The sequence below is a fragment of the Gossypium hirsutum genome, chromosome A04, assembly GCF_007990345.1.
Source record: "Gossypium hirsutum isolate 1008001.06 chromosome A04, Gossypium_hirsutum_v2.1, whole genome shotgun sequence".
Classification (NCBI taxonomy): Eukaryota; Viridiplantae; Streptophyta; class Magnoliopsida; order Malvales; family Malvaceae; genus Gossypium; species Gossypium hirsutum.
Window position 1 is genome coordinate 10,828,484 of NC_053427.1, and position 72,089 is coordinate 10,900,572.

Below are 72,089 nucleotides of genomic sequence, written 5' to 3' on the forward strand. Positions count from 1 at the left end.
CAGATTTTTCTCAAAGTTTCCCATGTTTCACTGTTTGACTAATCTTACCACTCTTCATTACGAATCAAATCATTGTACAGAATTCAAAATATGTTCTCGTTTATTTCATTTGAAACTAGACTCATTAAGCTTTAATTACATAATTTATTCAGCTTCTAATTTATCTCCCACAATTTATGGTGATTTTCCAAAGTCACGTTACTGTTGCTGTCCCAAGCAGATTTATTACCAAATCACTCTTTCACACACCTATCTTGCATGCATGTTATTTAAACATGTATATCACCAATCAATCATCACATATCTATGATTTTACTTAAGCATAATCTCCATTTCATCATTTTAAAGACAACATGTTAGCCGATTTTTCCCTTTAGCATCTAAGGCACATGCATGATCACTTGTTTGGCTCAACTTCACCTATCTTCCATTTTTCATCAAAATAACATGAAACAACAACCATTTCCTTCATTTTAATTCATGACCAAATGCTCACAACACACCCAAAACCAAAATATGCTTCAAGAGTTAAGGTAGAATTAAGAAGAACTCATGAACATCAAGATAGAAGCAAACTACCATGAACTTACCTTCAATTTTCTTCCCCAAGTGACCGAACATTCAAGAGCTTTCTCCTCTCCTTTCTCTTCTCTAACTTTCGGCTATGATGAACAAAGATGGACAAAACTTTGTTCTTTTCACCCCTTTTTCTTTTAATAAAATTTCATATTTCATCCATTTAATTCTTTAATACAAAAGACATGAAATGCCCATCATGGAACATTTACCTAACCCATTATCATGGAACATTGACCTAACCCATTATCAATTTTTATCAATTTGTACCATAATTATGGATATCAAGTGCACATATTGTCTTCAACAATATGATGGCCGGCCACTTCATGTAAAATGGGAGGTTTGTCATGCAAATCCTCCTATTTTGCACTCCTATTTGTTTGGCCACTTCAATTTAGCATATAGCATTTTCAAACATTTTCACATAGGTCCTATTTCATAATTTCACCCCCTTTTTCTTATGGAACAAAAGTTAACTAAAATTTTCGGGTTCTATCTTAAGCTTGGGCCTTCTAGACATTCACAGAATTCTTGAAAATTGGGGCGTTACAACTCTACCCTCCTTAAAAAAATTTTGTCCTCGAAATTTACCTGATCCAAACAGATGAGGGTATTGCTGTTGCATCGCCTCTTCTAGCTCCCAAGTGGCTTCCTCTCTGCCATGATTACGCCAAAGCACTTTCACTAACGGAACAGATTTCCTTCTGAGAACCTTAACATCTCGAGCCAATATTTGCACAGGCTCCTCCTGAAAGGTCAAATCAGTCCTTACTTCAATCTCCTCCACTGGCACAACATGTGAGGGATCCGATCGATATCGTCTTAACATAGACACATGAAAGACGTCATGGATTCTGTCTAACTCTGGTGGTAACTCTAACTGATACGCTACTGGCCCTACCCGCTTAAGAACTCGATAAGGCCCTATAAACCGCGGACTCAATTTGCCTTTCTTGCCGAATCTCAAGATCTTCTTCCAAGGTGAAACCTTTAAGAAAACCATATCCCCAACCGCGAACTCTATCTCTTTGCGCTTTAGGTCCGCATACAACTTCTGTCTATCAGATGCCTCCTTTAATCGATCTCTTATCAACTTAACCATACTTTTAGTATCTGCCACCAACTCCGGTCCAAGCACTTGTCGTTCACCCAACTTTGTCCAACACGTAGGCGTACGACATCCCCGCCCATAAAGTGCCTTATATGGAGCCATCTGAATACTTGCTTGGTAGCTGTTATTGTATGCAAACTCCGCCAATGGCAAGTAGTCCTCCCAACTCCCACGAAAATCGATGATACAACCCCTTAACATATCCTCCAAAATCTGAATAATCCTCTCCGACTGTCCATCTGTCTGTAGGTGAAAGGCAGTTCTGAAATCCAAAGTGTACCCAATGCCACCTGCAACTTCTTCCAGAACCGAGATGTAAACCTAGGGTCTCGGTCGAAAATAATCGACACTGGCACTCCATGTAGTCGCACTATCTCTGCCACATACGAACTTTGTCTAACTTTTGCAAGGAGTAATCAGTACGAACTAGTATGAAATGGGCAGATTTTGTTAACCTATCCACCACTACCCACACAGAATCTTTCTTGGTGGGTGTCAAAGGTAGCCCACTCACAAAGTCCATAGTGACTCTCTCCCACTTCCACAATGGAATTTTCACCTGTTGTAGTAATCCAGAAGGAAATTGATGTTCAGCTTTCACTTGCTGGCATGTCAGACATTTCCCCACGAACTCTGTTACTTCTTGCTTAAGTCCAGGTCACCAATACAATTCTTGCAAGTCGTGATACAACTTGTTCCCTCCAGGATGCATGGCACAAAGTCCTCTATGAGCTTCCTTCAATATTGACTGTCTCAAGTCAGAATCCTTCGGAACACAAATTCTTCCTCTGAAGCATAAAACTCCTTCAGTATTCAGTTCAAAATCCTCATTCTCACCCTTCTCAACTTGCTGAAACCGAAGAACCAACGAGTTATTGTTCAACTATTTTTCTTTAATCTGCTCCGTCCAAATAGGCCTCACTTGCAATTCTGCTAATAGACTTCCATCATCAAATAGACTCAAACGTGCAAACAAGGCTCTCAAATCAGAAACAACCCTTCGACTCAACGCATCAGCCACCACGTTAGCCTTACCTGGGTGGTACTCAATCGAATAGTCGCAATCCTTAAGCAACTCTACCCATCTTCGTTGCCTAAGGTTTAACTCCTTCTGAGTTAACAGATACTTTAGGCTCTTATGGTCCGTGTATATGATACACTTTTCTCCATATAAGTAATGTCTCCAGATTTTCAACTCGAAGATCACTGCTGCCACCTTTAAATCATGAGTCAGATAGTTCCCCTCATGAGGCTTAAGCTGTCATGATGCATATCCAACCACCTTACCCTCTTGCATTAACACGCAGCCCAAACCTACGTGTGATGCATCACTATACACACTAAAATCCTTCTCAGACTCCGGTGGAATTAACACAAGTGCTTCAGTCAGAACTTTCTTCAACTTCTCAAAAGCTTCTTGCTGCTTCTTAGTCCATATAAACGGTACTCCTTTCCTTATGAGTTTTGTCAAGGGTGTTGCCATCACAGAAAAACCTTCCACAAACCTTCTGTAGTATCCTGCCAGTCCTACGAAACTCCTTATTTCTGACACTGACCTAGACGGCTTCCACACCAAAATCGCTTCAATTTTCCTAGGGTCCACCTTAATCCCCTCAGCAGAGACCGCATGTCCTAAGAAGGTTACCTCCCTCAACCAAAATTCACACTTGCTGAACTTCGCAAAGAGTTCCTTCTTCCTTAACACTTGCAGCACTATACGGAGATGCTCATCATGTTTCGCTTCATTTTCAGAATATACTAGGAAATCGTCAATAAAAACGACTACGAACTGATCTAAAAATGGTTGGAACACATGATTCATCAGATCTATAAACGCTGCAGGAGCGTTTGTCAGTCCAAATGGCATAACCAGAAACTTGTAATGACCATACTGAGTCCTGAATGTTGTCTTATGGATATCTGCCTCCTTGACCCTTAACTGATGATATCCAAATCGAAGGTCGATCTCGGAAAATACAGAAGCTCCTCTAAGCTGGTCGAATAGATCGTCAATCCTTGGCAGTGGATACTTATTTTTAATCGTCAGTTTGTTCAACTGGCGATAATCAATGCACATCCGCATCGTACCATCGTACGCTTGGCCTCATGAAGCCTCTATCCAACAACTCTTGAAATTGAGCATTTAACTCCACTAACTCCTTCGGTGCCATCCTATACGGTGCGATGGACAAGGGCGCCGTTCCAGGCAACAAGTCTATTCTAAACTCAACTTCTCGGTTCGGAGGCAATCTTGGAAGCTCCTCCGGAAAAACATCTTGGAACTCCTTTACGGTCTTAACCTTATCCACTATCAGTCCCTCCTCTTCTGACTGACTTACAAATGCCAAAGAGACCTCACAACCTTTTCGAATCCATTTTTCGGCTCTTAATGCCGACACCACATTGGACAAATAATCCCTTCGCTCACCTATCACCATAACCTCCTCATCCTTTGTGGTCCTTAACACCATTCGTTTAGCAGTACAATCCAGAGTCGCTTTATGCTGAACAAGCCAGTCCATTCCCAAAATGAGATCAAACTCTCCGAACGGTAACTCCATCAGATCTCCAGGGAAAATCTTACCTTGAGTTTCTAAGGGTACATCCCTATACAGTTTGTCTACCCTAACCGAGTGACCCAAAGGACTTAGTACAGATACCCCACTCACAATCTCCTCATATGGCACATGCAACATAGGAATAAGTAGATCCAACATCCACCAAGGCAGTATACGGCATGATAGAAATAAAAAAACGTACTAGTTATGATGTCAGGTGCGTCACCCTCCTCGCGACGACGAGCAGCATATACCAAAGCTGGCTGACTAGCCTCAATGTTAACAGTACCCCTGCCAGGTGCCCCACGTCCATGGCCATTGCCACCGCGACCTCGGCCATGACCTCTCGACGGCGACGGTCTACCTCGCGCTGTTTGCACGGGTTGCACAGCCCTTTGTTCAACCACTTGAGCCTGAGCTGGTCTCTTAGGACAATCCCTGATCTTATGTTCCTTTGATCCACAATGAAGACAAGCCCCAGAATGTTTCCAACATTCCCCCAGATGCATTCTACCACAATCTCCACAAGCTTGTGGTCAACAGTGTTCACCGGAACCACTCGAACTGGTTCCTCCATCCTAGCTCTCTTAACATTCCGGTTTGCAGCACCAGTTGGTCCAGCATCTCTCCTGAACCAGTTTCGATCCCTGTCGCGGTTCCTTCGTTCGGCTTGCTTCACCTCTTCGGCTATCTTAGCCTTTTCTACCAGTGCAGCAAAATCGCGCTCTCTCTGCGGAGCTATGAGCACCCTCAGCTCATCCCTAAGGCCATTCTCAAAGAGAACACTACGCTCGTATTCAGTAGATACAATACCATTAGCATACCGGCTCAATCGTAGAAACTCTGCCTCATATTCAGCAACGGTCTTACCACCCTAGGTTAGGTTCAGGAATTCCTTCCTTCGCGCATCCACCTAGCTAGCTCTGACATACTTAACCTTGAAGGACTGCTTAAATAACTCCCAAGTTACCCTCTCAGCTGAGGTACCCTCTCTCATAGTGATCCACCACTGATACGCCTCGTCCCGTAGTAAGGATACATCTCCTTTTAACTTTTGCTCTACTGAGTAGTCCAAGTCATCCATAATCCGCTCCGTGGCTTCCAGCCAGTACTCAGCCACATTTGGGGCTACTCCAGATACACCCCTAAAAACTTCCGCTCCGTTGGCACAGAGTCGCTAAAAAATGGACCCCCTATTCATGGGCCCGATATTAGCTCCGGCCACCCTTTCCAAAACTCTTAACATGGCCTGGGACAGAGCGTCATCCCCCGTGGCTCGATCATACGGCCCATTCTCATCCACCGGTGGTGGTCGTGCTACTCCAGCGGGTATGTGTTCAGAAGACGAAGATCCAGCTTGAGTACTACCTCGGCCTCGACCACGGCCTCGACCATGGCCTCTTCCCCGAGTAGCTCTCGTACTCATATCAATTTATCTGATTACGAATTTTATGCATTTAGTTTACTATTTCCACTATTAATTATAGAATATCATATGAACAGATAAGGTTTCAGAGTTGTTTCGTGTAACCACAGTTTAGCTACTGTCTCAGTTTCCTAGGGCTTAGTTTAGCCTACAGTTTCAGTTTCGTAGCCTTTACGCTATATTATCTATAGTACTATCTCTAAGGTTTAGTACTAACTACAGTACAGTTCAGTATATAAAACAGAATAGTACTTACAGCCTTGGTGCCGGGGATTCAGTGTGCCACCTCATCAGTTTTCAGATAAACTCAAAAGATTTAGACTTTTTGAAATCCATTTTCCAAACATTTTTGTAAAAAAAAAGTTCGGAGATTATCTCCTTTAAACAGAAAATTTATTTTCAAAAGTCAGGTTTTTTCCAAAAATACCCTTTTTTGGCGTAAAGTTTTGAAAACCCTTTTTGGACCCGATCCACAGCCGAGTTGTTGCAACCTAGGCTCTGATACCACTAAATGTAGCACCCCAAACCCGGCCCAAACGTTAAGCCCGAATCTGACGTGCCACATTGAAGTCAAAAACCCGTGTTCCTTTTTCAGTGTTTTAAAAAGCCGACTTTTGTCAAACTAACCAAGTGAATGGAAGCTGGGAACCAGGTAGGTGTCCATAACAGAGGAGGTGAGCCATGAAGGCTGCTTAAGTACCAAGCTCTCCGATTGGATCCGATCCTAGACATGCCCACATTCATTGCCACACTTGGTTATAACAAGTTGAAATTTTTTTGAGTGATTATCTTTGGTGAATCGAATATTCGTGACGTCGTGTTATTTTCAAAAAAATAAGTATCATTTTGAAATCACGCCCTAAGTCTAGCCCATTTGAATTATTATCCATCAATTTAAAGTTGTTTAAAATAATATAATCCCAGAAAATCAAAGAAGAAAATAAAGTTAAAATAGCCTTATTACAACCCAAAAATTAAATAGTAATTAAAAATAACTTAAGAAAACCAGTCTCTTTTTCAAACCCAAAAGTATTCACCATGGCCACTCTGAATCCCTTCCGGCTCCAAGTCACCCACATCAAGGCTCACCTACAAGGTTAAAGAAGGGGTGAGTTTGGGGAAACTCAGTGTGTAAGGAAAACCCATTCAAAGCCCAAGTCAGCTCAAGCCCATTGGGCCTAAGCCCATTTAGGTAACAGTGATACTGGGCCAGAGCCCTTTTAAGATTACAATAAACTGGGCCTTAGCCCTTATTCAGATAACAGTATGGCCCATAGGCCCATTTCAAAATACATGCAACATCAATAAACATATGCAAGCCCATTTGGGGAGACTACTCAACCCACCAACCACTACACTCCACCCGTACCAGCCATACACTCTATGTGGGGAATAGCTCAACCCACCCAGCCCAACACTCCACAGTTGCAGCCTTGCTGCTCAGTTAACAGTAAATTGAGGCAATGCCTCCAGTACGTGGACAAGCCACTTTCAGTACTTCCTCCGTCAATATCCCAGTCCCATGCATCAGATAATAACAACATGGCATGCAGTAAATAACAACAGTCAAACATGCATTTAGGTCAATTTAACCTTAGGGGTATTTCGGTAATTTATCTCCTAGGGGTAAAACTGTAAATTTTCCACTTTTAATGGTATTTCAGTAATTTATCTATTTTAGGGTTTCTCATGCATATTCCTACCTTTCATGTACTAACAAAATCACTACCGAGGGTTCTTACGGAATCGGGCCCGTTGGCCCATCATTCCAATTTTGGCCCATTAAGCCCAAAAATATCGAGGGCACAGAAATCATGCACTTTGCAGTCCAAACATTGCAGCTTACCAAAAACATTAATCGATTTACCTCCCGAGCATTCGCACACTCGCAAATCTACAAAATACCAGTTTTCGGCATTTCGACTTTTCGACTTTTGCCGATCTAGACTAAGAAAGAGGGTGTTAGTTATACACCTGTTTGCGACAATATGCTGACGAGATCCACACACGAACTGCCTACAATTGGATTACTAACACGTTAATCTAACTATTCAAATACGAACTATGTATTAACCCCTTACAATATTCGGCCAACCACACCTACAGGTCATAGTAAGCTTATAAGAAATCAATAAGCAACTCATTAACAAATTTTTGTCAATGTTTACCACATAATCATAATTTCACTGCAAGCTGTCTTCCTGAGCAACAGTCACTAAATCATATATAACTGGAGCTACCAAACTCCAAATCAAGTTCCCTTAATTTTCCCTGAAAATAGACTCATATATCTTCTATTCATAAAATTTTAAGAATTTTTGGTTTAGCCAATAAATACCAGATTTTTCTCAAAGTTTCCCATGTTTCACTGTTTGACTAATCTGACCACTCTTCATTTCGAATCAAATTTCTCATTGTACAAGATTCAAAATATGTTCTCGTTTATTTAATTTGAAACTAGACTCATTAAGCTTTAATTACATAATTTATTCAGCTTCTAATTCATCTCCCAAAATTTATGGTGATTTTCCAAAGTCACGTTACTGTTACTGTCCCAAGTAGATTTATTACCAAATCACTCTTTCACACACCTATCTTGCATGCATGTTATTTAAACATGTATATCACCAATCAATCATCACATATCTATGATTTTTACTTAAGCATAATCTCCATTTCATCATTTTAAAGCACAACATGTTAGCTGATTTTTCCCTTTAGCATCTAAGGCACATGCATGATCATTTGTTTGGCTCAACTTCACCTATCTTCCATTTTTCATCAAAAGAACATGAAACAACAACCATTTTCTTCATTTTAATTCATGACCACATGCTCACAACACACCCAAAAACCAAAATATGCTTCAAGAGTTAAGGTCGAATTAAGAAGAACTCATGAACATCAAGATAGAAGCAAACTACCATGAACTTACCTTCAATTTTCTTCCCCAAGTGACCGAACATTCAAGAGCTTTCTCCTCTCCTTTCTCTTCTCTAACTTTCGGCTATGATGAACAAAGATGGACAAAACTTTGTTCTTTTCACCCCTTTTTCTTTTAATAAAATTTCATATTTCATCCATTTAATTCTTTAATACAAAAGACATGAAATGCCCATCATTGAACATTTACCTAACCCATTATCATGAAACATTTCCCTAACCCATTATCAATTTTTATCAATTTGTACCATAAATTATGGATATCAAGTGCACATATTGTCTTCAACAACATGATGGCCGGCCACTTCATGTAAAATGGGAGGTTTGTCATGAAAATCCTCCTATTTTGCACTCTTATTTGTTTGGCCACTTCAATTTAGCATATAGCGTTTTCAAACATTTTCACATAGGTCCTATTTCATAATTTCACCCCCTTTTTCTTATGGAACAAAAATTAACTAAAATTGTCGGGTTCTATCTTAAGCTTGGGCCTTCTAGAGGCCCACTAACATAATTAAACCTATGCCAACATTCACAGAATTCCTGAAAATTGGGGCGTTACATAATATCATAATGTGAAATATTGTTGATGAATCAATTTTGAATGTCAATAATTTAGTTGCCATTTTACATTTTACAAATCTGGTAAGTGTGATAAAAAATTTTTAATAACAACAAGTTTATAAGATTTTACGTTTGCAAAATTATTTCTACATTGTGGCACATACATATCACTGTTAGGGGAATCTGGTATAGTTCATTCAGATGCACGTGAATTTTTAACCATCAACATAACATGTGTATACACAACTTCAAGAAATTAGAAAAATAGGATGGCACGCATAACGAATATGTGTGCCTGTCATGCAAGTGTACTATATCCCAAATAGGTTTTTCCATATGTTTTTTCTCCATATTACCGTCTAGGTGTTTGTTTGGAGTGGACGTAATAGTTCAATCCTAGTTTCAACGCGGAAAAACACATGTACAGCATACACATCTTTATTGAACCTTATTTAAGTGATCCGTTTAATGCCATTTAAGAATTATAAAGGGAAGCATAAATGTGTGTCTTTGAATTAACATACAGATTTGTAGTAATAAAAATTAATGCTAATTAAACTGAAATATTGAATGTTAGAATTAAATTGAAATATTGAATGTTTTCTTTTATTGTAACCTATTCTAGTCTAATGTGGTTATAACACTTCCTATAAATGCCAGTTTTTTCCTCTGAAAATCTCGTTCGAAATTAATTTTACGAACCAAGTTTAACTAATAACATCAGATTCGCACAGCATGGCAAGCCTTAATGTTTATTCCGTACTAGTGGTGTTATTTTAAACTTGTGGGGCAGTAATGGCTACGAAGGAGAACGACCAGATTATTAAGGAAAATAATTGTGAAACTAAAATGGGTTTGCCCTGTGTTCTAGAAGCTTTCACGAGTATTTTCAATACAGGGATTATTTCTAACAAGTGTTGCGGCGAACTTGTTGTGTTGGGAAAATTTTGCCACTCAACATTAGTAAAGAGGACTCTTGAAAATCCTCTATTCAAAGACCTAAACCCAGCGACAATTATAGCTAAGAGCATTCAGACATGGAATAATTTCCTTGCATTGATCGATTCACCATCTCCGTCTACTTAAGCATATAGGACTGCTAAAGCTAAAAAAGGCTTACCAAACATAAAGGGCCAAAATTATTCTTTTGTCTTTATTTTTGACATTGTTTCGAAAGCTTCATTAAAATGTGTCATTAAATTTAAATCCTAATTAAATTATATTTGGTTGTACGGAAATTAAATGGTTCTATAGAAGCCATTACTTAATACACAATGACTTTATACATGCTATTATTTTTAATTTTATAGCACCAGAACTCAATAACCATCTCAAATCGAGCGCTACATATTGTTTCACATTGTTTAAATTGACACAAATATCATTATTATAAACATTAAGTTCATGTCAATAATGTGGAACTGGAATGTTCTAGCATGGTGTGAAATTGAAACAACCTCGATTCATTGCCTTTGATGGAAAAATGCCTTGACTTCTCGAAGTTTGGAAAAGACACATATCGTGCCACGAAATATCCTCCAAAGGACGTGCACTATAATTTGTAATAGTTCCTTGCCTATGGACTCATTTGTTTCATTTTCCATTTTCACTCCTTCGATACTAATCTAATAGTTATGACCGCTTTCGTTTCTGTAGAGGAGAGGCAATCTCGAAATCCACGTCGAAAATGATGTAACGATTCAAAGTCTTAACTTGATTTCCTTATTCTTCTTCCTTTAAATTACTTGTTTTTATCAAGATCGAGAATGAAACTCCTAAAATGTCAACGACGTACGCCCCACATTTTCCCTACTAAAAAAGGATCAATTTATATAAAAACTAAATCCTATTCATTATTTGGGAAATACCTACGAGAGTTATAAAAATGAAACGTCATTTTTTGTTTCCAATTTCACTCTCTAATAGAATTATTCATTTTCCAAGCTCTATTACTTATTCCACTAAAAGCTTTCATTCATATTTCAGTAAAATTGGGGAGGAACGCTTACACCTAAAAATTTAACGTAGAATGAAGAAGACAATAACCGAATTGGAGTCCCACGATAAAGACATACATCGACTTAATATCATAACATGAAATATTGTTAATGAATTAATTTTGAATGTCAATCATTTAGTTGCCATTTTACATTTTACAAATACGGTATGTCTGATAAAAACTTTTTAACAACAACAAGGGTATAAGATTTTATGTTTGCATAATTATTTCTACATTGTGGCACATTCATATCACTGTTAGGGGAATCTAGTATAGCTCATTCAATTTTGAGATGCACGTGAATTTTTAACCATCAACATAACATGTACATACACAACTACACAAAATTAGAAAAATAGGATGGCACGCATAACGAATATGTGTGCCTGTCATGCAAGTGTACTATATCCCATATTGCTTTTTCCATATGTTTTTTCTCTATATTACCGTCTAGGTGTTTGTTTGGAGTGGACGTAATAGTTCAATCCTAGTTTCAACGCAGAAAAACACATGTAGGACATAATCATCTTTATTGAACCTTATTTAAGTGATCCGTTTAATGCCATTTAAGAATTATAAAGGGAAGTATAGATGTGTGTGTTTGAATTAATATTTAGATTTGTATTAATAAAAATTAATGCTAATTAAACTGAAATATTGAATGTTAGAATTAAATTGAAATATTGAATGTTTTCTTAAATTGAAATATTGAATGTTTTCTTTTATTGTAACGTATTCTAGTCTAATGTGGTTATAACACTTCCTATAAATGCCAGTTCTTTCCCATACAAATCTCATTCGAAATTAATTTTACGAACCAAGTTTAACTAGTAACATCAGATTCGCACAGCATGGCAAGCCTTAATGTTTATTCCGTACTAGTGGTTTTATTTTTAACTTGTGGGGCAGTAATGGCTATGAAGGAGAATGACCAGATTATTAAGGAAAATAATTGTGAAACTAAAATGGGTTTGCCCTGTGTTCTAGAAGCTTTCACGAGTATTTTCAATACTGGGAGTATTTCTAACAAGTGTTGCTGCGAACTTGTTGTGTTGGGAAAAGTTTGCCACTCAGCATTAGTAAAGAGGACTCTATAAAATCCTCTATTCAAAGACCTAAACCCAGCGACAATTATAGCTAAGAGCATTCAGACATGGAATATTGCCTTGCATTGATCGATTTACCATCTCCGTCTACTTAAGGATATAGGATTGCTAAAGCTAAATAACGGTTACCGACGTAAAGGGCCAAAATTGTTCTTTTGTCTTTATTTTTGATATTGTTTCGAAAGCTTCACTAAAATGTGTCATTAAATTTAAAGCCTAGTTATATTATTTTTAGTTGTACAGAAATTAAATGGCTCTATAGAAGCCATTACGTAATACACAATGATCTTATACATTCCATTTTTTTAATTTTATAGCACCGGAACACGATAACCAATGCAAATCTAGCACTACATATTGTTTCACATTGTTTAAATTTCCACAAATATCATTATTATAAACATTAAGTTCATGTCAATAATGTGGAATTGGAATGTTCTAGCGTGGTGTGAAATTGAAACAACCTCGATTCCTTGAAAGTCTTTATACAATTTAAATTCACATTGCCTTTGATGGAAAAATGCCTTGACTTCTCGAAGTTTTGAAAAGACACATATCGTGCCATGAAATATCCTCCAAAGGACGTGCACTATAATTTGTAATGGTTCCTTGCCTATGGACTCATTTGTTTCATTTTCCATTTTCGCTCCTTCGATACTAATCTAATAGTCATGACCACTTTCGTTTCCGTAGAGGAGAGGCAATCTCGAAATCTATGTCGAAAATGATGTAACGATTCAAAGTCTTAACTTGATTTCCTTATTCTTCTTCCTTTAAATTTCTTGTTTTTATCAAGATCGAGAATGAAACTCCAAATATGTCGGCGACGTACGCCTCACATTTTCCTTACTAAACAAGGATCAATTTATATAAAACCTAAATCCTATTCATTATTTGGGAAATACCGACGAGAGTTACAAAAATGAAATGTCATTTGTTGTTTCCAATTTCACTCTCTAATAGAATTTTTCATTTTCCAAGCTCTGTTACTTATTCCACTAAAAGCTTTCATTCATATTTTCGTAAAATTGGGCCAGAACGCTTACACCTAAAAATTTAACGTAGAACGAAAAAGACAATAATCGAACTGGAGTTCCACGATAAAGACATAAATCGACTTAATATCAGAACGTGAAATATTGTCGATGAATTAATTTTGAATGTCAATCATTGAGTTGCCATTTTACATTTTACAAATATGATAAGTGTGATAAAAACTTTTTAACAACAACAAGGTTATAAGATTTTATGCTTTGCATAATTATTTCTACATTGTGGCACAAACATATCACTGTTAGGGGAATCTGGTATAGCTCATTCAATTTTGAGATTCACGTGAATTTATAACCATCAACATAACATGTGCATACACAACTTCAAAAAATTAGAAAAACAGGATGGCACGCATAACTAATATGTGTGCCTGTCATGCACATGTACTATATCCCATATTGCTTTTTCCATATGTTATTTTCTCCATATTACCGTCCAGGTGTTTGTTTGGAGTGGACGTAATACTTCAATTCTAGTTTCAACGCAGAAACACATCTACAACATAATAATCTTTATTGAACCTTATTTAAGTGATCCATTTAATGCCATTTAAGAATTATAAAGGGAAGTATAAATGTGTGTCTTTGAATTAACATATAGATTTGTAGTAATAAAAAGTAATGCTAATTAAACTGAAATATTGAATGTTAGAATTAAGTTAAAATATTGAATGTTTTATTTTATTGTAACCTATTCTAGTATAATGTGGTTATAAAACTTCCTATAAATGCCAGTTTTTTCCCCTAAAAATCTCTTTCGAAATTAATTTTACGAACCAAGTTTAACTAATAACATGATATTCGCATAGCATGGCAAGCCTTAATGTTTATTCCGTACTAGTGGTTTTATTTTTAACTTGTGGGGCAGTAATGGCTACGGAGGAGAACGACCAGATTATTAAGGAAAATAATTGTGAAACTAAAATGGGTTTGCCCTGTGTTCTAGAAGCTTTCATGAGTATTTTCAATATAGGGAGTATTTCTAACAAGTGTTGCGGCGAACTTGTTGTGTTGGGAAAATTTTGCCACTCAGCATTAGTAAAGAGGACTGTTGAAAATCCTCTATTCAAAGACCTAAACCCAACGACAATTATAGCTAAGAGCATTCAGACATGGAATAATTGCCTTGCATTGATCGATTCACCATCTCTGTCTGCTTAAGGATATAGGATTGCTAAGGCTAAAAAACGGTTACCAGACGTAAAGGGCCAAAATTGTTCTTTTGTCTTTATTTTTGACATTGTTTCGAAAGCTTCATCAAAATGTGTCATTAAATTTAAAGCCTAATTAAATTATATTTTGTTGTACAGAAATTAAATGGTTCTATAGAAGCCATTGCTTAGTACACAATGATTTTATACATGCCATTATTTTTAATTTTATAGCACCGGAACTCGATAACCATCTCAAATCGAGCGCTACATATTGTTTCACATTGTTTAAATTGACACAAATACCATTATTATAAACATTAAGTTCATGTCAATAATGTGGAATTGGAATTTTCTAGCGTGGTGTGAAATTGAAAAAACCTTGATTCCTTGAAAGCCTTTATACAATTTAAATTCACATTGCATTTGATGGAAAAATGCCTTGACTTCTCAAAGTTTTGAAAAGACACATATCGTGCCACGAAATATCCTCCAAAGGACGTGCACTATAATTTGTAATAGTTCCTTTCCTATGGACTCATTTGTTTCATTTTCCATTTTCGCTCCTTCGATACTAATCTAATAGTTATGACCGCTTTCGTTTCTGTAGAGGAGAGGCAATCTCGAAATCCACGTCGAAAATGATGTAACGATTCAAAGTCTTAACTTGATTTCCTTATCCTTCTTCCTTTAAATTACTTGTTTTTATCAAGATCGAGAATGAAACTTCTAAAATGTCAATAGCGTACGTCCCACATTTTCCCTATAAAACAGGATCAATTTGTATAAAAACTAAATCCTATTCATTATTTGGGAAATACCTACGAGAGTTATAAAAATGAAACGTCATTTGTTGTTTCCAATTTCACTCTCTAATAGAATTATTCATTTTCCAAGCTCTATTACTTATTCCACTGAAAGCTTTCATTCATATTTCAGTAAAATTGGGCAAGAACGCTTACACCTAAAAATTTAACGTAGAACGAAGAAGACAATACCCGAATTCGAGTCCCACGATAAAGACATAGATCGACTTAATATCATAGCATGAAATATTGTAAATGAATTAATTTTGAATGTCAATTATTGAGTTACCATTTTACATTTTACAAATATGATAAGTCTGATAAAAACTTTTTAACAACAAAAAGGTTATAAGATTTTAGGCTTTGCATAATTATTTCTACATTGTGGCACAAACATATCATTGTTAGGGGAATCTGGTACAGCTCATTCAATTTTGAGATGCACGTGAATTTTTAACCATCAACATAACATGTGCATACACAACTTCAAAAAATTAGAAAAATAGGATGGCACGCATAACGAATATGTGTGCCTGTCATGCATGTGTACTATATCCCATATTGCTTTTTCCATTTGTTATTTTATCCATATTACCGTCCAGGTTTTTGTTTGGAGTGGACGTAATAGTTCAATCCTAGTTTCAACACAGAAACACATCTAAGGCATAATCATCTTTATTGAACCTTATTTAAGTAATCCGTTTAATGCCATTTAAGAATTATAAAGGGAAGTATAAAGGTGTGTCTTTGAATTAATATTTAGATTTGTAGTAATAAAAATTAATGCTAATTAAACTGAAATATTGAATGTTAGAATTAAATTGAAATATTGAATGTTTTCTTTTATTGTAACGTATGCTAGTCTAATCTGGTTATAACACTTCCTATAAATGCCAGTTCTTTCCCGTACAAATCTCGTTCGAAATTAATTTTACGAACCAAGTTTAACTAGTAACATTAGATTCGCACAGAATGGCAAGCATTAATGTTTATTCCATACTAGTGGTTTTATTTTTAACTTGTGGGGCAGGAATGGCTACGAAGGAGAACGACCAGATTATTAAGGAAAATAATTGTGAAACAGAAATGGGTTTGCCCTGTGTTCTAGAAGCTTTCATGAGTATTTTCAATACAGGGAGTATTTCTAACAAGTGTTGCGGCGAACTTGTTGTGTTGGGAAAAGTTTGCCACTCAGCATTAGTAAAGAGGACTCTTGAAAATCCTCTATTCAAAGACCTAAACCCAGCGACAATTATAGCTAAGAGCATTCAGACATGGAATAATTGCCTTGCATTGATCGATTCACCATCTCCGTCTGCTTAAGGATATAGGATTGCTAAAGCTAAAAAACGGTTACCAGATGTAAAGGGCCAAAATTGTTCTTTTGTCTTTATTTTTGATATTGTTTCGAAATCTTCATTAAAATGTGTCATTAAATTTAAAGCCTAGTTATATTATATTTAGTTGTACGAGAATTAAATGGTTCTATAGAAGCCATTACGTAACACACAATGATTTTATACATGCCATTATTTTTAATATTATAGCACCGGAACACGATAATCATCTCAAATCTAGCACTACATATTGTTTCACATTGTTTAAATTTCCATAAATATCATTATTATAAACATTAAGTTCATGTCAATAATGTGGAATTGGAATGTTCTAGCGTGGTGTGAAATTGAAACAACCTCGATTCCTTGAAAGTCTTTATACAATTTAAATTCACATTGCCTTTGATGGAAAAATGCCTCGACTTCTAAAAAAGTTTTGAAAAGACACGTATCGTACCATAAAATATCCTCCAAAGGATGTGCACTATAATTTGTAATAGTTTCTTACCTATGGACTCATTTGTTTCATTTTCCATTTTCGCTCCTTCGATACTAATCTAATAGTTATGACCACTTTCGTTTCCGTAGAGGAGAGGCAATCTCGAAATCTACGTCAAAAATGATGTAACGATTCAAAGTCTTAACTTGATTTCCTTATTCTTCTTCCTTTAAATTACTTGTTTTTATCAAGATCGAGAATGAAACTCCAAATATGTCAGCGACGTACACCCCACATTTTCCCTACTAAAAAAGGATAAATTTATATAAAAACTAAATCCTACTTATTATTTGGGAAATACCGACGAGAGTTACAAAAATGAAACGTCATTTGTTGTTTCCAATTTCACTCTCTAATAGAATTTTTCATTTTCCAAGCTCTGTTACTTATTCCACTAAAAGCTTTCATTGATATTTCAATAAAATTGGGCCAGAACGCTTACACCTAAAAATTTAACGTAGAACGAAGAAGACAATAACCAAACTGGAGTCCAACGATAAAGACATACATCGACTTAATATCAGAACGTGAAATATTGTTGATGAATTAATTTTGAATGTCAATCATTGAGTTGCCATTTTACATTTTACAAATATGATAAGTGTGATAAAAACTTTTTAACAACAACAAGGTTATAAGATTTTATGCTTTGCATAATTATTTCTACATTGTGGCACAAACATATCACTGTTAGGGGAATCTGGTATAGCTCATTCAATTTTGAGATTCACGTGAATTTTTAACAACCAACATAACGTGTGCATACACAACTTCAAAAAATTAGAAAAATAGGATGGCAGGCATAACGAATATGTGTGCCTGTCATGCACGTGTACTATATCCCATATTGCTTTTTCCATATGTTATTTATCCATATTACCGTCCAGGTATTTGTTTAGAGTGGACGTAATAGTTCAATCCTACTTTCAACGCAGAAACACATCTACAACATAATCATCTTTATTGAACCTTATTTAAGTGATCCGTTTAATGCCATTTAAGAATTATAAAGGGAAGTATAAAGGTGTGTCTTTGAATTAATATTTAGATTTGTAGTAATAAAAATTAATGCTAATTAAACTGAAATATTGAATGTTAGAACTAAATTGAAATATTGAATGTTTTCTTTTATTGTAATGTATTCTAGTCTAATGTGGTTATAACACTTCCTATAAATGCCAGTTTTTTCCCCTGTAAATCTCTTTCAAAATTAATTGTACGAACCAATTTTAACTAGTAACATCAGATTCGCACAGCATGGCAAGCCTTAATGTTTATTCCATACTAGTGGTTTTATTTTTAACTTGTGCGGCAGTAATGGCTACGAAGGAGAACGACCAGATTATTTAAGGAAAATAATTGTGAAACTAAAATGGGTTTGCCCTGTGTTCTAGAAGCTTTCACGAGTATTTTCAATACTGGGAGTATTTCTTACAAGTGTTGCGGCGAACTTGTTGTGTTGGGAAAAGTTTGCCACTCAGCATTAGTAAAGAGGACTCTTGAAAATCCTCTATTCAAAGACCTAAACCCAGCGAAAATTATAGCGAAGAGCATTCAGACATGGAATAATTGCCTTGCATTGATCGATTCACCATCTCCGTCTGCTTAAGGATATAGGATTGCTAAAGCTAAAAAACGGTTACCAGACGTAAAGGGCCAAAATTGTTCTTGTGTCTTTATTTTTGATATTGTTCCGAAAGCTTCATTAAAATGTGTCATTAAATTTAAAGCCTAGTTAAATTATATTTAGTTGTACGGAAATTAATTGGTTCTATAGAAGTCATTCCTTAATACACAATGATTTTATACATGCCATTATTTTTAATTTTATAGCACCGGAACTCGATAACCAACTCAAATCTAGCAGTACATATTGTTTCACATTGTTTAAATTGACACAAATATCATTATTATAAGCATTAAGTTCATGTCAATAATGTGGAATTCGAATGTTCTAGCGTGGTGTGAAATTGAAACAACCTCAATTCCTTGAAAGTCTTTATACAATTTAAATTCACATTGCCTTTGATGGAAAAATGCCTTGACTTCTAAAAAAGTTTTGAAAAGACACGTATTGTACCATAAAATATCCTCCAAAGGACGTGCACTATAATTTGTAATAGTTTCTTGCCTATGGACTCATTTGTTTCATTTTCCATTTTCACTCCTTCGATACTAATCTAATAGTTATGACCACTTTTGTTTTCGTAGAGGAGAGGCAATCTCGAAATCCACGTCGAAAATGATGTAACGATTCAAAGTCTTAACTTGATTTCCTTATTCTTCTTCCTTTAAAATACTTATTTTTATCAAGATTGAGAATGAAACTCCAAATATGTTGGCGACGTACGCCCTACATTTTCCCTACTAAAAAAGGATCAGTTTATATAAAAACTAATTTATAATAACCCAAATTTGCCCAGCCCATAAAAAACAAAACAAAAAATAATAAAAGTCCTCTTTACCGTCCAAATTGATAGCCTATATACATAGCCCAATTGGAGCACTACTTATGGCCCATTTACAAATCACATCGGTAGCCCACATGTTGAACCCCATTACACCTAAAACCATTAGCCCAAATACCCAAACTAGTCCCAAATCAGCGAAGCCCAGGAAGGCCCAATTCCTAAACCGAATCAGGAAACCCTAGGGTTTCCAGAAACACTCACGCCGCAAGCATGATCCCAATCGTCACGCCGTAGTCAGCGACCCCTCGTCTCACGCTGCAATTGGTGTGCCAGTGCGCCATCATTAGCGCCCGATCATCGCTAGTCTTCTCATCGTCACCTGCAAAAAAAAGGAAAGAGATACACAGCAAATATGGCAAGGAATCGAATAGAAGAATACACCAAATTTGTACAGGGGCTATAAAAGCCAAATGTATTTCACTGTAAGAGAGGACATTTTTTTTTCACATATATAAAAACAGATACACGCATATATACAGAGAAGGGAGAAATACGAGCAGTTACATTGTGGAAAAGGTGATTTAGTTACATTTTTCTTTCCTTATGGTTTATTTCCTGTTGTTCAACGCGTACGAATTGTTTTTTTAAAAAAGCGGTCAGTATTTAGAAGAGAAAAGAGGTTACCTGTGATTCACCTGGAAAAATGGGGGCTTTTCTCCTTCCAACCGCCGTGTGCTGTGGCGCATATGGTGCGTGGGCGTTGAAGGCCGGAGCTCAGAGGGTTCTTTTCTTCTCCCCTTACAGAGGATTTTAAGTTTTTTTTTTTTAAATTAGCTGTAAGAAATGAATTTTTGGACTGAAATCTGACCTATATAGTATTATAAAAACGGTGTCGTTTTTGCTTAGTTCAATAAGCACTAAAACGGCACCATTTAAATAAAGGACCCGTATATTGACCCGTGACCCGAGAAGGATCGCATGTTTTTGCTTAAAGGGCTAATTGCATAATTGGTCCTTCCGTATTTTTAGAATTTATAATTTCGTTCAATTCAAATTTTATTTTATTTTAATTTGACCCTGACCTTTTATTTTCGTCTCAATTTAGTCCTAGTTGCTATTATAAAGCCTATTTCGGGACGACATCGTTTTGGGATTAGGGTCAAATTGCCCAGTGAGTCCCTTAACTTTTAACGCTTGTTTCAATTGGGTTCAAAATTCATTTTATTTATTTAAAATTAACCCTAGATTTTTATTTAAATTCAATTTTAATCCTTTTATATATATACATTTTATATATAATTTGTTTATTTTAAATATTTTATATATATTATTTATTTTTATAAATATTATTTATACATGTAAAATTATTATATATAATATTTTTATTTATGTATTATTTATCATGTTATTTATATTTTATATATTTTATTTATAGCTTTTATTATATATTATATATTTTATTATATATTATTTTATTATTTTATTATTTATTAGTACATATAATTTTAAAAATTTGTAAATTATTATTAAATAATACATATATCATTATTAAATATTTAATATTTAATATCTAATGTTCTTAAATTTACTATAAAATTTTGCTTCTATTTAGCATATTATTATTTTTATAAATATATTAAGTTATTATATCATATAGTATGTTTTATATATATATTAATCGTTTCTAAAAGACTCTCCTTTATCATTTTTATATTATTTTAAATATTTTTTTATACCTCATCTATTTTTAATTGTATTTGTTTTTTTGTTTTGTTTTTTTACTTATATTTTATATATGTTCATAATTTGTTTATTTTTTTTTGTATCTATTTGTATTTATTTAGTATTATTTTAGTAGGTTAATTTTTATCTCATCAATTATTTGTTACTTTAATGTTATTTATTGTTTATTATATTTGTGTGAAAATTTATTATTTATGTTATTATTTTAAGTTATATTTGCATGAAATATTATTGTGTATATATTATGTAATTTATATTGTTATATTCATTGTTTTCTATGATTTTATCTGCATGAAATGATAATGTATATTCTGTAATTTATGTCGTTATTTATCATTTTCTATATTATATTTGCATAAATTGTTAAAATATGTATCATACAGTTTATATTATTTAGTATTAATATCTTGCAATATGTTAAATACATCATTGTTTTAATGAAAATTTATATGTCATTTCATCCAAAAGAAATTTAAAAAAAAAAGGCAATGTTCTTTTATATTTAGAAATTTGGGAAGTAGTGCCCTAACATGCTGGGTTACGATTTCCCGTTTATCTAAATATTTAAAGTATCCTTCTAAATAGATTTTGGAAATCACGAGATGATTTCAGTTACGAAAGTTTAAGAATATCGTGTCCAATCATGCTGGATGTGATGTTCGTACTCTTTTGGAGTGAAGGAATCTCGATTTTCAACTCAAATTATTTCAGTTTTAAAAAATCATATTTTAAGTTCTTTCAAACTTTTGACATCAAGACAGAAAACTATTTAATTTGGTACCAATTTTGGGCGTTGCGAGGGTGCTAATCCTTCCTCGTATGTAACCTACTCCCGAACCTGTTTTCTCACAATTTCGTAGACCAAAATGTCTTATAAGGTTATCCAATCACACCTAAAAAGGTTGGTGGCGACTCCCGTTTTCAAAATTTCCCCTCTTTAAAAAAAAGGGTTTCGATAGCTTGGCGACTCCACTGGGGAAGAATAAGAGAGTCAAGCCAAGAAATTTATTATATTCTGTTTTAATGTTGGAAGTTTGGAAAATTTTAAAAATATTAATCTTTTTGCATGTGTTTGCTGCATATGTTTGTTATTTTGTTTCCGCACACATTGCATTTACATGACAGTTGTGGTTACACTCTTAAATGGGAGTGAGAAGCTACGCTTTCGTGAGGTTTTCATCTCCGCATGGGCTAGTGGATTGCTTCCGGGATACATCCGTATCTATGTCTTCGTGAGGTTTTCATCTCTGCATGGCCATAGGGAAATGTGTCCCCCTGAACCGAACTTGGTCCATATGAGCCAATAATGGGTGAGGATCGAGGAATCTGCTGGTTTAGGTACCCTCGCTTTAGAACTGAAACACATAGAGTGAACTTTAAGTGCTTACCCTAAGGAGTACAATGATAGCTTTTAGTAAGCTACCCTTATAAGTGCTTTTTTATTATACCTTTTATATATGATACTGACCTATTTTATTTTTCTATCATTGCATGTCACTCAACATTTAAAGGTGTCGATTATCGGTTCGATTTCTAGATTAGAAAGTTTTGTAATAAGGAACGAATATCTTGATAACGTGGAGGACAACACTTCTGTCTGTGCATGGTCAGAGAAAACCCAATTAGAGAAAGGAGATAGTGTCACCGAAGGGTATATGTTAGAGTTGTGGGACTTCACTCGTATCAGTTCAACACAGAATGAGTTTCAGGAGTTGAAGGACATTTGGGCCCAATGGGATGATGAGGCTAAGCAGTTGTTCTACCAGAATTATGGAGATCTTCCCTATTTGCTAGACATCAAGGTGGATAAGCATCTGTTTTGAGCTATGGTACAGTTTTGGAACCCTGCTTATAATTGTTTTACATTTGGAGAGGTAGACTTAGTACCTACTTTGGAGGAGTATACGACCTTGCGTCGCTGTCCAAAAATTCAAGGTAACAAAGCTTATGTTAGGGCTGCAAATCTCCCAACCTTCGTGAAGAAATTAATGATGATCACAGGGGTGAGTGAACAGTGGGCCGCAGCTCGAATCCAACAAAAGGGTGATAGTAAATGCATTCCGTGGGCAAGTTTGAGGGATTTGATATTGGCACACCCAGATGTGAAGAAGAGGGTTGATGTCTTGGCTTTAAGTATTTATGGTTTGGTGATTTTCCCCAAAGCTATGGGGCACATAGATGAAGCAGTTGTGGATTTATTCGATCGACTTAGTAAACAGAACACACCTGTGGCTGCAATCCTAGCCGAGACATTCAGATCCTTGAGTGCATGTCGGAGAGCTGGTGAATGTAGATTCATTGAATGTGCACAGTTGTTGTTAGTATGGTTCCACAGTCACTTTTGGAAGGTTGATAAGGTTCCTTGCCGAGTATTCTTTGAGGATTATTCTCTCTTAAGGGAGGCAGCAGCTACGCCGAGGAGGGACGACATTACAAAGGAAAGATGGATGGAAATACTTCAGAATTTCGAGAGGAAGATGTAATGTGGAAAGCCCCTTGGATGGCTCCTAATGAAGTCCTTTATCGTTGCGGAAGTTTTGATTAGGTGCCTCTTCCTGGAATTTGGAGAGTTGTTGGTTATGCACCATTACCCGTCTTAAGGCAATACAAAGTGGGGCAGTTTATACTGGCAACACAAGGGTTAGCTCAGAGTGATTTCTCATATAAGGGGGATCATTATAAAAAGAAGATGCAAGACATTTCCGAGGCTTGGAAGAAGATTTGCTGTATAAAGATTCTGACTGAAGGTCCGACGACGACCCTTGAGTACAAAGGGTGGTTTAGCAAAGGGATCAATGATAACATCCTTAGGCTGAGTTTGGGGGCTGCTCGATCGATGGAGGAGAGTTTACAAGTAATTCCATCAGAGTTAGAAGTCATAAAGCAAGAGTTCGAAAGGAAGAATTTGGAGCTCGGGAAAAAGATAGAGAGGCTTAAGGAGGAGAAGATGTATCTAAGCTTAGACGTCGACATTCAGAAAATCGAGGTTGAAAAAGTGAGAAAAGAAAAGAGGAAGATTGAGGAAGACCGAGATGACTTAAAGACACAATATAAGAGGATACAACTATCAATGAAGAGAGCTGGATTGGGGAAGTCTCCAGAATAGTGGCAACAAAAGGTTCAAGAAGAAGGAGCCAAAGCTGAGTATTGGGAGAAGAAGTTTCAAGAGACGCAGGCGCAAAATCAGACCCTAAAGAAGGTGAATCAAGGATTAAAAGCTAAGGTGACTGAGCTTGGACGATCTCTTCATCATCACCGAAGTCGTAATTCTACGGTCAAGTTAATGGCAAGTCTGAACAAGATCGAGGAAATGAAGCACAATATTGGAGGGTTGGAAGCAGCATTGCAGAACTGTGAACTTCAGATTGAGCAGCTCGAGGCAAGAGAAGGACATTGGAAGGGAGAGCTTCACCATTTTCAGGATCAAGTCAGAAATAGGGACTACCTCATAAGAGAAGTCATAGCCCAGATTCGAGAGGTTGCTGATCATTTGCAAGACTTGGCAACGCAAGCTAATGTATTGAGTGCAAAGTATGAGTCAGTGTCAGATAGAGGTCGAGAGTTAGCTTTGTTATTGGATAGGGTTAAAACTCTAGGCCTGAGGGCGAAAGCGTATTTGTAATTCGTTTTGTGTAAAGATTTTTGTTTCTTAAATAATGTTTTCTAAAAGAAACTGAATCAGAATCAATATCTTTTGCATTCATGCATTTGCATCTCATCTCATCATATGCATTCCAATTTATAGAAGGACCCTAATTAGTTAAAATTATAGAGAGAGAGAGAGAAAGAGAGTGAGAGAAAAAGAAAACTTGGAAGCAACACATCCATACCGTACACGCACTAAGACAAAGAATATGATCAAAGACTTGAGCACATCTAGAAAGAAATGCAAGAACAATTGCAGCAACAATTGGAAAAATTCCAACAAGAGGTGAAGGATCAAATGTTGGAGGCTCAAAGAAATATGATGGCTGAAATGGCCCAGCTGCTGAAGGGGGCAACGGATAAAGGAAAGGCTCCTGTGACTGAAGAAGATAATGAGGATCATCCTCCAGGTTTTACTCCACCCCATGTGCAAACTCAACCTGAGGCATATCCTCGAAGGCCGTCCATCACAATAAGGCCTCAACATGGGCAAGTCGATGCTGGAATACCTATGAACTTCCAAACTGGCGCGGGTTCCAACCCGGGAGATAACCCTACCAATCCAGTCATCCCTAATTTAGATGTAGCTAAAGGGAGGAGATGAGACTCGAATCATCAAGGAAATTAGAGGAACGTTGTAGATGGTTAGAGGAGAAATTTAAGGCATTGGAAAACACTGATAATCATCAAGGAATTGATGCCAAAGATTTAAGTTTGGTCCCAGATTTGGTGCTTCCTCATAAGTTCAAGATGCTGGAATTTGAGAAGTACAATGGGACTACTTGCCCTGAGGCCCATATCACCATGTTCTGTAGGCGGATGACTGCTATGTAAACAATGATCAATTATTGATCCATTGTTTTCAAGATAGCTTGGTTGGGGCAGCGGCTAGGTGGTGCAATCAATTGAGTCACGCAAGGATCGGTTCTTGGAGAGACTTAGTGCAAGCCTTTATGCAGCAATATAATCATGTGACTGACATGACTCCTGATAGAATCACTTTGCAGAACATGGAAAAGAAGCCTCATGAGAGCTTTAGGCAATATGCACAGAGGTGGAGGGAGGTTGCCATGCAAGTTCAACCACCACTCTTGGAGAAAGAAACTACCATGCTGTTCATTAACACCATGAAGGCCCCATTCATTACTCATATGATTGGAAGTACCACCAAGAGCTTTGTTGATATAGTTATGGCAGGAGAAATGATTGAGAACGCCATAAGGGGTGGAAAAATAGAGGGGGAAACTGCTAAAAGATCGACCCCAAGAAGGAAAGATAATAAGGTGAACAATGTGAATAGTTATAATTCGAAAGCAATTACGGTTAGTCAGCCCAAAGCAACTACAGTTGGGCAATAGGATTCCCAAAAGCAAGGATCTGGTTCGAGACAAAATTCTAAAAATGTCTCATTTACGCCTATCCCGGTGACGTATCGAGAGCTTTATCAAAGTTTATTTAATGCTCATGCAATAGCTCCTTTTCATTTGAAACTATTGCAACCCCCATATCCCAAATGGTATGATGCAAACGCCAAATGTGAATACCATGCAAGGATATCATGGCATTCAATCGAAAACTGCACTGGTTTTAAAAAAGTAGTGGAAAGACTAATCAAGATAGGGGCCATAAAATTTGATGACGCCCCTAGTACAGAGAACCCGTTGCCAAACCATGGTGATCAATGGGTAAACGAAATTGGGGAAACTGGTATGAGAAAGATTAAAGAAGACGTGGCCGAGGTAAGAATGCCGATGAAAGTAATCTGGAGAGAAATGGTGAAAGGGGAGATGATAATCTCTGAAGAAGGAAATAAAGGAACGAGGGACTACTGCGAGTTTCATGCAGAAGAGGGACACGAAATTCAGGAATGCGACGAGTTTAAAGCTTTGGTACAAAGCCTTATGGATAATAAGGAGCTGGAATTTTATGAAGTTGGCTCAGATGAGGGACATGTATGCGCATTGGAAGGTGAACCAATGAATTAAAGAATCAACCGGCCAAGGATCATTATTACTATACCAAAGAATAATGAAGTTGAGACACCAACAGCGTCGAAAGTCATTATTCACAAACCCGTTTCCATTCCTTATAAGGATAACAAAAGGATACCCTGGAATTATGACTGCAATGTGACCATACCAGAGAGAGAAGATATAGCTAGTACTGCTAAAGAGGCTCAAGTTGAAGGATCCTACACACGTAGTGGGAAGCGTTATGATGCAAAGGGCATCAGAATTGAGCCTCTGAAAGTGAAAGCCTTTAACGTTGAGAATAGGGCTAAGGTACTTGTTAATGAGCCAGTGAAGGAAGAAGAAGCTAGAGAGTTTCTAAAATTCCTGAAACACAATGAGTACAGCGTGGTTGAGCAATTGCGCAAACAACCAGCTCATATATCAGTATTGGCTTTGCTTCTGAGTTCAGAGGTACATCGTGAGGCGTTAATGAAGGTGCTCAATGAGACTTATGTTACTAATGATATATCCGTCAACAAGTTGGATCGATTGGTTAGTAACATAAGTGCTGACAATTTCATTTATTTCAATGATGATGAAATCCCACCTGGTGGCATGGGATCAGCTAAGGCTTTGCATATTACCACTCGCTGCAAAAGATATACATTGTTGAGTGTGCTTATTGATAACGGGTCAGCCTTAAATGTCATGCCATTGTCTACATTGACCAGATTACCCATAGATAGTTCTCACATGAAAACATGTCATAATGTAGTGAGAGCATTCGATGGCACGGAGAGAAAGGTCATGGGAAGAATTGATATTCCTTTGATGATTGGGCCAAACCCATATGAGGTGGACTTTTTATTGATGGGCCAAACACATATTCGTTGTTTTCCTTTATGGATGGCTTCTCAAGGTACAATTAGATAAAGATGCATCCTGGGGACATGGATAAAACCACCTTCATAACATTGTAGGGCACCTTTTGTTACAAGGTAATGCCCTTTGGGCTGAAGAATGCAGGGGCAACATATCAAAGGGCTATGGTGACCTTATTCCATGATATGATACACAAGGAGATTGAGGTGTATGTTGATGACATAATTGCCAAATCTCGAACAGAGACGGAGCATATTGAAGTCTTGAGGAAGTTGTTCCTGAGATTAAAGAAGTTTTAGTTGAAGCTTAATCCGGAAAAGTGCATCTTCGGAGCTAGGTCAGGGAAGTTATTGGGCTTTGTGGTCAGCAAAAAGGGAATAGAAGTTGACTCAGACAAGGTTAGAGCCATACGAGAATTGCCTCCACCATGTACTCAGAAGGAAGTTCGGGGTTTTCTTAGAAGGTTAAATTATATCACTCGGTTTATTTCACAATTAACCGAGAAATGTGATCCTATATTTCGCCTCCTTAGAAAACACAACCAATGTATTTGGGATAAGGAATGCCAGAATGCTTTTGATAAGGTCAAGCAGTACTTGTTAAACGCTCCAGTGTTATCTCCGCCCAATCCAGATAGACCATTAATTTTGTACTTATCAGTGTTTAGTAATTCTATGGAGTGTGTGCTTGGTCAACATGACGAGTCAGGAAGAAAAGAGAAGGCGATATATTACCTCAGCAAGAAATTCATAGAGTGTGAGATGAGATATTTGCCAATTGAGAAGTTGTGTTGTGCTTTAATCTAGACGACTCGAAGGTTGAGGCAATATATGTTATATCATACGACTTGGCTAATTTCAAAACTTGATCCATTAAAGTACATGATGGAGTCAACAGCCCTAAATGAAAGAATGGCAAGTACTGCTTTTAGAGTTTGATATAGTCTATGTGAGTCAAAAGGCTATAAAAGGAAGCGCGATAGCGTAATTTCTGGCTAGTAGAGCTCTAGAAGATTATGAGCCATTGAGCTTTGATTTCCCTAATGAGGAGTTGATGTATGTGGTAACTACTGAAGAATATCCATGGAAACTAAACTTTGACGGTGCATCTAACGCGGTAGGAAATGGAATTGGGGCAATCTTGGTATCTCCAAACGGTGATCATTATCCATTTACATGTAAATTGGATTTTGACTGTACGAACAATATGGCCGAGTATGAAGAATGCATCACGGGGATTCGAGCGGCCAAAGAGCGAAAAATTAGAACCCTGGAAGTATATGGAGACTCTACGTTGGTAATTTACCAGCTTAGGGGTGAATGAGAGACAAGGGACCCCAAATTGATTAATTATCGAAAGTTAGTTTTGGAGTTACTTTAGGAGTTTGATAACATCGCCTTCAATTATCTCCCACGGGATGAAAATCAGATGGCAGATGCTTTAGCAACACTGGCTTCCATGATTAAAGAAAAAAAAAAGAGGATGTAAGACCAATTCAGATGAGTATTTCTGAGGTCTCAGTTCATTGTTGTAACATCGAAGAAGAGGAAAAGGAGGACCATCCTTGGTATCAAGATATATTACGGTATATGAGAAATCGTTAATATCCTGAGCAAGCAACTGAGAATGACAAAAGAACCTTGAGAAGGTTAGCCTGTGAATATGTACAAGATGGGGACGTCATTTATAAAAGAAGGAAAGATTAGGTGCTTTTGAGATGTGTCGACGCTGTGGAAGCCAGACAAATCTTGGAAGAAGTACATGAAGGTGTTTGTGGGACACACGCTAATGGCTTTACAATGGCAAGGCAAATCATGAGGTTTGGATACTATTAGTCTACTATGGAGGGAGATTGTATCAGCTATGCTAAGAAATGTCATAAATGCCATATATATGGGGACAAAATTCATGTACCACCTTCACCTTTGCATGTTATGACTTCTCCATGGCCCTTTTCCATATGGGGCATGGATGTCTTTGGGCCAATATCACCTGGGCATCGTTTCATTTTCGTGGTCATTGACTACTTCATGAAATGGGTAGAGGCAGCTTCATATGCTAGTGTTACCAAGTCGGCAGTAAGTCGTTTCTTAAAAAAGAAGATTATTTGTCGGTATGGAATGCCTGAGAGGATCATATCGGACAATGTATTGAACTTGAATAACAGCATGATTGTGGAAGTTTGCAGCTAATTCAAGATCAAACATCATAATTCATCTCCATATCGTCCAAAAATGAATGGGGCAGTAGAAGCTGCCAACAAAAATATCAAGAAGATAGTGGGGAAAATGACTGAGACCTATAGAGATTGGAATGAGAAATTACCATTTCTATTCTTTGCCTATCGAACGTCCGTCAGAACCTCTACTAAGGCAACTCCTTTCTCGTTGGTTTATGGGATGGAGGCAGTGTTACCCATTAAAGTGGAAATACCTTATCTTCGAATTTTGTCAGAGATAAAGCTGGATGAAGCAGAATGGATTCAATCGCGGTATGACCAATTGAACTTGATTGAAGAAAAGAGGCTAAGGGCTATTCGTCATGGCCAGATGTATCAAAAGCGAATGATGCTAGCTTATGAAAAGAAAGTTCGTCCAAGAGAATTTCACGAAGGGGACCTTGTATTGAAAAAGATTCTTCCCATACAGAAGGACTTTAGAGGAAAATGAATGCTGAATTGGGAAGGGCCGTATGTTGTGAAGAAGGCTTTCTCTGGTGGTGCACTGATTTTGATAGAAATGGATGGGACAGCCAAGAGGTACTTTGTCTAAAGAGAAGGGAAGCCAAGGTGAAAACCCACAAAGGGCACTTTGAGACTTCTAAAAAAGAAAAAAGAAAAAGAAAAAAAATAAAAATGGAGAGGCCAATGTGAAAACCCGCAAAGGGCGCCTTGAGACAAAAAGGGGTTTTGAGTTGAAAACATGAAAGGGCAGCTCAAATTTTGAAAAGCATGCAGTGACCTTGCTACACCGGATTTGACAAGAAGTGGAGTGTGTTACATACCGGGGCATCAACAAAGTGCTTTGGATCTTCTAAACACATGTTAAACTCAAAACAGTCTTCATGGAGTTTGTATACAGAAGCCTAAGTTGTGATATGTTGGGCATCTGATTTTTGTCCCGTTTACTGTCTTTGGATTCTTTTTCTTCTCAAAGATATGTTTTCAGATTAATTATTTTATATTTTAATAATTCTCAAGATCAAATTATTTTCCTTCCATTATCCATAAAGTGTGTTGCATTGAAATAATGATTGATGAACTAAATAACAAATGAAGTTTTGCATATTATGTAACACCCCGAACCCGAGACCGTCGCCGGAGTCGAACACGAGGTGTTAACAGACTTCAAACCACTTATTTGACATTTCCCAGACAAGCTGCCAATCTGCGTACTAGTCGCTTTAAAAATCATATCTTGATTTCTGAAACTAGAAATCCAGTTCCGTAAATTTTCTCTGGAACTAGACTCATATACCTATATGGTAGAATTTTTGTAGAATTTTTGGTTGGGCCAATTAGTACAGTTTATTAGTAAAAGTATCCCATGTTACAGGGATCGACTACACTGACCTTTGCGCATTACGACTTGGATATCTCCCTACACAGAGCTTCAATACCGATTCCGTTTGTTTCTATAGAAACTAGACTCAGAGAGGAATCTGTACATATATGGCACGACTCCTAATTATCTCTGGTTAATTTATAATTAATTTCCAAAGTCGGAATAGGGAATCCAGAAACCGTTCTCGTCCTGTCTCACGAGAGCCTGAATATCTCTTAACATACTGTCCATATGATCATTTCGTTACTTCTATATGAAAATAGTCTCATCAAGCTTCGATTACATAATTTATTCATTAATTAATTCCACTCCTACTATTTTTAGTGATTTTTCAATCTCACATCACTGCTGCTGCCAGCATCTGTTACGAAAGCAACTATGCCTATTTCGTGATTTCTCCTTGATCTAACTAGTAATTCATCATACATATCACCAATTATGATCATGACTAGCCATGCCAAAGGCTAATCATTGTCAAACATCTCCCTACTACACTATTGCCATATCATGAATTTTAACACCAAAAATAATCAACCATGACATATGGCATAAAAAGGTCGAATTATCAAGATTTACGACCTAACGTTATGAAACCAACCCAACCGAACATTTATGCCATTTTCGCATGGCTAAAAGTTTACATACCAAAGTTCAAACACAACATAATAGCCTATACATGCAGAAATGTTCTCCTAAGCCGACTAAGAAGAAAGTACCAAAACTTGCTAGCCGGTGTGATGACTTCGATGACGGCCCGATCACGCAAAAAGAGACGAGTCCAAGAAACCAAAAATAGGTGACAAGGAAACACCGAGTGAGTATATAACTCAGTAAGTCATAAGCAATGCACTAACATCCATTAATAATATTATCACAAGAGGAAGCAAAATGGAACGAGGCTAGTTACTCCATCCATACCGAACCATACCATAGTTCCTCAAACCTATCGGTTCAATCTCATACCAAGTCATGCATTCACATTCCATATACTAATCAATAGGATATTCGAGGCATTTTCATACATCATTTTATTTTCGTTACAATCATACAACTAAACGACCTTTCACCTATTCCACGATAAATCTTATGTACGTGACTTCAATTATAATTGTCACATAGGTTCAAACTTACCAAGCTCAACTCCAAATATAAACATAGCGCCTATTAGCCATGAACTCAAGGTACTTACCCGATCCGCTGTCCGTGATCAACTCAATAATGTCGCACACTTAGTGTCCATAGTGATTCAAAAGTATATATTAAGTCCGCACACTCAGTGCTATATAATCAACTCGCACACTTAGTGCTATATAATCAAACTCGCACACTTAGTGCTACATAATCAAACTTGCACACTTAGTGCTATATAATCAAACTCGCACACTTAGTGCTATATAATCTAACTCGCACACTTAGTGCTGTACAATTTAAACCCGCACACTTAGTGCCAATCTCATGATCATAAATGTTTATACCCGCACACTTAGTGCCGAGATCAACAACTCAATACATCTCACCTCTTTTCTTTTCATTCAACACTTTCATCACCACATGCATACATGTATATATATATTTATCATTCCATTCAGCATCATTACATAGACGTTATGGCCATTTAAATTAATACAAACTATATGCTTAATGACTTACTTTGTGTTGGGTAAGACGGTTCCAACTCGGCTACTCGATGATCTTTTCTTTGCCTTTGCTTGATTCTCCTCCTTTAACTCCTTGAGCTTAATCAATAAATCAACTAGTTTAACCATCTTGCTAAACATTCATAATTTAATTACACATGCATATGTATGTTTGTATATTCGGCAACCATCCTCACTAATTACCCATTTAGTCGATTATACACATAATTAAAGGTAACATCACGAATGGGTATACTTATGTATATATACATATATATGTATATATATATACTTCGGAATGGGCATCACAATTAGATTTAACACCACCTTCATACTCAATTAGATGGCCGAATGTATGTATATATGTACAATGTTAACTATAACATCATTTAAACACCTAATTTCATCTCATGAACACTTGATCGAATTTTCCTAATCTAGCATATTTTCACATCTATTTGTAACATCATGTAAATCCACATATAACTACATTTCTTAAGTTCCACATCTTAATGCCCATTATAGCCACTCCCATAGTCTAAATCTAGCAATCGGCAACACCCACTTTTCCACTATGTTAGCCGAATACTCATTCTCTTCTTAGTCCTAAATTCGGCACCTCCAACAAATAGCTTAACAATTTCAACTTTCATGCTAACATAATAAGCAACTTAACACATCCATATAACTAGCATGCTAATAGCATCAAGGTATCAACTAAAATTTTTTAAGCTCCTTAGCCGAATCCTAACTCTCCAACAACCCCAAATCCAACCATGGGATAGATAGAATTTAGACTCATCACCCAAAGGTTGTGTAAACTTCCAAAAATATCATTGAACATACCTTGATCTAAAGGACCACCTTGGCCGAATCTTGCTTCCTCTTCTTCCTCTAGTTACGACAATTGCAGAAGAAAGAAACATGAACACTCCTTCTTCCCTCCTTATTAAGCATTCAAACTCCCTCATTTTCATGCCATAACATCAAACACTCCTCCTAGATACAAGCAATGGCTGAACTTCTTCAAAATTTTTCTCCCCTTCTTTTTCTTCGTTTTTCGGCTAGGAGATGGCAAGTATGAACACCCATTTTTTTTTTGTTCACTTTCCTATTATTATTCCCATCATTTGTTAACCAAAAAAAAACATATTAAATTAGAATGAGTGGAGCATCATCACTCCTTGGCCGGCCACCATGTATTTTATGGGCAATTTGACATGCAAAGCCATGCTTCCTCTCCCTATTATTAATTACTCCTTATAATTCATCTATCATCTTTTCTAACTTCGTCAACTAGGTCCTTTTTGAATTAATTCACAATCCTAAAGCTAATATTAAGCATTTAATTTCTCATATATTCGTTGTCACACAAAATTTATGTAATTAAAACACAAAAATAAATTTTTGGCTCGGTAATGTGGTCTCGAAACCACATTCCGACCAGGGTCTAATTTGGGTTGTCACAACTCTCCCCCACATAAGAAATTTTCGTCCCCGAAAATCTTACCGGTAAATAATTTTGGATATCGATCCTTCATAGAGTCCTCAAGTTCCCAAGTGGCTTCTTCAATTCCGTGTTTATGCCACAGTACCTTCACTAATGAGATTTTCCTGTTTCGTAGTTCTTTTACTTCACGTGCTAAAATACGAACTGGTTCTTCTTCGTAACTCAAATTAGGTTGAATCTCGATCTCCGATGGAGGAATTACGTGCGATGGATCGGACCTATATCGTCGAAGCATCGAGACATGAAAAATGTTGTGAATCTTTTCGAGCTCAGGGGGCAAAATTAATCGGTATGCAACGGGTCCAACTCGTTCGGATACTTCGTACGGACCGATGAACCTCGGACTCAATTTGCCCTTACGACCAAATCTAAGCACCTTCCTCCAGGGTGAAACTTTGAGAAATACTTTGTCTCCAACCTGATATTCAATGTCTTTTCTTTTCAAATCCGCATACGACTTTTGACGATCCGAAGCGGTTCTCAAACTTTCACGAATTACTCAGACTTTCTGCTCGGCATCCTTAATCAAATCAACCCCAAGGATCTTACTTTCACTAAGTTCAGTCCAAAATAATGGGGTACGGCATTTACGACCGTATAAAGCCTCGTAAGGTGCCATCTTAATGCTTGACTGAAAACTATTGTTGTAAGCGAATTCGATCAAAGGCAGATATCTTTCCCATGAACCACAAAACTCTAAAACACAACATCTCAACATATCCTCGAGTATTTGAATTATCCGCTCAGATTGGCCATCGGTTTGTGGATGAAAAGCGGTGCTAAAATGCAGCTTGGTACCCAAAGCTTCTTGCAATTTCTTCCAAAATCGCGAGGTGAATCTCGGATCTCTATCCGACACGATAGAAATAGGTACCCCGTGTAATCTCACAATCTGAGAAACATACAATTCGGCTAGTTTATCCAATGAAAAATCCGTACGCACGGGGATAAAGTGAGCCGACTTAGTCAGTCTATCAACAACAACCCAAATCGCATCCTTCTTACTTGCTGACAATGGCAGTCCGGACACAAAGTCCATTGTGACTCGATCCCATTTCCACTCGGGTATCATGATCGGCTGAAGTAATCCTGAAGGCACTTGATGTTCCGCTTTCACTTGTTGACATATTAAACATCTCGAAACAAAGTCAGAGATGTCTCGTTTCATACCATGCCACCAAAACCGACGTTTCAAATCGTTGTACATTTTTGTACTCCCCGGGTGAATTGACATTCGGCTACAATGGGCTTCGTTCAGAATCATCGAAATGAGTTCTGAATTTCTTGGAACACACAACCGACTTCTGAACCTCAACCAATCGTCATCATCAATTTGAAATTCGGATTCCATATTCGGAATACATTCAGCCCGTTTTGCAACCAATTCATCGTCGACTTTCTGAGCTTCACGAATTTGATGAATCAATGATGGTTTGGCCTTTAATTCAGCTACTAACACATTGTCGGGTAGAACAGACAAGTGCACATTCATCGCTCGTAAAGCAAACAGCGATTTCCGGCTTAAGGCGTCCGCAACCACATTAGCCTTTCCCGGGTGGTAATCAATGACAAGCTCGTAATCTTTCAACAACTCAAGCCAACGTCTTTTTCGCAGATTTAAGTCTCTTTGAGTCATCAAATATTTGAGACTTTTGTGATCCGAAAATACATGGCACTTTTCGCCAAACAAATAATGTCGCCATATTTTCAAAGCAAATACGATGGCGGCTAGCTCGAGATCATGGGTTGGATAATTTCTCTCGTGTGGCTTCAATTGTCTCGACGCATAGGCCAAAACTCGACCTTCTTGCATCAATACGCAACCCAACCCGAGTAGGGATGCGTCACTATAAATGACAAACTCTTTGCCTGATTCGGGTTGCACTAAAATTGGAGCTTCAGTCAAATGAGTTTTCCGTTGATCGAAGCTTTTCTGACATTTCTCCATCCATTCGAACTTAACATCCTTTTGAAGTAGCTTCGTCATTGGTGTGGCTATCATCGAGAAACCTTTTACAAATCGTCGGTAATAACCGGCGAGCCCCAGGAAGCTCCGAACTTCGGTAATATTTCTTGGAGGCTTCCAGTTAAGTATGGCTGAAAGTTTGCTCGGGTCAACTCGAATACCCGATGCGGATACCACATGACCCAAGAAGCTAACCTCTCTTAGCCAGAACTCACACTTACTGAACTTAGCATATAACTTCTTATCCCGCAAAATTTGCAACACTAATCTCAGGTGCTCAGCATGTTCGGTCTCATCTCCTGAATAGACTAAGATGTCATCAATGAACACAACTACGAACCGGTCCAAATACTGTCTGAAGATCCGATTCATCAAATCCATAAATACCGCAGGGGCATTAGTGAGCCCAAACGGCATCACTAAGAACTCGTAGTGACCGTACCTCGTTCTGAAAGCAGTTTTGGGTACGTCCGAATCTCGAATCCACAACTGATAATAACCCGATCTCAAATCTATCTTTGAAAACACTGAGGCTCCCTTTAGTTGATCAAACAAATAATCAATACGCGGTAATGGATATTTATTCTTTATCGTCACTTTATTCAGTTGACGATAGTCAATGCACAACCTCATGGTTCCGTCCTTCTTTTTCACGAACAATACTGGTGTACCCCAAGGTGAGAAACTTGGTCGAGTGAAACCTCTATCCGTCAACTCTTGCAATTGAGCTTTCAATTCCTTTAACTCGGTTGGTGCCATACGATACGGAGCTATCGAAATTGGCGTAGTTCCAGGTACAAGCTCAATACCAAACTCTACCTCCCGAACAGGTGGTAAACCCGGTAATTCTTCAGGAAAAACATCCGGGTATTCACAAACCACCGGTACAGATTCGGGTTTCTTTTCTAATTCTTTGTCATCAAGTACATACGCAAGGTATGCTTCGCACCCTTTTCTTACATATTTTTGGGCCAACATTGCTGATATTACAGCTGGCAACCCCCTTAAGTCCGTAGACTCAACTCGGATTATCTCGTTATTTGCGCACCTCAAATCGATGGTTTTAGGGAAATTTTACGGATTTGAATTTCAAGTTTTGTAACTCTTGTTATGATTTATTTAGTGAATATGATGCAGGAGAGACAACTTGACCAAATTGGAGTAAATTGTGAAATTAAAAGTAGATACACTTGAGTTATTGTGTAAACATATTAAATTCTTTACTTATTATTTATATACTTGCTTACTAAGCTATAAGCTTACTTTCTTTTCTCTCTTTTGTCTTATAGTGTCATCCAACTTGCACAGGAGTCAAGGATCGTTGAAGATCTGCCTACACTATCAATACTTTTGGGCATTTGAATTGAACATTTTGAATTATGGCATGTATGGTAGACTTAGTTATTTTGTTATGTGTCATAATTGCCTAGGTTTAAAATATTAATTATAGTATTTGACCGATTATTTTGTACGAAGCCTTTGAAATTGGCTAGTATTGTTAAAGGCATATGTTATAATGATTCATGATCTAATTGCACGCCATATTTTTGTCTCGGTTTTATTTAATAGTATGTACTATGATTTGTTAATAGCTCGTACCCTGTTTCAACGACGGATACGGGTAAGGGGTGTTACATTTAGTGGTATCAGAGCCATGGTTTAGTCGGTTCTCGGACTAATAAAGTGTGTGTAAAAGTCTAGCTATACATGCCATAAATATACTGTGATAGTGTGGTGACTCCTGATTATTCTAAACTATGTTTTGTTTTAATATAGTAATCGATCCTGACGGAATTGCGGCTGATGATGCTGCTAGTAATGCGCCGGCTCCCGCACAAGGGACCGCGTCTGTAGAAAGTAGACCTGAGACATTGAGACAGGGAGATGAGGCTCGGGATGCCTTTCTCTAAATGATGAACAATTGGTATACTGAGTTTATTCGAGCAAATCCAAATGCTCAACCTCCTCCACCCCCTCCCATACCTCAGACGGTTCCTGTAGCTGCTCAAGGCATAGATTTGGTAAGAATGAACAAGCCTCCGATTGACAAGATTTGAAAATAAGGGGCCAAAGAGTTTAGAGCAAAGATCGATGATGATCCCAAGAAAGTAGAGTTCTGGCTTGAAAATTCTACCCGTGTATTTGATGAGCTCTCATGTACACCCGAAGAGTGCCTAAAGTGTGCTGTATCACTTTTGAGAGATTCAGCCTACCATTGGTGGAAGACTTTGGTAGTAGTGGTGCCAAAAGAAAGGGTTACTTGGGATTTCTTCCAGGAAGAATTCAGAAAGAAATACATATGTCAGCGATTTATTGATCAAAAACGGAAGGAGTTCCTTGAATTGAAGCAGGGCAAGATGTCTGTGGCAGAGTATGACCGCGTATTTGTAAGACTCAGCAAGTATGCTCAGGAATGTGTGTCCACCGAGGCCATTATGTGCAAAAGGTTTGAGGATGGGCTAAATGAGGACATTAAAGTGCTTGTGGGAATTTTAGAGCTGAAAGATTGTAGTATTGGTTGACCAAGCTCTTAAAGCCGAAGAATTGAACAAAGAAAGAAGAAAAGCTGCTATTGAGGCTCAAGATGCCAGAAAGAGGCCGATAAGCAAGTCATTTCAATCTCAATCAAAGAGGTCCAAAGAGACAAACCCTCGAATGACAGTTTTAGCTGGGGATTCACACAGAGATCGTGGTAGGGCATATTCGGGGTCTAAAGCTCAAGCTACTTCAGTGGTAAGTGTGGGTAATGTGCGATCTAGAAAGCCCGAATGTCAGTAATGTGGCAGGCAACATTATGGTGAGTGTTGGGGAAACGAGCGAGCTTGTTTCAGGTGCGGTTCTCGCGAGCATTTTATCAGAGATTGTCCGGAGAAAGTTAAATAAGAAAAATTTCAGAGTGATAGACAAAGTACTACCGCTAGCAGAGGTAGATCACCGAGAAATATTGGAACTGGAGCTAGCAGTAAAACTGTAATGAAAGATTCAGTGGCGTGATCAGAAGCTAGAGCGCCTGCTAGAGCTTATGCCATACGTGCCCGAGAGGATGCATCATCTCCCGATGTGATTACTGATGAATCAAATAAATTGCCTATGGTGATTTCACACATGTCTGCACAGAAATACATGAGGAAAGGGTGTGAAGCTTATCTACCCTATGTAATGAATACTAAGCTGTCTAAACTGAAGCTTGAATCAGTACCGATAGTTTGTGAATTTCCAGATGTATTTCCAGACGAATTGCTTGGATTGCCTCCGAACAGAGAGATAGAGTTTGCCATTGATTTGTTGCCGGGGACTGCACCGATCTCAATTGCTCCATATAGAATGGCTCCGACTGAATTAAAAGAATTGAAGGCTCAGTTGCAAGAGTTAACAGACAAGGGATTTGTGAGACCGAGTTTCTCTCCCTAGGGTGCTCCTGTATTGTTCGTAAAGAAGAAGGATGGCTCAATGAGGCTTGCATTGATTACCGTCAGCTCAATAAGGTGACTATAAAGAACAAATACCTGTTGCTGAGGATTGATGATTTATTCGACCAGTTAAAGGGGGCCACAGTGTTTTCAAAGATCAATTTGAGGTCCGGTTACTACCAGTTGAGAGTTAAGGAGTCGGATGTGCCAAAAACCGCCTTTAGGACAAGGTATGGACATTATGAGTTCCTTGTGATGCCTTTCGGCTTAACAAAAGCTCCAGCTATATTTATGGACTTGATGAACCAAATCTTTCGGCCATATTTAGATAAGTTTGTAGTAGTGTTTATAGATGACATTCTAATTTATTCTAGGGATAAGTCTGAGCACGCCGAACACTTGAGAACCATATTGTAGATCTTGAGAGAAAAGAAATTATTTTCTAAGTTTAGTAACAGTGAGTTTTGGCTTCGTGAAGTTGGATTTTTGGGACATATAGTCTCAGGTGATGGTATTCGGGTGGATCCGAGCAAGATTTCCGCGATCGTTGATTGGAAACTGCCAAAGAATGTATCTGAGGTTAGAAGCTTTTTAGGCTTGGCCGGGTATTATAGACGTTTTGTCGAGGGATTTTCGATGATTGCCTCTCCTATGACTAAGTTGCTGCAAAAGAATGTTAAGTTTGAATGGACTGATAAATGTCAACAGAGTTTTGAAAAGCTGAAAGCACGATTGACTGAAGCACCAATTTTAGTACAGCCCGAGCTAGGGAAGGAGTTCGTAATTTATAGTGATGCATTATTGACAGGCCTTGGATGTATGTTGATGCAAGAGGGTAAAGTGGTAGCTTATGCCTCAAGACAGTTAAAACCGCATAAGAAGAACTATCCTACACATGATTTGGAATTGGCCGCTATTGTCTTTGCCTTAAAGATCTGGCGACATTATTCTTATGGTGAAAAATGCCGAATTTTTATTGATTACAAAAGTTTGAAGTATTTGATGAATCAAAAGGATTTGAATCTGCGACTGCGGAGATGGCTTGAATTATTGAAGGATTATGAGCTAATGATTGATTATCATCCGGGAAAAGCGAATGTAGTTGTTGACGTCTTGAGCAGGAAATCTCTTTTTACTTTGAGAGCCATGAATACGGGGCTAGCATTGTCTAATGATGGGTCAATCTTAGCAGAGATGAGCGCTAAACCGTTATTTCTCCAACTGATTTGTGATGCTCAAAAGAACGATAGCGAGTTGCGAACTAAGAGAACTCAGTGCGAATCGGGTTACGACTCAGATTTTTGAGTTGGACCAGATGACTGTTTGATGTTTCAAGACAGGATATGTGTACCGAAAAATGATGAATTGATTCAGAAAATATTACATGAGGTGCATAGTGGTTGTTTGTCAGTTCACCCTGGTAGCACAAAAATGTATAATGATTTAAAGAAGTTATATTGGTGGCCAGACATGAAAAGGGACATTTCTGAATTTGTAACCAAGTGTTTGATCTGTTAACAAGTAAAAGCTGAGCATCAAGAGCCTTCAGGATTACTCCAACTGGTAATGGTGCCTGAGTGGAAATGGGATAGGATTACCATGGATTTTGTAACCGGTTTGCCTCTGACTCCTAAAAAGAAGGATGCTATCTGGGTAGTGGTTGATAGGTTAACAAAGTCGGCTCAATTTATACCGGTACGTACCGATTACTCACTTCATAAATTAGCTGAATTATATATTGCTGAAATTGTGAGGTTACACGGGGTACCTATGTCTATAATATCAGATAGAGATCCGAGGTTTACCTCGAGATTCTAGAAAAAGTTACAAGAAGCTTTGGGCACAAAATTGAACTTTAGTACCGCGTTTCATCCACAAACAGATGGTCAGTCGGTAAGAGTAATCCAAGTACTTGAAGATATGCTTAGATGCTATGTTTTAGAATTTGAAGGCAGTTAGGAGAAATATCTACCTTCGGTTGAATTTGCCTACAATAACAATTTTCAGTCAAGTATGCAGATGGCACCGTACGAAGCCTTGTATGGTTGCAAGTGTCAGACTCCTTTATATTGGACCGAACTTAGTGAGAAACAGATTCACGGAGTTGATCTAGTTAAAGAAACTGAAGAGAAAGTAAAAGTAATTCGTGATTGCTTGAAAGCTACTTCAGATCGACAAAAGTCATATGCAGATTTAAAAAGAAAAGAGATTGAATTTCAGGTGGGTGACAAAGTGTTCTTGAAGGTGTCACCATGGAAGAAGATTCTGAGATTTAGCCGAAAAGGCAAGTTGAGTTCCCGTTTTATTGGGTCGTACGAGATTGTTGAGAGGATTAGACCAGTGGCATATCAGTTGGCATTACCGGCAGAATTAGAAAGAATTCATAACGTGTTTCATGTATCAATGTTGCGACGTTATCGTTCAGATCCTTCACATGTGATTTCTCCAACAGAAATTGAGATTCGATCGGACTTGACCTATGATGAGGAACCGATTAAGATTTTGGCTCGAGAAGTGAAACAGTTGAGAAAGAAAAGCATAGCTTTAGTGAAAGTGTTATGGCAAAGACATGGAGTAGAAGAAGCTACGTGGGAACCAGAGGAAGCCATGAGAAAATAGTACTCAAACCTTTTTACCAGTAAGATTTTCCGGGACAAAAATCCCTAAAGGGGGGAGAGTTGTAATAGCTCGATTTAAGGCCAAAATGGAATACTGGTTTTGAAACCACGAATTTGAGATTGAAAAAAAATATATATTTTAATTAAGTTTTAGTGTTTATATTATGATTGCGTAATTGTGTGAAAATTTCGTTGTGAAATTTCATCGATTGGGTGTTTAATTTGACGTTTAGGACTAAATTGAAATAGGTGAAAAATGTGTGTGTTCTAGTTCATAAAGTACTTGATTGAAATGGGGGTTTTAAGTAGAGGTCCTTAAATGGCAATTAGACCATTATACTTTATATGGACAAAAATTTGGACATGGATGGAATTTTTAGAAAGTTTAATAGTAAGGGCATTTTGGTCATTTGCATATTAAATGAAATAAAATGGGAAAAATAACAAAAATGTGTTCATCTTCATTTAGCTTGGCCGAAAATTGCATGTTCTCCATAGCTAGGGTTTGTTTCAAGCTTTCAAGCTCAATAATCAAGAAAGGCGTGGAATCGACCTCGAACGGGGGAAGGAAAAGGTTTTGGACTAAATTGCAAAATTTCCATATTTTGCACCGAGGTAAGTTTGTATGTAAATAATACATTAACTTCATTTACATTTTTATATTTCAGCCTATTTTATATATTTTAGTTGATTTTGAATCATAAATCGACTATTGGAAGAATGGAAATAAGTAATAGCAAGAGAAATCCCGGTTGAACTTTCGAAAAGATTGAATAATATAGATGAAACATAGCTAGGTCACATGTATAGTGCTGAGTGCACATCATGTGTACAAGAGAGCTACGAGATACTATGTAGTAGCTAGGTCGCATGTGTGATACGGGATGTATCCCATGTAGACAAGAGAGCTACGGGAGAGGATAAATGTAGCTAGGTCGCATGTGTGATTCCAAGTGAAGGACACCATGTAGACATGAGAGCTACGAGATAAATTGGCTAGGTCACATGGGTGGTACTAAGTGTTCACCATGTGTACAAGAGGGCCGAATTATATGAAATATGATGGTGGGGCTGTGTGCTGAAACCATCAAGTATCGAGGATTGATTCGAATTGTTCAACGGGATGGTTTTATTGTGACATTGTAATCATAGTCCTATACTTGTGATGTATGAAATGTGGTGAAAATGAATTGTGATATGCATGTTAAAATGAGGTTAATACAAAGAAAGTGTGAAAGAGTGAATTAGCAATAATACTGTTTTGGACAGTCCCAGTGACGTGAATTTGAAAAATCACCAAAAATAGTAGGAATTTAATTAGAAGCTGAATGAGATATGAAACTAAAGCTTAATGAGTCTATTTCTATGTAAAATAAACATAGCAAGTAAAGACACTCTATATTTTGAGATATTTATATTCGAGTTTGACTCGCTCAGAATGACAATGTGATCCCCTGTTCTAGATTTGAAAAATCATTAAAAATTGTACAAAACAAATTAAGAAATATAGTTTATATGCCTTTTAAATGAAAATATTTCATGGCAATTTAAATTGTGTACTGGGAGAAATTCAATTCGTAGTGAACAGAGGTCAGATCAGTCAAGTTGTATAACAGGGGAAATTTTAACTAATAAACTGTACTAATTGGCTGTACCAAAAATTCTAGAAACCTTTTAGTAAGAATTAATATGAGTCTAGTTTTAGGGAAATTTTACAGATTTGAATTTCGAGTTTTGTAACTCAAGTTATGATTTATTTAGTGAATATGACGCAGGAGAGACAGCTTGACCAAAGTGGAGTAAATTGTGAAATTAAAAGTAGATACACTTGAGTTATTGTGTAAACATATTAAATTATTTATTCATTATTTATATACTTGCTTACTAAGCTATAAGCTTACTTTCTTTTCTCTTCTTTTGTCTTATAGTGTCATCCAACTTGCACAGGAGTCAAGGATCGTTGAAGATCTGCCTACACTATCAATACTTTTGGGTATTTGAACTGAACATTTTGAATTATGGCATGTATGGTAGACTTAGTTATTTTGTTATGTGTCATAATTGCCTAGGTTTAATGTAACACCCCGAACCCGAGACCGACACCGGAGTCGGACACGAGATGTTAACAAACTTTGAAAAATTTTTCCAGACACTGCCCAGTCTGAGTACTAGTCGCTTCAAAAATCATATCTTGAGTTTCGCAACTCGAAAATCAGTTTTGTGATTTTTCCCTGAAACTAGACTCATGTCTCCATCTATGTATTTTTTCCTAGAATTTTTGGTCGGGCCAATTAGTACAGTTTATTAGTCAAAGTCTCCCATGTTACAGGGGTCGACTACACTGACCTTTGCTCATTACGACTTGGATATCTCTCTGCACAGAGCTTCAATACTGATGCCGTTTGTTTCTATGGAAACTAGACTCAGAGAGGAATCCATACATATATGGTATGACTCCTAATTATCTCTGGTCAATTTATAGTGAATTTCCAAAGTCGGAACAGGGAATCCAGAAACTGTTCTGGCCCTGTCCCACAAGAACCTGAATATCTCTTACTGTACTGTTCATATGATTGTTTCGTTACTTTCATATGAAAGTAGATTCATCAAGGTTCGATTACATAATTTATTCACTATTTAATTCCACTCCTACGAATTCTTGTGATTTTTCCAATCCACACCACTGCTGCTGTCAGCCTCTGTTATCAAAGTAAACCTTACCTATTTTCGGGGTTTCATGGACCAACTAGGGCCTTATCATACATATGCCCACATATGATCATACTTAGCCATTCCAATGGCTGATCATTTGCTCAACACTTCCATTCCAACTATAGTTACATCATGAAACCATTTATACATTCATAAACACGAATGGTCTAATGCCATACTCCACTTCTACAAGCCATTTTCGCATGGCTGTACACTTATACATTTCATAAAGTACTCAAAAGACAACAATGGGTAGTCCTATACATGCCATATCAAAATTCAACCAAAATAGTACCCAAAAGAGCCTTGGATAGTGTGGGCGACTTCGACTTCAAGATCCCGAGTCCGATAGCTGGAGAACCAAAAATCTATAAAACAGAGGAGCAATGTAACGAGTAAGCAATTTATGCTTAGTAAGTTTGAGCAAGGAATTCCAGCATGCACAAAGAATAGCACACATTTAGCTAAACGGAATATTTCATAATACGCAATTTACCGATGTCAAACTTGCTTCACAACATTAACAACCCTTATGTACATACACAATAAACTAACTTGGCCGAAGGCCGGTAGCTCGTTTATCAACTGAGCGAACATTTATTTGTAAGGGCTCGATTAAATTTAACACATACGTAACATATCCCCATATTGGGATGTTTTTCGAGTATTCGCTGGAATTTTACAGCAAGCTCATTCATTACCAAATCACGTACCTTCGGGATTTAACCGGATATAGCTCCTCGTTCAAATGCCTTCGGGACATAGCCCGGTTTTAGTAACTCACACAATGCCTTCGGGACATAACCCGGATTTAACAACTCGCACGAATGCCTTCGGGACTTAACCCGGATTTAATAACTCGCACGAATGTCTTCGGGACTTAACCCGGATTTAGTATCTCGCACAAAGGCCTTCGGATCTTAGTCCGGATATATTCACTTAGCACAAAGCCTTCGGGACTTAGCCCGGACAGCATTCAATTAATCATGCACAACTAACAATAATTCATGGCACATTCATATTTCATTTTCATTTGCGAAACTCAAACACAAGGCACATATCGTCCTTGCACATTCGGCTCAATAGCCACACATAGAGCATGATTTAATCACATTGTAATTTAAGCTCTCTTACTCAAGAACTTACCTCGGGTGTTGTCGAACGATTCCGCTAGCTATTCAACCACTTTTTCCTTCCCTTTATCGGATTTATTTCCCCTTTGCTCTTGAGCTTAATCAAACAAATAAATTGATTTCATCATTTAGGCATCAAAAAGATGAACACAAGGCACTTAGCCCATATTTATACATTAGACATTAAAGTCTCATACATGCAAAAATCATGCATCAACACAACATATTAGCTAATTTCTTTCCCCTTGGCCGAATATGCATGTCTATTTTTGGGGTCGATTTCAACACTTAATACACACATATACACACTAGTAAAGCATCCTCCCCCTTTTCATCAATTTAACACATGCATTGCTCATTAACATGCAAAGTTACATTTGGCCTTAGCACACATCTTGCTAGCCGATTCTTCTCCATTTAGCAACCAATGCACATATGTGCTCACACAAAAATGCTAAAAAGGAGGTTCAAGAATCATCAAGCCATCATCACATGCATCATTAACAAGCTTCATATTTTGCATGCAATGGCATTAACACAACCTCCACCTAGGCCGAATCTTAACTCATCCTCATACCTCATCACCACAACATCAAACATCAACCAAGAATGATGCATCCATGGTCAAGTGCCATTTCCATCACATAGCAAGATTTAGACCATGGGCTAGGTAGAACTCAAGCTAACAACTAAATCATGCATGCATCTCATGAAACATCATCAAACATACCTTAGCCTAGCTACATGCATGGCCGAATCTCTTCACCTTTCTTCTTCTTTCCTCCTTAAAATTTTTGGCCAAGGATGAACCAAAGGATGAGAAATTTTTTTCTTTGTTTTTCTTTCTAATTTAGGCTAAAATGAAGGTGAGAAAGGATGAACACAAATTTTTCTCCTTTCTTCTCTTTAGCTCACGGCAATGGGGGGGCAACTACACATTTTTTTTTTCTTTTGTTTCCATTTCTTTATTACCCATACTCCTTATTTTATTCTTCCATTAACAAAACATGTTTCATGACATGTTTTGCCCATCATTCCTTGTCATGGCCGGCCACTACTCATTAGGGGGGGAAATTTGACATGCAAGTCCCCCCTTTGTCCACATGCACTAACAGGTCCTCACACATTGACCTATCACATTTTAGAATTTTCTCACATAAGTCCTATTGACTAAATTCACATGAAATCAACCAAATTGAAGCTTGAAATTTTCACACATTCATAATTACATATTCTAGACAATAAGTATCACATTCAAACATTTCAGTGACTCGGTTTAGCGGTCCCGAAACCACTTCCCGACTAGGGTCAACTTTGGGCTGTCACAACTCTCCCCCACTTAAGAAATTTTCGTCCCCGAAAATCTTACCGGTAAATAGGTTTGGGTATCGTTCTTTCATCGAGCTCTCGGTCTCCCAAGTTGCTTCCTCGATCCCGTGTTTGAGCCATAACACCTTTACTAGCGGAACTCTTTTGTTTCGCAACTCCTTCACTTCACGAGCTAGGATACGCATCGGTTCTTCTTCATAGCTCATGTCGACTTGAATTTCAACCTCTGATGGGCTAATTATATGCGATGGATCAGATCGATAGCATCGAAGCATCAAAACATGAAAGACGTCATGAATCTTTTCAAGCTCCGGGGGCAAAATCAATCTATACGCAACCGGGCCAACTCGTTCGGAGATTTCGTACGGCCCAATGAATCTTGGGCTCAACTTGCCCTTACGGCCGAACCTGAGTATCTTTTTCCAAGGTGAAACCTTAAGGAACACTTTGTCTCCCACCTGATACTCGATGTCTTTTCGTTTCAAATCTGCGTACGATTTCTGACGATCCGTGGCTACCTTCAGACTTTCACGGATTACCTTTACTTTCTGTTCAGCATCTCTAATCAAATCAACTCCGAAAATTTTACTTTCACCGAGCTCGGTCCAAAACAATGGTGTACGGCATTTACGACCGTACAAAGCCTCGTAAGGTGCCATCTTAATACTTGATTGAAAACTATTGTTGTAAGCGAATTCAATCAAAGGTAAATACCGTTCCCATGAACTACTGAACTCGAGGATACAACATCTCAACATATCCTCAAGTATCTGAATTATCCGCTCGGATTGACCATCGGTTTGGGGGTGAAAAGCAGTGCTAAAATGCAGCTTGGTACCCAGAGCTTCTTGCAATTTCTTCCAAAATCGTGAGGTGAATCTCGGATCTCTATCCGACACGATAGAAACAGGTACCCCGTGTAATCTCACAATTTGATAAACGTACAATTCAGCTAGTTTCTCCAATGAAAAATCCGTACGTACGGGGATGAAATGAGCCGACTTAGTCAGTCTATCAACAATAACCCATATCGCATCCTTCTTACTTGCTGACAAGGGCAGTCCGGACACAAAGTCCATTGTGACTCGATCCCATTTCCACTCGGGTATCATGATCGGCTGGAGTAATCCTGAAGGCACTTGATGTTCCGCTTTCACTTGTTGACATATCAAACATCTCGAAACAAAGTCGGAGATGTCCCGTTTCATACCATGCCACCAAAATTGACGTTTCAAATCGTTGTACATTTTCGTACTCCCCGGGTGAATTGACATTCGGCTACAATGGGCTTCGTTCAGAATCATCGAAATGAGTTCCGAATTCCTTGGAACACACAAACGATTTCTGAACCTCAAACAATCATCATCATCAATTTGAAACTCCGATTCCTCGTTCGGAAAACACTTAGCCCGTTTTGCAACCAATTCATCATCGACTTTCTGAGCTTCACGAATTTGGTGAGCCAATAATGGTTTAGCTTTTAATTCAGCTACTAACACACTGTCTGGTAGAACAGACAAATGCACGTTCATCGCTCGTAAAGCAAACAATGACTTCCGGCTTAAGGCGTCCGCAACCACGTTAGCCTTTCCCGGGTGGTAATCAATGACAAGCTCGTAATCTTTCAACAACTCAAGCCAACGTCTTTGTCGCAGATTCAAGTCTCGTTGAGTCATCAAATATTTGAGACTTTTGTGATCCGAAAATACATGGCACTTCTCACCAAACAGATAATGTCGCCATATTTTTAAAGCAAACACGATGGCAGCTAGTTCGAGATCATGGGTCGGATAATTCCTCTCGTGTGGCTTCATATGTCTCGACGCATAGGCCACGACTCGACCTTCTTGCATCAATACGCAACCCAACCCAAGTAGGGATGCGTCACTATAGATGACAAACTCTTTACCTGATTCGGGTTGCACCAAAATTGGAGCTTCAGTCAAATGAGTTTTCAGTTGGTCGAAACTTTTCTGACATTTCTCCGTCCACTCGAACTTAACATCCTTTTGAAGTAGCTTCGTCATTGGTGTGGCTATCATCGAGAAACCTTTCACAAATCGTTGGTAATAACCGGCGAGCCCCAAAAAGCTCCGAACTTCAGTAACATTTCTCGGAGGTTTCCAGTCAAGTATGGCTGAAATTTTGTTCGGGTCAACTCGAATACCCGAATTACGAACTCAGTAGACTCAATAGGTAAAGTCTTACTGGAGGCTAAGGTTTCACATATGTAAGAATGAGTAGAACCGGGGTCAATCAAAGCAATTACATTAGTATCAAAGAGAGTGAATGTACCGGTAATAACATCAGGCGAAGAAGCATCCTCGCGGGCACGTATAGCATAAGCTCTAGCAGGCGCACGGGCTTCGGATCTGGTTATATCATCTCTAGATCCTCTCTGACCACCACTAGCATTGCCCATATTTCCAGATGGTCTACCTCGAGCAGTGGTAGCACCCGGTCTCCCACTCTGATTTGCATTCTGTCCCGACAACCTCGGGCAATCTTTAATGAAGTGGTCAACTGATCCGCATTTGTAACAGGAGCGGTCAGGAAATCTACAACTCCCTGAATGCCATTTACCGCAATATCGGCATTTCGTCCTGTCTCGACGTTCATTCCCAACACTGGCGACCGAAGTGCCTCGTGTACCCACAGGGGGTCGATCACGATCTCGTCCAAAAAGGCCCGAAGTGCCTCTAAACTGGCCCGCATCATCTCGAAATCTCTTCGATGTCTGTTGAAGAGACCTTCCCGAGGATCTTTTACGAAACTCTCCAGTTCCCTCATCCACTCTTTGCTTTTCTTTTCTAAGCTCTTCGGCTTTACAAGCTCGTTCAACAAGTACCACGAACTCTCGTATTTCAAGAACGCCAACGAACATTTTTATATCTTCATTCAGCCCATCCTCGAAGCGTTTACACATAATAGCCTCGGACGAAACACATTCCCGAGCGTATTTGCTAAGTCTAACAAATTTTCGCTCGTAATCAGTAACCGACATAGAGCCTTGCTTAAGCTCAAGAAATTCCTTCCGTTTTTGATCAACAAATCTCTGACTGATATACTTTTTCCGAAACTCAGTTTGGAAAAACTCCCAAGTTACTTGCTCTCGGGGCACAATAGAAGTCAGAGTACTCCACCAATAGTAGGCAGAATCACGTAGCAAGGAGATAGCACACTTTAGGCATTCATCGGGTGTACAAGATAGCTCATCGAGTACCCGGATAGTGTTGTCCAGCCAAAATTCAGCTTGCTCGGCATCATCGCTATCCATAGCCTTAAATTCAGTAGCCCCATGTTTTCGGATTCTGTCAACTGGGGGCTTATTTGACCTTATTTGGTCCGTTACCGGTGGTATTGTAGGTGCGGGGGTAGTATTTGTCGGGAATGGAGGTTGTGGAACAGCCATATTAGTTCGAATGTATTGGTTAAACCAATCATTCATCACGCTATAGAATGCTTGTCTAGCTTCATCATTCGGATTACTAGCATTAGGTTGAGAGTCTGCCGGCACTGTCCCTTGTGCGGGAGCAGGCGCTACACTCTCAAGATCATCAGCTACCTTTCGGTCACGATCGGGATCCATTACTATAAATAAACACATTTACAATTGTCAGAAATCACCACACTATCAAGTAATCACATAAAATGGCATGTATAGCTAGACCCAAAACATTACGGTAGTCCTAGAATCGACTAAACCGTAGCTCTGATACCAATAAAATGTAACACCCCGAACCCGAGACCGACACCGGAGTCGGACACGAGATGTTAACAAACTTTGAAAAATTTTTCCAGACACTGCCCAGTCTGAGTACTAGTCGCTTCAAAAATCATATCTTGAGTTTCGCAACTCGAAAATCAGTTTTGTGATTTTTCCCTGAAACTAGACTCATGTTCCCATCTATCTATTTTTTTCTAGAATTTTTGGTTGGGCCAATTAGTACAGTTTATTAGTCAAAGTCTCCCATGTTACAGGGGTCGACTACACTGACCTTTCCTCATTACGACTTGGATATCTCTCTTCACAGAGCTTCAATACTGATGCCGTTTCTTTCTATGGAAACTAGATTCAGAGAGGAATCCATACATATATGGTATGACTCCTAATTATCTCTGGTCGATTTATAGTGAATTTTCAAAGTCGGAACAGGGAATCCAGAAACTGTTCTGGCCCTGTCCCACAAGAACCTGAATATCTCTTACTGTACTGTTCATATGATTGTTTCGTTACTTTCATATGAAAGTAGATTCATCAAGGTTAGATTACATAATTTATTCACTATTTAATTCCACTCCTACGAATTCTTGTGATTTTTCCAATCCACACCACTGCTGCTGTCAGCCTCTGTTATCAAAGTAAACCTTACCTATTTTCGGGGTTTCATGGACCAACTAGGGCCTTATCATACATATGCCCACATATGATCATACTTAGCCATTCCAATGGCTGATCATTTGCTCAACACTTCCATTCCAACTATAGTTACATCATGAAACCATTTATACATTCATAAACACGAATGGTCTAATGCCATACTCCACTTCTACAAGCCATTTTCGCATGGCTGTACACTTATACATTTCATAAAGTACTCGAAAGACAACAATGGGTAGTCCTATACATGCCATATCAAAATTCAACCAAAATAGTACCCAAAAGAGCCTTGGATAGTGTGGGCGACTTCGACTTCAAGATCCCGAGTCCGATAGCTGGAGAACCAAAAATCTATAAAACAGAGGAGCAATGTAACGAGTAAGCAATTAATGCTTAGTAAGTTTGAGCAAGGAATTCCAGCATGCACAAAGAATAGCACACATTTAGCTAAACGGAATATTTCATAATACGCAATTTACCGATGTCAAACTTGCTTCACAACATTAACAACCCTTATGTACATACACAATAAACTAACTTGGCCGAAGGCCGGTAGCTCGTTTATCAACTGAGCGAACATTTATTTATAAGGGCTCGATTAAATTTAACACATACGTAACATATCCCCATATTGGGATGTTTTTCGAGTATTCGCTGGAATTTTACAGCAAGCTCATTCATTACCAAATCACGTACCTTCGGGATTTAACCGGATATAGCTCCTCGTTCAAATGCCTTCGGGACATAGCCCGGTTTTAGTAACTCACACAATGCCTTCGGGACATAACCCAGATTTAACAACTCGCACGAATGCCTTCGGGACTTAACCCGGATTTAATAACTCGCACGAATGTCTTCGGGACTTAACCCGGATTTAGTATCTCGCACAAAGGCCTTCGGATCTTAGTCCGGATATATTCACTTAGCACAAAGCCTTCGGGACTTAGCCCGGACAGCATTCAATTAATCATGCACAACTAACAATAATTCATGGCACATTCATATTTCATTTTCATTTGCGAAACTCAAACACAAGGCACATATCGTCCTTGCACATTCGGCTCAATAGCCACACATAGAGCATGATTTAATCACATTGTAATTTAAGCTCTCTTACTCAAGAACTTACCTCGGGTGTTGTCGAACGATTCCGCTAGCTATTCAACCACTTTTTCCTTCCCTTTATCGGATTTATTTCCCCTTTGCTCTTGAGCTTAATCAAACAAATAAATTGATTTCATCATTTAGGCATCAAAAAGATGAACACAAGGCACTTAGCCCATATTTATACATTAGACATTAAAGTCTCATACATGCAAAAATCATGCATCAACACAACATATTAGCTAATTTCTTTCCCCTTGGCCGAATATGCATGTCTATTTTTGGGGTCGATTTCAACACTTAATACACACATATACACACTAGTAAAGCATCCTCCCCCTTTTCATCAATTTAACACATGCATTGCTCATTAACATGCAAAGTTACATTCGGCCTTAGCACACATCTTGCTAGCCGATTCTTCTCCATTTAGCAACCAATGCACATATGTGCTCACACAAAAATGCTAAAAAGGAGGTTCAAGAATCATCAAGCCATCATCACATGCATCATTAACAAGCTTCATATTTTGCATGCAATGGCATTAACACAACCTCCACCTAGGCCGAATCTTAACTCATCCTCATACCTCATCACCACAACATCAAACATCAACCAAGAATGATGCATCCATGGTCAAGTGCCATTTCCATCACATAGCAAGATTTAGACCATGGGCTAGGTAGAACTCAAGCTAACAACTAAATCATGCATGCATCTCATGAAACATCATCAAACATACCTTAGCCTAGCTACATGCATGGCCGAATCTCTTCACCTTTCTTCTTCTTTCCTCCTTAAAATTTTTGGCCAAGGATGAACCAAAGGATGAGAAATTTTTTTCTTTGTTTTTCTTTCTAATTTAGGCTAAAATGAAGGTGAGAAAGGATGAACACAAATTTTTCTCCTTTCTTCTCTTTAGCTCACGGCAATGGGGGGGCAACTACACATTTTTTTTCTTTTGTTTCCATTTCTTTATTACCCATACTCCTTATTTTATTCTTCCATTAACAAAACATGTTTCATGACATGTTTTGCCCATCATTCCTTGTCATGGCCGGCCACTACTCATTAGGGGGGGGAATTTGACATGCAAGTCCCCCCCTTTGTCCACATGCACTAACAGGTCCTCACACATTGACCTATCACATTTTAGAATTTTCTCACATAAGTCCTATTGACTAAATTCACATGAAATCAACCAAATTGAAGCTTGAAATTTTCACACATTCATAATTACGTATTCTAGACAATAAGTATCACATTCAAACATTTCGGTGACTCGGTTTAGCGATCCCGAAACCACTTCCCGACTAGGGTCAACTTTGGGCTGTCGCATTTAAAATATTAATTATAGTATTTGACCGATTATTTTGTACGAAGCCTTTGAAATTGGCTAGTATTGTTAAAGGCATATGTTATAATGATTCATGATCTAATTGCACGCCATATTTTTTTCTCGTATGTATTTAATAGTATGTACTATGATTTGTTAATACGTCGTAACCCGTTTCGACGACGAATACGGGTAAGGGGTGTTACACATAACGTCAAATATTGTTCATGAATTAATTTTGAATGTCAATTATTGAGTTGCCATTTTCCATTTTACAAATATGATAAGTGTGAAAAAAAATTTTTAACAACAACAAGGTTATAAGATTTTACGCTTTGCATAATTATTTCAACATTGTGGCACAAACATATCACTGTTAGGGGAATCTGGTATAGCTCATTCAATTTTGAGATGCACGTGAATTTTTAACCATCAACATAACATGTGCATACACAAATTCAAAAAATTAGAAAAATAGTATGGCACACATAACGAATATGTGTGCCTGTCATGCACGTGTACTATATCCCATATTGCTTTTTCCATATGTTATTTTCTCTATATTACCGTCCAGGTGTTTGTTTGGAGTGGATGTAATAGTTCAATCCTAGTTTCAACGCAGAAACACGTGTACGACATAATCATCTTTATTGAACCTTATTTAAGTGATCCCTTTAATGCCATTTAAGAATTATAAAGGGAAGTATAAATGTGTGTCTTTGAATTAATATTTAGATTTGTAGTAATAAAAATTAATGCCAATTAAACAGGAATATTGAATGTTCTAATTAAATTGAAATATTGAATGTTTTCTTTTATTGTAACGTATACTAGTCTAATGTGGTTATAACACTTGTTATAAATGCCAATATTTTACCCTGCAAATCTCGTTCGAAAATAATTTTACGAACCAAGTTTAGCTAGTAACATTAGATTCGCACAGCATGGCAAGTCTTAATGTTTATTCCGTACTAGTGGTTTTATTTTTAACTTGTGGGACAGTAATGGCCATGAAGGAGAACGACCAGATTATTAAGAAAAATAATTGTGAAACTAAAATGGGTTTGCCCTATGTTCTAGAAGCTTTCACAAGTATTTTCAATACAAGGATTATTTCTAACAAGTGTTGCGGCGAACTTGTTGTGTTGGGAAAAGTTTGCCACTCAACATTGGTAAAGAGGACTCTTGAAAATCCTCTATTCAAAGACCTAAACCCAGCGACAATTATAGCTAAGAGCATTCAGACATAGAATAATTGCCTTGCATTGATCGATTCACCATCTCCGTCTGCTTAAGGATATACGATTGCTAAGGTTAAAAAACGGTTTCGAGACGTAAGGGGCCAAAATTGTTCTTTTGTCTTTATTTTTTATATTGTTTCGAAAGCTTCATTAAAATGTGTCATTAAATTTAAAGCCTAGTTAAATTATATTTAGTTTTACAAAAATTAAATGGTTCTATAGAAGCCATTACTTAATACACAATGATTTTATACATATCATTATTTTTAATTTTATAGCACCGGAACTCGATAACCATCTCAAATCGAGCACTACATATTGTTTCACATTGTTTAAATTGACGCAAATATCATTATTATAAACACTAAGTTCTTGTCAATAATGTGGAATTGGAATGTTCTAGCGTGGTGTGAAATTGAAACAACCTCGATTCCTAGAAAGTCTTTATACAATTTAAATTCACATTGCCTTTGATGGAAAAATGCCTTGACTTGTCAAAGTTTTGAAAAGACACATATCGTGCCACGAAATATCCTCCAAAGGATGTTCACTATAATTTGTAATAGTTCCTTGCCTATGGACTCATTTGTTTCATTTTCCATTTTCACTCCTTCGATACTAATCTAATAGTTATGACCACTTTCGTTTTCGTAGAGGAGAGGCAATCTTGAAATCCACGTAGAAAATGATGTAACAATTCAAAGTCTTAACTTGATTTCCTTATTCTTTTTCCTTTAAATTACTTGTTTTTATCAAGATCAAGAATGAAACTCCAAATATGTCGGTGACGTACGCCCCACATTTTCCTTACTAAAAAAGGATCAATTTATATAAAAACTAAATCCTATTCATTATTTGGGAAATACCTACAAGAGTTATAAAAATGAAACATCATTTGTTGTTTCCAATTTCACTCTCTAATAGAATTTTTCATTTTCCAAGCCCTGTTACTTATTCCACTAAAAGCTTTCATTCATATTTCAGTAAAATTGGGCCAGAATGCTTACACCTAAAAATTTAACGTAGAACGAATAAGACAATAACCGAATTGGAGTCCCACGATAAAGACATACATTGACTTAATATCAGAACGTGAAATATTGTTGATGAATTAATTTTGAATGTCAATCATTTAGTTGCTATTTTCCATTTTGCAAATATGATAAGTGTGATAAAAACTTTTTAACAACAACAAGGTTATAAGATTTTATGCTTTGCATAATTATTTCTACATTGTGGCACCTACATATCATTGTTAGGGGAATCTGGTATAGCTCATTCAATTTTGAGATGCACGTGAATTTTTAACCATCAACATAACATGTGCATACACAACTTCAAAAAAATAGAAAAATAGGATGGCACAGATAACGAGTATGTGTGCCTGTCATGTAAGTGTACTATATCCCATATTGCTTTTTCCATATGTTCTTTCTCCATATTACCGTCCAGGTGTTCGTTTGGAGTGGACGTAATAGTTCAATCCTAGTTTCAACGCAGAAACACATGTACGACATAATCATCTTTATTGAACCTTATTTAATGAACCGTTTAATGCCATTTAAGAATTATAAAGGGAAGTATAAATGTGTGTCTTTGAATTAATATTTAGATTTGTAGTAATGAAAATTAATGCTAATTAAACTAAAATATTGAATGTTAGAATTAAATTGAAATATTGAATGTTTTCTTTATTGTAACGTATTCTAGTCTAGTGTGGTTATAACACTTCCTATAAATGCCATTTTTTCCCTTGCAAATCTGGATCGAAATTAATTCTACAAACCAAGTTTAACTAGTAACATCAGATTCACACAGCATGGCAAGCCTTAATGTTTATTCCGTACTAGTGGTTTTATTTTTAACTTGTGGGGCAGTAATGGTATGAAGGAGAACTACCAGATTATTAAGGAAAATAATTGTGAAACTAAAATGGGTTTGCCTTGTGTTCTAGAGGCTTTCACGAGTATTTTCAATATAGGGAGTATTTCTAACAAGTGTTGCGGCGAACTTGTTGTGTTGGGAAAAGTTTGCCACTCAGCATTAGTAAAGAGGACTCTTGAAAATCCTGTATTCAAAGACCTAAACCCAGCGACAATTATAGCTAAGAGCATTCAGACATGGAATAATTGCCTTGCATTGATCGATTCACCATCTCCATCTGCTTAAGGATATAGGATTGCTAATGCTAAAAAATGGTTACCAGGCGTAAAGGGCCAAAATTGTTCTTTTGTCTTTATTTTTGATATTGTTCCGAAAGCTTCATTAAAATGTGTCATTAAATTTAAAGCCTAGTTAAATTATATTTAGTTGTACGGAAATTAAATGGCTCTGTAGAAGCCATTACTTAATACACAATGATTTTATACATGCCATTATTTTTAATTTTATAGCACTGGAACATGATAACCATCTCAAATCGAGCACTACATATTGTTTCACATTGTTTAAATTGACACAAATATCATTATTATAAACATTAAGTTAATGTCAATAATGTGGACTTGGAATGTTCTAGCGTTGTGTGAAATTGAAACAACCTCGATTCCTTGAAAGTCTTTATACAATTTAAATTCACATTGCCTTTGATGGAAAAATGCCTTGACTTCTCGAATTTTTGAAAACACACATATCGTGCCACGAAATATCCTTCAAAGGACGTGCACTGTAATTTGTAATAGTTCCTTGCCTATGGACTCATTTGTTTCATTATACATTTTCGCTCCTTCGATCATAATCCATAGAGGAGAGGCAATGTCAAAATCCACGTCGAAAATGATGCAACGATTCAAAGTCTTAACTTGATTTGCTTATTCTTCTTCCTTTAAATTACTTGTTTTTATCAAGATCGAGAATGAAACTCCAAAAATGTCAACGACGTACGCCCCACATTTTCCCTACTAAAAAAGGATCAATTTATATAAATACTAAATCCTTTTCATTATTTGGGAAATACCTACGAGAGTTATAAAATTGAAACGTCATTTGTTGTTTCCAATTTCACTCTCTAATAGAATTTTTCATTTTCCAAGCTCCGTTACTTATTCCCCTAAAAGCTTTCATTCATATTTTAGTAAAATTGGGCCAGAACGCTTACACATAAAAATTTAATGTGGAACGAAGAAGACAATAACCGAATTGGAGTCCCACGATAAAGGCATAATTCGACTTAATATCAGAACGTGAAATATTGTTGAAGAATTAATTTTGAATGTCAACCATTTAGTTGCCATTTTCCATTTTAGAAATATGATAAGTGTGATAAAAAAATTTTAACAACAACAAGGTTATAAGATTTTATGCTTTTCATAATTATTTCTACATTGTGGCACATACATATCACTATTAGGGGAATCTGGTATAGCTCATTCAATTTTGAGATGCACGTGAATTTTTAACCATCAACAAAACATGTGCATACACAACTTCAAAAAATTAGAAAAATAGGATGGCACGCATAACGAATATGTGTGCCTGTCATGCACGTGTACCATATCCCATATTGCTTTTTCCATATGTTTTTCTTCCATATTACCGTCTAGGTGTTTGTTTGGAGTGGACGTTGAGAAAAATAAAATAAAAAAAATAAAAAAAATAAAGAACACACAAATTATACGTGGAAACCCTTTCGGGAAAAAACCGCGGGCAGAGGAGAAGAAAATTCACTATGTCGAAAAATTTGAATCAATACAAGAGGAATAGACTATGTCTATTTATAGGCTTGTAAAGCCATATTCTAGTAGGATTGAAACACCTTATCCTAATCAATATAAAATAGATGAAGTTTAATAAGGTTTAAAAAACCTTATTCTAAAATAAAATAAAAGAAGTCTAGTTCTATATGGATTTTACTTTTATTTTATTTTCCATTGTATTTTATTTAAATAAGAATTTGGGTCACTTAATTCTAACAAACTCCACCTTGAGACAAATTCTCAATGAACAAGTTCTTCATCGCGAACTTTCAATAAACAAGTTCTCCACCTCTTCCATAAAACCCCTTAAGGGTTTAACTTCAACAATGTACACCAACCAAGTCTAAGCAATGCCTAAACTTGGTTATAGGAAGTAACTTAGTCATCATATCTGTAGGATTTTCATGAGTACTAATTTTGCTCACAACAATATCACCACGAGCCATAATATCATGAACAAAATGATACCGAACATCAATGTGTTTTGTTCTCTCATGAAACATTTGATCTTTTGTAAGAAAGATGACACTCTAACTGTCACAAAATACTGTGCTGATTTGAAGGTCTTCATTGAGTTCACTAAAGAGTCCCTTCAACCAAATAGCTTCTTTACAAGCCTCAGTAATCGCCATGTACTCAGCTTCAGTGGTAGGCAAAGAAACTGTAGACTGCAAAGTGGCTTTCCAACTGATTGCACAACCTCCGATTGTAAAGACATAACCTGTGAGAGATCTTCTTTTATCAAGGTCTCCAGCAAAATCAACATCAACATACCCTATGACTCCATCTCTAGTTCTTCCAAACTGTAAGCAAACATCAGTAGTACCTCGTAAGTATCTTAGAATCCACTGAACTACTTTCCAGTGTTCTTTACTGGGATTCGCCATGTATCTGCTAACTGCACGGACTGCATATGATAAATCTGGACGTGAACAAACCATAGCATACATGAGAGATCCCACTGCACTAAAGTATGGAACATGTGACATGTACTCAATCTCATCATCTGATTGTGGAGACAAAACTGATGAAAGTTTGAAATGGGCTGCTAAAGGAGTACCAACAGGCTTAGCACTCTGCATATTGAACTTGCAAAGAACTTTCTCAGTGTACCCCTTCTAACTTAGGTACAATTTACTTGTTTTTCTATCTCTAAAAATCTCCATTCCAAGTATCTTCTTTGTTGATCCTAAATATTTCATCTCAAATTCTTTACTTAGTTGGGTTTTGACATTTCTTATCTCTCCTTTAGCTTTTGCTACTATCAACATGTCATCAACATAAAGAAGTAGATACACAAAAGAACCATCACTGTTTTTCTTAAAGTAAACACAACTGTCAAAACTACTTTTGAAATCATGAGAAGTCATAAAGGAATCAAACCTCTTGTACCACTGTCTTGGTGACTGTTTCAAACCGTAAAGGGACTTTTTCAGCAAGCAAACATAGTCCTCTTTTTCTGAGACTATAAAACCCTCTGGTTGTTGCATGTAAATATCCTCCTCAAGTTCTCCATCCAGAAATGCAGTTTTTACATCTAACTGCTCAAGCTCCAAATCATGCATGGCCACAATACCAAGCAAAGCTTGAATCAAACTATGCTTAACAACTGGAGAGAACACATCTGTGTAGTCCACTCCTGGAATTTGACTGTAACTCTTTGCAACAAGCCTTGCTTTATATCTGGGTTCTTCAACTCCTGGAGTCCCTTCTTTCTTTGTAAACACCCATTTACAATGAACAACCTTTTTACCTTTAAGAAGTTTCACAAGGTCCCATGTTCTATTTCTGTGGAGTGATTCCATCTCTTCTTGCATAGCAAAAATCCACTTTTCTGAGTTTTCACAGCTAACCGCCTCAGAATAATTAGATGGCTCTTGATTCGCATATATATCTTCAGCCACATTTAAAGCATAAGCAACTAGATCAGCCTCGGCATACTTCTTAGGAGGTTTAATTTCTCTTCTAGTTCTATTTTTGGCGATAGAGTATTATGGTGAAGAAGCAACTCTATTCTCAACTTTTGTTCTGGCTTGAGGAGTTGACTCTGTATTAATCTGATGGTCCACCTACTTTTGATTTTCTTTATTGGAAGAGTCTTTAAGAGATAAATCAGGTAGCATAGCAGTTTCATCAAAAACAACATCTCTGCTAATCACAACTTTTCTATTTTCAGGACACCATAACTTATACCCTTTTACACCAACTTTATAACCAAGAAAAACGCATTTAATGGATCTCAGTTCCAATTTTCCATTATCAACATGAGCATACACAGGACACCCCAAAATCTTTAAATCAGAATAATTAGCAGGATTACCAGACCATACCTCTTGTGGAGTCTTTTTCTCAATGGCAACGGATGGAGATCGGTTGATTAAAAAACATGCAGTAGAGGCTGCTTCTGCCCAAAATGACTTTGATAAGTTGGCATTTGACAACATATATCGAACCTTCTCCATGATCGTTTTGTTCATTTGTTCTGCAACGCCGTTTTTCTGTGGAGTATGACGAACTATCAAGTGTCTCATGATCCCTTCTGACTTGCACAATCTATTAAACTCATCAGAACAGAACTCTAAGCCATTGTCTGTGCAGAGGTAATTTATCTGTTTTCCTGTCTATTTTTCAATCATAATTTTCCAAAACTTAAATGCGGAAAACACATCGCTTTTCTGCTTCAGCAAGAACACCCAAACTTTTCTGGAAAAATCATCAATAAAGGTTAGCATATAATTAGCTCCACCTCTCGAAGGCACTCTAGGTGGCCCCCACAGATCAGAATGAATATACTTCAATATTCCCTTCGTGTTATGGATTCCTCTAGTGAATCGAACTCTTTTTTGCTTCCCAAAAACACAGTGCTCACAGAAATTTAGTTTGCAAATTCCTTGCCCATCAAGAAGTCCTCTTTTACTCAATTCTACCATACCATTCTCACTCATATGCCCTAGGCGTATATGCCAAAGTTTAGTAATATCATCATCTAACAAGGAAGAGGAAGCGACAACTGCATCACCAGTAACAGTAGAACCCTGTAAAACATATAACTTGGAAGTTTTTTTTTGCCTTTTCATCGCAACAAGGGAACCTTTGGAATTCTTTAAAATCCCACTTTCAGCTGTACATCTGTACCCTTTTGAATCAAGAGTACTTAACGAAATTAAATTTCTCTTCAATTCTGGAACATGTCGTACCTCACTAAGTGTTCTGACAACTCCATCAAACATCTTAACTTTAACTGTTCCAACACCTGCGATTTTACACGAAGCATTATTTCCCATCAAAATAACACCTTCAGACACTGTTTCGTAAGTTGTAAACCAATCCCGATTGGGACTCATGTGGAAGGTGTAGCCTGAATCAAGTATCCATTCCTTGCTTACTTTAGAATCATTAATAGAAGCAACTAGAAGTTCACCATCGCTGTAATCTTCTACAACATCAGCTTCATCGGAATTTTCTGGTTGTTTTCCCTTTTGATTCGCAGCCTCCCTTTTAATCTTATTTTGTAGCTTATAGCACTTAGATTTAATGTGCCCTTTCTTCTTGCAGAAGTTACAAGTTTTACCTCTATTTGAAGACTTCGATCTACCTTTAAATTTACCACGAGGATTCGTTCCTGTGTCCTACCACGATCATCATCAGCATTCCGATCTTGTCTCCCACGAACAATGAGACCCTTTAACCACAAGATGCTTCATCTTATCATACGAGGTTAAAGAATCATAAACCTATCAACTGTGAGAGACTCGTGGCTATATAAAATAGTGTCTCTAAAGGTTGAATACGACGGGGGCAATGAACAAAGTAGAATCAACGCTAGATCTTCCTTATCATACTGAACCTCCATGGCCTCCAAGTTTGAGAGAATTTCTTTAAACACTGTTAAGTGTTCGTGTACAGACGCACCTTCCTCCAAACGATGAGCATAAAGACGCTGCTTCATATGCAACTTGCTTGTTAGAGTTTTTGACATACAAATTTGTTCTAGCCTCTTCCATAATGCAGCGGCAGTCTTCTCTTTCATCACATCCTGTAAAATTTCGTTGGACAAATGCAGATGTAATTGTGTTAACGCCTTTTGATCCTTACGCTTCTTCTCTTCATCTGTTAATGTCGAAGGCATCTTATCTATCCCTAGCAGGGCATCCTCCAGACCCATTTGTGCAAGAACTGCTTGCATCTTAATTTGCCACAACAGAAATCTGGTGTTGCGATCCAACAGTGAAATTTCATACTTCAAAGATGCCATTACCGTGATCGAGATGAATAACCTAGAAGCTCGGATACCAGTTTAAGAAAAATAAAATAAAATAAAAATAAAGAACACACAAATTTCACGTGGAAACCCTTTCGGGAAAAACCCACGGGCTGAGGAGAAGCAAATTTACTATGTCGAAAAATTTGAATCAATACAAGAGTAATAGACTATGTCTATTTATAGGCTTGTAAAGCCATATTCTAGTAGGATTGAAACACCTTATCCTAATCAATATAAAATAGATGAAGTTTAATAAGGTTTAAAAAACCTTATTCTAAAATAAAATAAAAGAAGTCTAGTTCTATATGGATATTAATTTTATTTTATTTTCCATCGTATTTTATTTAAATAAGAATTTGGGTCACTTAATTCTAACAGACGTAATAGTTCAATCCTAGTTTCAACGCAGAAAAACAGATGTACGACATAATCATCTTTATTGAACCTTATTTAAGTGATCTGTTTAAGGCCATTTAAGAATTATAAAGGGAAGTGTAAATGTGTGTCTTTGAATTAATATTTAGATTTGTATTAATAAAAATTAATGCTAATTAAACTGAAATATTCAATGTTAGAATTAAATTGAAATATTGAATGTTTTCTTTTATTGTAACGTATTGTAGTCTAATGTGGTTATAACACTTCCTATAAATGCCAGTTTTTTCCCCTGAAAATCTCGTTCAAAATTAATTTTACGAACCAAGTTTAACTAGTAACATCAGATTCGCACAGCATGGCAAGCCTTAATGTTTATTCCGTACTAGTGGTTTTATTCTTAACTTGTGGGGTAGTAATGGCTACGTAGGAGAATGACCAGATTATTAAGGAGAACTAAAATGGGTTTGCCTTGTGTTCTAGAAGCTTTCACGAGTATTTTCAATACAGGGAGTATTTCTAACAAGTGTTGCGGCGAACTTGTTGTGTTGGGAAAAGTTTGCCACTCAACATTAGTAAAGAGGACTCTTGAAAATCCTCTATTCAAAGACCTAAACCCAGCGACAATTACAGCTAAGAACATTCAGACATGGAATAATTTCCTTGCATTTATGGATTGTTCTTTTGTCTTTATTTTTGATGTTGTTTCGAAAGCTTCATTAAAATGTGTCATTAAATTTAAAGCCTAGTTATATTATATTTAGTTGTATGGAAATTAAATGGTTCTATAGAAGCCATTACTTAATACACAATGATTCTATACATGCCATTATTTTTAATTTTATAGCACCGGAACATGATAATCATCTCAAATCGAGCACTACATCTTATTTCACATTGTTTAAATTGACACAAATATCATTATTATAAACATTAAGTTCATGTCAATAATGTGAAATTGGAATGTTCTAACGTGGGGTGAAATTGAAACAACCTCGATTCCTTGAAGGCCTTTATACAATTTAAATTCACATTGCCTGTAACGCGCCAATTTTCGGGAATTCTGTGAATGTTGGCATAGGTTTAATTATGTTAGTGGGCCTCTAGAAAGCCCAAGCTTAAGATAGAACCCAGCAATTTTAGTTAATTTTTGTTCCATAAGAAAAAGTGAGTGAAATTATGAAACAGGACCTATGTGAAAATGTTTGAAAATGCTATAGGCTAATTTGTAGTGGCCAAATAAATAGGAGTGCAAAATAGAAGGATTTGCATGTCAAGCCTTCCATTTTACAAGTAGTGGCCAGCCATCATGTTGGTGGTAGACAATATGTGCACTTGATATTAATAATTTATGGTACAAATTGATAAAAATTGATAATGGGTTAGGTAAATGTTCCATGATAATGGGTTAGGTAAATGTTCCATGATGGGCATTTCATGTCTTTTGTATTAAAGAATTAAATGGATGAAATATGAAATTTTTTTAAAAGAAAAAGGGGTGAAAAGAACAAAGTTTTGTCCATCTTTGTTCATCATAGCCGAAAGTTAGAGAAGAGAAAGGAGAGGAGAAAGCTCTTGAATGTTCGGTCACTTGGGGAAGAAAATTGAAGGTAAGTTCATGGTAGTTTGCTTCAATCTTGATGTTCATGAGTTCTTCTTGATTCTACCCTAACTCATGAAGCATATTTTGGTTTTTGGTTGTTGTTTCATGTTCTTTTGATGAAAAATGGAAGATAGGTGAAGTTGAGCCAAACAAATGAGCATGCATGTGCCTTAGATGCTAAGGGAAAAATTGGCTAACATGTTGTGCTTTAAAATGATGAAATGGAGATTATACTTAAGTAAAAATCATAGATATGTGATGATTGATTGGTGATATACATGTTTTAAATAACATGCATGCAAGTTAGGTGTGTGAAAGAGTGATTTGGTAATAAATCTGCTTGGGACAGCAGCAGTAATGTGACTTTGGAAAATCACCATAAATTGTGGGAGATGAATTAGAAGCTGAATAAATTATGTAATTAAAGCTTAATGAGTCTAGTTTCAAATGAAATAAATGAGAACATATTTTTAATTCTGTACAAAGAGAAATTTGATTCGTAATGAAGAGTGGTCAGATTAGTCAAACAGTGAAACATGGGAAACTTTGAGAAAAATCTGGTATTGATTGGCTCAACCAAAAATTCTGGAAATTTTATGGATAGAAGATATATGAGCCTATTTTCAGGGAAAATTAATGGCACTTGATTTGGAGTTTCGTAGCTGCAGTGATAAATGATTTAGTGACTGTTGCTCAGGAAGACAGCTTGCAGTGAAATTATGATTATGTGGTAAACATTGACAAAAATTTGTTAATGAGTTGCTTATTGATTTCTTATAAGCTTACTAAGATCTGTAGGTGTGGTTAGCCGAATATTGTAAGGGGTTAATACGTAGTTCATATTTGAATAGTTAGATTAACGTGTTAGTAATCCAATTGTAGGCAGTTCGTGTGTGGATCTCGTCAGCATATCGTCGCAAACAGGTGTGTAACTAACACCCTCTTCTTAGTCTAGATCAGCAAAAGCCGAAAAGTCGAAATGCCGAAAACTGGTATTTTGTAGATTTGCGAGTGTGCGAATGCTCGGGAGGTAAATCGATTAATGTTTTTGGTAAGCTGCAATGTTTGGACTGCAAAGTGCATGATTTCTGTGCCCTCGATATTTTTGGGCTTAATGGGCCAAAATTGGAATGATGGGCCAACGAGCCCGATTCCGTAAGAACCCTCGGTAGTGATTTTGTTAGTACATGAAAGGTAGGAATATGCATGAGAGACCCTAAAATAGATAAATTACTGAAATACCATTAAAAGTGGAAAATTTACAGTTTTACCCTTAAGAGATAAATTACCGAAATACCCCTAAGGTTAAATTGACCTAAATGCATGTTTGACTGTTGTTATTTACTGCATGCCATGTTGTTATTATCTGATGCATGGGACTGGGATATTGACGGAGGAAGTACTGAAAGTGGCTTGTCCACGTACTGGAGGCATTGCCTCAATTTACTGTTAACTGAGCAGCAAGGCTGCAACTGTGGAGTGTTGGGCTGGGTGGGTTGAGCTATTCCCCACATGGAGTGTATGGCTGGTACGGGTGGAGTGTAGTGGTTGGTGGGTTGAGTAGTCTCCCCAAATGGGCTTGTATATGTTATTGATGTTGCATGTATTTTGAAATGGGCCTATAGGCCATACTATTATCTGAATAAGGGGCTAATGCCCAGTTTATTGTAATCTGAAAAGGGCTCTGGCCCAGTATCACTGGTACCTGAATGGGCTTAGGCCCAATGGGCTTGAGCTGACTTGGACTTTGAATGGGTTTTCCTTACACACTGAGTTTCCCCAAACTCACCCCTTTTTTAACCTTGCAGGTGAGCCTTGATGTGGGTGACTTGGAGCCGGAGGGGATTCAGAGTGGCCATGGTGAATACTTTTGGGTTTGAAAAAGAGACTGGTTTTCTTAAGTTATTTTTAATTACTATTTAATTTTTGGGTTGTAATAAGGCCATTTTAACTTTATTTTATTCTTTGATTTTCTGGGATTATATTATTTTAAACAACTTTAAATTAATGGATACTAATTCAAATGGGCTAGACTTAGGGCGTCATTTCAAAACGATACTTATTTTTTTTAAAAATAACACGACATCACGAATATTCGATTTACCAAAGATAATCACTCAAAGAAATTTCAACTTGTTATAACCAAGTGTGGCAGTGGATGTGGGCATGTCTATTGGATCCAATTAGAGAGCTTGGTACTTAAGCAGCCTTCATGGCTCACCTTCTCTTTTCCGGTTTCCTACCTGGTGCCCAGCTTCCATTCACTTGGTTAGTTTGAGAAAAGTCGGCTTTTAAAACATTGAAAAGGGAACACGGGTTTTTGACTTCAATGTGGCACGTCAGATTCGGGCTTAACGTCTGGGCCGGGTTTGGGGTGCTACATTGCCTTTGATGGAAAAATGCCTTGACTTCTCAAAGTTTTAAAAAGACACATATCGTGCCACGAAATATCCTCCAAAGGACGTGCACTGTAATTTGTAATAGTTCCTCGCTTATGGACTCATTTGATTCATTTTCCATTTTCGCTCCTTCGATACTAATCTAATAGTTATGACCACTTTCATTTTCATAGAGGAGAGGTAGTTTCGAAATCCACGTCAAAAATGATGTAACGATTCAAAGTCTTAACTTGATTTCCTTATTCTTCTTCCTTTAACTTATCGATATCGAGAATGAAATTTCAAATATGTCGGCGACGTACGCCCCACATTTTCCATATTAAAAAAGGATCAATTTATATAAAAACTAAATCCTATTCATTATTTGGGAAATGCCTACGAGAGTTATAAAAATGAAACATCATTTGTTGTTTCCAATTTCACTCTCTAATAGAATTTTTCATTTTCCAAGCTCTGTTACTTATTCCACTAAAAGCTTTCATTCATATTTCATTAAAATTAGGCCAGAACGCTTACACCTAAAAATTTAACGTAGAACGAAGAAGACAATAACCGAATTGGAGTCCCACGATAAAGACATACATCGACTTAATATCAAAACGTGAAATATTGTTGATGAATTAATTTTGAATGTCAATCATTTAGTTGCCATTTTACATTTTACAAATATGATAAGTGTGATAAAAACATTTTAACAACAACAAGGTTATAAGATTTTACGCTTTGCATAATTATTTCAACATTGTGGCAAAAACATATCACTGTTAGGGGAATCTGGTATAGCTCATTCAATTTTGAGATGCACGTGAATTTTTAACCATCAACATAACATGTGCATACACAACTTCAAAAAATTAGAAAAATAGGGTGGCACGCATAACGAATATGTGTGCCTGTCATGCACGTGTACTATATCCCATATTGCTTTTCCATATGTTATCTTCTCCATATTACAGTCCAAGTGTTTGTTTGGAGTGGACATAATAGTTCAATCCAAGTTTCAACGCAGAAACACATGTACGACATAATCATTGTGACAGCCCAAAATTGACCCTAGTCGGGAAGTGGTTTCGGGACCGCTAAACCAAGTCACCGAAAGATTCGAATGTGATGTTTATTGTCTAGAATATGTAATCATGAATGTGTGAAAATTTCAAGCTTCGATTTAGTCGTTTGCATGTGAATTTAGTCAATAGGACTTATATGAGAAAATTTTAAAATGTGATAGGTCAATGCATGAGGACCTATTAGTGCATGTGAAAGAAAAAGGGGACTTGCATGTCAAATTCCCCCTCCCTAATATGTAGTGGCCGGCCATGCTATGGGTGGAAACATGTCTCCAACATGTTATGCTAGTGATGTATGTTAAGAAAAATAAAATAATGAGCATGGTGATTAAATAATGAAAGGAAGGGTGATGAAAAAAAAATAACATGGTCTCATCGATACCCCCTTGTTGCCGTGAATTGAAGAAAGAAAACAAAAAAAAAGTGTTCATTCTTGAACATCCTTGGCCGAATAGAGGAAAGAAAGGAAGGGGAAAAGCTTGAGAAAATCGGCTATGGTGGTTTGCTAGACTAAGGTATGTTTGATATTATTCTTTGAGATGCATGTATATTTTAAGTTGTAAGTGAAAATCTACCTAGCCATGGTTCAAATTTTGTTAATTGATGGAGATGATATTCGGCCATGAATGTTACATTCTTGGTTGGTATTTTGATGTCTTTGGTGATGAGGTATGAAGATGGTTGATTTTGAGTGTTTAATAAAAAGGATGCATGAATTATTGTTAAATAATGGTCGAATGTAGCATGATTAAAGATGTGAAAAAATTGAAGTTAAGGAGGTTGTCAATGAAAAATATGAGTTGGATGAGGCTTAAAGAATAAAAATCTAGGTGACTAGAGGTCAAGGACATTCGGTCATAGGCTTGTGTGCTAGCAAAATCGGCCAAGTGTTTATGTGGTGGAAATTAAGTGTTAAATGGAATGAAAATGATATTATATGGGGGTATGTATATTCGGCCATATGAGTAAATATATAGATGATGTTAAATTTGATTATGTATAATGGGCATTAAGATGTGGAACATAAGAAATGTAGTATATGTGGATTTACATGATGTTATAGTTGACATTGTGCATATACACATGCATTCAGCCATCTAATTGAGTATGAAGGTGGTGTTAAATCTAATTGTGATGCCCATTCCGAAGTATATATATATACATATATATACATACATAAGTATGCCATTCGTGATGTTACCTTTAATTATGTGTGTAATCGACTAAATGGGTAATTAGTGAGGATGGTTGCCGAATATACAAACATACATAAGCATGTGTAATTGAATTATGAATGTTTAACAAGATGGTTAAACTAGTGAATTATTGATTAAGCTCAAGGAGCTAAAGAAGGAGAATCAAGCAAAGGCAAAGAAAAGATCACTGAGTAGCCGAGTTGGAACCGTCTTACCCAACAAAAGGTAAGTCATTAAGCATGTAGTTGGTATTATTTCAAATGGTCATAATGTTTATGTATTGATGCTGAATGGAATGAATAAATATACATATATATATATGCATGTACGTATGTGATGATGAAATTGTTGAATGAAAAGAAAAGAGGTAAGATGTACTGAGTTGTTGATCTCGGCACTAAACGTGCGGGTATAACCATTTATGACCATGAGATTGGCGCTAAGTGCGCGGGATTAAATTGTACAGCACTAAGTGTGCGATTTGACTATGTTGCACTAAGTGTGCGAAATGAATATGATGCACTAAGTGTGCGAATTGACCATGCGGCACTAAGTGTGCGAGTTTGACTATGTAGCACTAAGTGTGCGATTTGATTACGTAGCACTAAGTGTGCGAGTTGATTATATAGCACTGAGTGTGCGGACTCAATATACATTCGTGAATCATTATGGACACTATGTGTGCGACACTATTGAGTCGATCGCGGACAGCGGATCGGGTAAGTGTCTTGAGTACATGGCTAATAGGTGCTATGCTTATACTTGGTGTTGAGCTCGGTAAGTTTGAACCTATGTGACAAATATACTTGAAGTCATGTACATAAAATTTATCGTAGGATGGGTGAAAGGCCGTTTAGTCGTTTGATTGTAACGAAAATAAATTGATTTATGAAAATGCTTCAATGTCCTATTGATGAGTATATGGAATGTGAATGCATGAATTGATATGAAACTGAATCGATAGGTTGGAGGAACTATGGTATGGTTCGGTATGGATGGAGTAAATTGTCTCGTTCCATTTTGTTTCCTCTTGTGATGATGTTATTGATGGATGGTAGTGCATTGCTTATGACTTACTGAGTTATAAACTCACTCGGTGTTTCCTTGTCACCCATTATAGGTTGCTTGGACTCATCTATTTTTTGCGGGGTCAGGCCGTCATCGAAGTCATCACACCGGATAGCAAGTTTTGGTACTTTCTTCTTAGTTGGCTTAGAAGAACATTTTGGCATGTATAAGCTATTACGTTGTGTTTGAACTTTGGCATGTAAACTTTAAGCCATGCGAAAATGGCACGAATGTTCGATTGAGTTGGATCAAGGGTAGGCATGAAATGGACCTAGTTACTTTCGTAACAGATGCTGGCAGCAGCAGTGTCATGAGATTGAAAAATCACTAAAAATAGTAGGAGTGGAATTAATTGATGAATAAATTATGTAATCGAAGCTCGATGAGTCTGTTTTCATGAGGAAGTAACGAAAAGATCATATGGGCAGTATATTAAGAGATAAACAGATTTTTGTGGGACAGGGCCAGAACGGTTTCTGGATTCCCTGCTCCGACTTTGGAAATTCATTATAAATTAACCAGAGATAATTAGGAGTCATACCATATATGTATAGATTCCTCTCTGAGTCTAGTTTCTATAGAAACAAACGGCATCAGTATTGAAACTCTGTGCAGGGGGATATCCAAGTCGTAATGCACAAAGGTCAGTGTAGTCGACCCCTGCAACATGGGAGACTTTGACTAATAAACTGTACTAATTGGCCCGACCAAAAATTCT